Consider the following 72089-nt stretch of genomic DNA (forward strand, 5'->3'; position numbering starts at 1 on the left):
CTTAACCACTGAACCATCAGGGAAGTCCTAAAAGAGAGATTCTTAAAGGAAACCTCTAGAAGTTGGGTATTAATTTGTGGGCATAGGCTCTACGATGCAAAAAATTTGGGAACCCTGGATGTATGAAGGTTCAGGGATCCAAAGCAGATCTAGGCACTGCAGAACCTGAAGCATGTGGGAACTGGAAGATGATTTCTGTGGTGCTAATGAGATTTATGAGTAGCTGAAAATTTGGAAAAGGGGGTGAGTAGGGGTCAGAGAGGGTAGAGATTTGGGAGTCGTCTATGTAGAGGGTGGTGGCAAGTACTGCAAGGGGCAGACACTGGGGGCAGGAGTGGTGGAGTGATGATGCATTAAGAGCCTTGAACTTGCAAGTAACAGAAACCTACTCCACCTGACCCAGGCAGTAGAGGGAATTTATTGGCTAATATGACTGCAAATTGAAGCAAGACTGGATCCAAGGGCTCAACCACGCTGCTGAGACTTGGTTTCACTGTCCTGTCTCTCCGCTCTGTTCTCTGCTCTGTCTTGGTCTCATTCTCAGGCCGTCGCTGTCCTGACCGTGGGAATATGGCTGCCAGCAGCGCCATGATTACATGCTGCTCTCAGAAGGGGGGTTCATTCAACTGGACAGTTCTGACCAAAGGCCCAGAATCGGATCTCATGGTTCTCGTTGGGTCATGTGCCCACCGCTGGGATGCTGTGGCCAGAGTCCTCTAAAATATTCTGATAGGCCAGGTATAGGTCACGTGTCTAGCCCTGCAACTTGGGGGAGACTCATCTCCTCTTGAGCCACAAGGGTTGAGAACTGGGGGAAGAGCTGCCCAGGGGAAATGAAAATGCTGTTACCAGAGGAAGAAGGAATGGACACTGGGCTGGTAATCATAGGGGAAGGAGAACTGGAAACCCACAGGCTGGCCCTCCTGCAAACGTGAAGCAGCTGCTGCCGGTGGGGCAGTGGGGAGGGGCCCCCCAGGAGGTGGAGGTCTGGGCTGACAGCCAGGAAAGGGCTAGGCTGGGTCAGAGAGTAACACTGCTGCCTTTGGCGCTTTGTAAATGTTGGGGAAGGTTCGGACAAACCCCAACAATGGAACAGACAAGTGCTAAGTGAGTCCTTGTCCTCAGGATAAAAGCAGGAAAAACCAAGTGGGCTGGGTGACCCCCCTCAGGATATTGTTGCTGATGGAAAGGGCAGACATGGTCTGGGACACTGATGGGAACTGTGAGATGGGATGGAGGAAAGGTCACTGCCAACTGGTCTTGGGGAAGGAGAAAACAACCAGTAACCCTTCCAGTTTATGAAACTAAGCTCGTGCGTTTTTCCAACAGTCAAAAATTTACAGTACCAAAAAGAACCTAAATTCCAACAGTAGGAGATTGATTGGATAAATATAGAAATGCCTGAATAATGAAATGCAGCCTTTAAAAATGATGCGTGGAGACTTCCGTGGTTGTTTAGACTTCACCTCGGCCTTCCAGTGCAGGGGGTGTGGATTTGACCCCTGGTCGGGGAGTTAAGATCCTACATGCCTTGAGGCAAAAACAAAACAAAACAAAACATAAAACAGAAGCAATATGGTAACAAACTCAGTAAAGACTTTAAAAACGGTCCACATTAAAAAAAAAACACTTAATATTTTTTGGTATACGATGCTTTACTTGACATGGAAAGATGTTCACAATGTAGTATTGAGAGAGAAATGCAGAGTACAATCTGTTTTTATCAATAAATGTGTATACACATATCTATGAATACCTGGAAAGGTGTACACCAAAATGTTAAAAGTTGGTATCACTAGGGGTAGGACTAACAGCTAAAGCTTATCTTCTGATTTCATTTTAATAAACTTGCTAGGTAGTATGTAGGGAGTTACTACATGCTATAGTATGTAGTTACCTACATACTACCTACTACCTACAGCTACCTACATACTCTTGGGTTTGAGTCCTAGCTCTGCCATTGCCTGGCTTGGTGAGCTCGGGTAAGTTCCTTAACACATCTGAGCCTCCCTTCATGCACCAATAAGTGCGGGTAAACTTTGTGCGGTGGCAGTATCCTAGCCTATGAAGTTTATCCCAGACGTGATTATGGCTAATTGAAAAAAAAAAAGCGGGGGTAGGGGTTCTTAACTTCTAGGGTGGTTGTAAATTTTACATTAGCTACTATTACATGCAAACCTGTTAGCACCAACCTATAGAAAACACTCAAAAATGTATTTTTCTTGTGTAATTAAAAAGTCCAAAAGAAACTCTTAACTATTAAATATATTGGAAACAAATGTTTTTCTTGGCCGAGTTTAACTGTGGTGGTCATTAACAAAGGAGCTAATACTAAGATAAGCTATTTTCCTGTAACACTGGGAAACATCTGAATAAGACAAAAAAGCTTCCTACTCTCATGAAGTTTATACCCTAGCCGGGAAGACAGATGATAAACAGAGGCTGTGAGGATAGCAAGATCAGGAAGTCGGTGACACTGAAAGGCTGAGAACCAGCGGAAGGGCTCAAGAGGAGGCAGTGACCGCGGGTGTCTTGTGGTGCGGAGGAAGTCTCTAAACCAAGAGATGTGGTTGGAGCGAGGGACAGAAGGGTCTAAACAGAGATGAGAAGTGACCTCAGCTCTTAAGCCAGTTAGTTCAGTTCAGCGGCTCAGTCGTGTCCGACTTTTTGCGACCGCCTGGACTGCAGCACGCCAGGCCTCCCTGTCCCTCACCAACTCCCAGAGTTTACTCAAACTCATGTCCATTGAGTTGGTAATGCCATCCAACCATCTCATCCTCTGTTGTCCCCTTCTCCCGCCTTGAATCTCTCCCAGCATTACGGTCTGAATTTCCAATGAGTCAGTTTTTCGCATCAGGGGGCCAAAGTATTGGAGTTTCAGCTTCAGCATCAGTCCTTCCAATGAATATTCAGGACTGATTTCCTTTAGGATGGACTGGTTGGATCTCCTTGCAGTTCGAGGAACTCTCAAGAGTCTGTTCCAACACAGTTCAAAAGCATCAATTCTTTGGCGCTCAGCTTAAGCCAAGGCGAATTGAATACAGGCCAGGGCGAGTCAGGAGGCCGTCCCACTTGTAGCCTGGTCTCGGACAAGTCACTGCCCATTTGAGCAGCCACTGTCTTCTCTCTGCAAAATCGGGATGCTAACACTTTGTAAAGATGCAAGGATCAAAAGACATGTGAGGGGCAGCGATTTGCAAGCGATCATTTGTAGCATAAATTACAAATCCAGGAGAAGAATTGAAGAAAGAAGTCCAGAGAGCAGCCACCAACTAGCGACCGCGGTGGCTGGCGCGTGCGCGTTAGGCGGCCCGAGCCAGGGGCCCTGGGGGGAGAGGGGGAGGAGTTCAGGCTCCGCCCGGAACCGCTCGGCCTCTTTGCGCCTCCCGGCCCCTCCCATTTCCGCGGATAACCCAACCGTGCGTCGCCTGCGTGCTGACGTCAGGCGCGTGCCCCTGTCCGGCAGCCGAGGAGACCCCGCGCAGTGCTGCCAACGCCCCGGCGGAGGAGCTGAGGTGAGTGTGGGGCCCGAGGTTGCCCCGCGGGAGCGGCTCCCACCTCACACCGTCCCCGTCCCCCCGCCGCGCCGCCCCTGGCGTCTCCCCGTCCGCGGGGACCTTCCGCTCTGGGACCCCCGGGGGGCGGGCGCGGGGCGCCGCGGGGGGAGGGGTGCCGGGTTCGCGCGGCGCGGGTCCGGGTTCTGTCAGGGGGACTGAAGGGAGGGGGTCGCGGAGGCCCTGGCGGCGGCGGCGGGGGGCGCGGGTCCGCCCCGGAGCGCGCGGCCAGGGCGTGAGGTGCCGGGTCGAGGGCGCGGCCGGGCTGTCACCGGGCAGCGGCGGAAGGAAAGGGTCACACCCATCCCGGCCGCCCGGCTGCCCTCCCCCGCGGCCCCGCGGACGCCCACTCCCCCATTCTCCGGGGCTGGTGGCCGGGCCGGGGCGGCGAGGGCCGCAGACCCTCTCTCAGGCGCCCGCGGGCTGGCGGGGCCGGGGCTGTCCGGCCGGCCGGCCTCCAGCGCGCGCCCCGGCTTCGACTTCCTGCTTCGCCGCGGACATTTTGCGGCCGGCGTGGGGGGAGGGGAGCGGATCGCAAGCGCGGTCGGGGAAGCGGGCGGCCCGGGGTGGCTCGGCCCTGCCGCGCGCCTCCTCCTCTCTGCGGCGCGGCCGCCCGACGCCTCGTCCCGCTCCAGGAGGGTGGGGGGCGGGGGGCGGCTCGGTCGCCGCTTCTCCCGTCTCCTTGATTCCTGCTTTAGGTCGAGTTCCTCCCAATACCATTTCCGTTTGGCTTCTCCCAACTCTTCTCCCTCCCCGCCTCTTCAGCTGAAGCTTCCCTTGCTGGGAGTTAACCTAACCACCTCCCGAAACTGTCGTTCTGCTTTTTGCCTGATTCCTCTCTTTAGAGAGAAATTTTCCTTTGTTCGTTTGCTTCCCACCCCCCACCCCCCTTTTCCCTTTAAGTCCTAGAGAAATGCAGTGGGGAAGATTACGTCATTGCAATATAAGGGGTGAGAGTTTTTAACTCCTGCAAGTCAGGGGCTCGCTAAATTAAGACAGCATTTGGTAGCCTCTATTGGGTCCACCCAGTGGCATATCCTGCCTGTTTCTCAACTCCTAGTATTCAGAGATGATCTTTTGAAATCCTGGCCGTCTCATATGCGTCTGAAAGCCAGGGAGGTTTAAGATCTCAAGATGATCTTAATGCCAGGGGAATAAAACGTAAGACAACACTTTTCTTTAGCCACTTGGCGTGGGCAGTAGCTTTAAAGATCCCTGTGACTGTACTGGAATGAAGTTAATTTATTTGTGGAAGCGTTTCTTTGTTAAAAATAACATTCCCAGATTATTTAACTTTAGTAAGTGTGTCTTATTGATTTAGAGTACGTACCTAAGTCGACTCACGTGCACTTCTGTGGCAAAGGTGTGGTGAAAAGAGAATCAGTTCATTTTACACCTGTTCTTTGCTTGCTGGTCTCTTTAGTTTTGTAATTAAAATGAGTTTTGGAATTTTAACAACAAGAACAAAAACAAACCTTTAAGTGAATAACATTTTCAGACTTTGGAGATCACAATATTCATTCTGCAGAATGTTAGGCACATCTTGAATTGTGTATCCTTCACTGACTACAGGGTACTGTAGCCCAGAAAAATATTAGCATTGTAAAGCAAGTGAGATCCAATTGTGTAATGCATTGTTATAAAGATAGTTCATGTTGGAACAAGTACTTTCTTATTGTTTCTCGTTTCTGTAGCGAGAACAGATTGCTTGTTAAACACTTAATAGAAGTGGTCGATTTAAAGCAGCTTTTGGTAGTTTGTAGGTGTTGGTAGATGATTATATAGGTGTGGAACTTGGATCTTCTGAAATGTATTTGTTTGCCATAATGTATCTTGTTAAGAATAGAAAATTGAAGTACTTATCTGCTATATTTCTCGACTCTTCTGTACTTAAGAGCTTTAAATACGCATATATCAATTGTCTTCTTCCCTTTTAAAAGTATGGCAGAATAGTTTGGATTTACAGCTTTTATACTGAGGCAAGGAGATTGGTAATTGAGTATTAAAAATGGGCTCTTTCCCAGTAATTTTTTCAAGACCCCGAAGGTATCACAACCTCTTAAAATGTTTGTATATAATAGTCAACACCTGTACTCAGTTGAACTTAATTTTTTGGGCACCCAAGGCAGGTATTACAGCCTAGGGTGGTGGTGATTCAGTTTCTAAGTCTGTCGGACTCTTTGTAACCCCATGACCAGGCTCCCCTGTCCTCCGCTGTCTCCTAGTGTAGGCAGGGGCTGGAATCAAACATCAGTGAGATTCTTTTAAAGCCCACCAAACCCACATCTTGACTTTCTTGTAACTTCAAGATTTTTTTTTATTTGGATACATTTTCCACTTTTAATTTTATGGTTTATTAGAGAAGCATTTCTAGTTACTTTAAAAATGGCTCACTAATAAAATGTTTTGATTCAAGATGTGTTGCACTTGGAAAACTTCAAAGTACAGTTTATTGTGCCTGTCTGGGATTAGTATTTATAGCCATTCTTGGAAGTAAAAGTCAAATTGTACTTTTTATTTTAAATGCATTTATCGTTTTAGGGTCTCTTTTTGAGAGGACAGGGAATGCTTAATGAGGAACACTTAAGGCCACAGAGCTTCCTCTGCTGGGGGAGGGGGGTTAATATTTTGTTAACTTCTGTCCCATAAATAGACCTATATATTTCCTATTAAAGGTTGCATTCTAGGTTTTCAATATTCGGTAGTCTCTTCCAAGTCTATTAATCTCACCCACTAGAATGTAAGTCTATGAAGGCAGGACTTTTGACCTGGTATGGTCAGCCTGATCCCTGACACTTAGAGTAGTACCAAACCATGGTGTATCTCAAGAAATGTTTGTCAAATGAATGAGTGTGATGTCTGAGGGTTAACATTTTGTCTTTCTACATATTCTACAGGCCTGTGTACTTTGTTTCCTGAGACGACTTCTGTGCTTGGTCAGTCATATTCATATTTGGGCTCATTGAAGTGATGATTAGTAATCTTTTGCTTGACCATATCCATATGTTTACTCCTATATTTTCTGCATGTGTACTATCTGAACAATTAACAGTTGCTTAGAAAATCTTTTCTGATGACCGGTTTTTATTCTCCTAAACATTATCTAGACTTTAATGTGTTTCCTTCCCCAATTTCTTTTTTGAAATAGCTTGATTACGTGACCTCTTTTCCTCCATTTAATGGTATAAAATTCTTGGTCATGTTATGTTTTGTCCCTTATGTTTCTACTTTTGGTTACTCATCCCTTCAGTCCAAAATATTTTTGTTACAGCAAATCAATTTTCATTACTTGCTTCCGCCTTTGCTCCTGTTATAAGTCCTGGATGTCAAAACTCTTCTTTACTAGTTGCCCGTGGGACATTGGTCTCAAGTTGCTCATTCCATGAAGTGAAACCCCAGTTTTGCTACCAAAATGTTGTCCTGTTAAAGAAAGAAACATTTTTTTCTTAAAATATTTAGCTATTATGCTGAAATCCAGAATAGTTTCTAATTGAGCAGAAATCTACATATTAAGTTATGGTGTTTACCAAGTGTCAGTGGTCAGTCAGCTGAGGAGAACCTCTGTTGTTCACTCTGTTCTTTAACACTTTACACTTGCATCATTTTCTGTGAGAGTAAGCCGTTTTGATTTGCTATTGCTGTGTTTTGAGAGAGACACTGCGAGTATTGTGATTAATAGTGTAGACTCTGGAATCAGACTGCTTGGATTCAAATCCTGGCTTTGGCATTTATTAGCTCCATGCAGCCTGAGTAACGTCTTTGTGACTGTATTAACCTTCCATAGGAAAGGACTAGCAGTAGTCTGTACCTCACGGTGGTGGTGGTTGGTCGCTAAGGCATGTCCGACTCTTGCGACCCTGTGGTAGGCTCCTCTGTCCATGGGATTTCCTAGGCAGAAATACTGGAGTGGGTTGCTCTTTCCTTCTCCAGGAAATCTTCCCAATTCAGGACCCAGGAATTGAACCTGTGTCCTGGGCATTGCTGGTGGATTCTTCACTGCTGAGCCATTAGGGAAGCCCCACAATGTTGTTAGGAGTATTCTAAATGAAGTACTTAAAGCAGTTAACTGGGGCACAGCAAGTGCTTTGTAGGTGTTTGCTCTTGCTATCATTACAGCCTTGCTTAATGCCCCCATTTTTGAGAAGTTATATGCATTTCTCTCAAACATCAATAGTTTAATAACCATCCCTCCCCCAGTTTAATCTCATGAAACCATAAAAATTAAATGAAGTGGGAATTGGTGTCTGCTTTAAGCTTGTATTCATTATCTTAAGTAGTGTCATAGAGCTAAGGGTGTTAGTTTTCAAGTGCAGTATGTGGTCCTGTGGAACAGCATAAGCCTCACCTTGGAGCTTCTTAGATACCTCAGGCTCCATTCCAGTCCTACTGAATCAGAATCTGCATTTTAATGCAATCTCCAAGTGATTTTCATGCACATTGAAGTTTGAAGCACCCTTTGAGTTATAGTTTTCCTGCCTATTGTGTAGAATCGCCTCATGTCTGTGCTCATCATCAGGAACTAATGTGTTTAGTTTCCAGAGAGTCATTACCCACTTAGTAAGAACTAATCTTAAATTCTAGTTTTAGAACTGCTTGAACTTGAGTTCAGTTACGTGTTTGAACTTAGTGACTTTTTATGGAAAACTAATTACTGTCATGAAGAGCATATGATTAGGATCATTCACATAATTGTTGGTTATGAAAACAGGTTAAATACAAAGTTGGCTTTTAGCTGATCAAATGTAAAAAATGTTTTCTGCTTTTTTGGTACTAAAATAAACCATGTCTCCAGTCTCAAGGGAAAATGTTAATAACTAAAACCTAGTCTTACTTAGCTACCCTCCTGAAAAAATTATTACTATTTTTAAAGGACTTGATGAAATTTTCTCTAATTTTTCTTAGTACTGATTGATGTAGAAGAGATTCACCAGTAATATCCCTGTGCAGTGTGTGCTCCAGAGCAGTGTTGCATGACATTTTTCAAATCAAGGGAGACATTAAAAAAAATATGGTATGCCACCTTGGAGTAAAAGGATAAGACTACTCTTGGCTGACTGGAGGTGCTGCAGCCCCAGGATAGCTGGGAATCAATGTCTCAGGCACACCTGTGTCCGTTCTGTGTGTCCCAAGGGGCACTTTGAAGCCATCTGCTGTTGGATATTAAGCCACGGCCATCAATTTCACCTAAAAAGATTATTGCTTTTTGTTACTCCTTGTGTAAACAGGAGAGATTGAGAATAACGGGTCAAATGAGGAGCAGATGAAATCAGGGGGAGAAATGGAGGTGGAGTTAAAGAATACTGTAATTAGTGTTAAAGACTGTGAGATGATACATTTTGTAGAAGGAAACACAAGCAAGATTTCAGCTACAATCCGTTTACTTTGTTGGTAGGCAATTTAAGGATATTTGTAATTTTTTTGTTTTCTTTGGGTTTACTTTAAATCTGTTGAAAAGCAGATGAAGAGGAGTAGGATGTGAAAGAGTTGTTTCTTAAGAAAGATACCTTTGTTATATGTGGTTCCAAGGATTTCCATCCTAATACAGCTTTGCTCTAGCTTCTAGTGTTTGTAAAACAGCTGAAGGCTATTTGAGAGGAGCTCAATTTTAGAATCTTTTTGAAGTGGAATTAAACTATCTATATTATTTATTACTTTGCCAGAAAACCATATTTTTATTGTGAGGTTTAAGAATAACAGTACAACTTAAAAGTAAACTTAGATTTTAAAATTAAAATTTCATTTTTCAGATAACTAGGGATAAATGGATAGTTCCTGTGAATGTTGAATACTGGGGCTTTAAATGTGAGTGCTAGGGTTTTAAATCAGTATCTAATACTCTAATTTGTTTCAGAAAGTGTATAATAGTGTATAAATAGTATACATAGTATAACATATAGGCTATGAAAATGTTTGAATTATTTTAGGTTGTATAATTTATTTATTTGTTTAAAGGGCCAGAGGAAATGTTAGCTCATCCTAAGCATTTATAAATCAGTGGAGAATGGGGATAAGGGATACTTTAGAATTTTAAGAGTGGGGATTTTTCTGGTGGTCCAGTGGTTAGAACTCTGCCTTTCCAATGCTGTGGGCATGGGTTCAATCCTTGGTTCGGGAGCTAAGATCCCACATGTCATGCTGGGTAGCCAATAAATAAATTAAAAAAAATTTAAGAGTAATACCTGTGTTAATTCTCTAGTGTGTTTCAGAATACCTGGAAGAGGTTTCCATGGGGATGGGTTGGAACCTCTACTGCATATATACCCATTTTGGCAATTTATGATGTGTAAGTTTGTTAAGGGTTCATAGAAGTTTTTTACGTTTGATCACAGATTGTCAGAATCTGTTTAATTCATTGTTTTTTAAACTTGTTTGGTGATGGCCCCACCTCCCCAACCCATGGAACACCCAGTTCCCACCTTTGAGAAAGTGGACTGGGAGATAGTGGTGTTTGGTGGCTTGTTAATCTCCATTAGGTTCAGGGGCTGTTGGTGTGTCTTTGCTATGGGTAGAAAAGTGGAAAAAATTTTCTTAAGTTCCTGAGGCAAGTGAAAGGTAGAGACTTCAGCAGAGGCCATAGATTATCTATTCATGCTGTAGCCTAAACCCCACTCAAAATCTTTGTACAGAAATTGCTAATATGCACTTCCTTAGGATGGAACTTAGCATTTTATGTATAAAACACATCTTTGGGGTGTTGATGGGGGAATTAAGTATTCATTGGAAGGACTGATGCTGAAGCTCCAATATTTTGGCCATCTGATGTGACGAGTTGACTCCTTGGAAAAGACCTTAATGCTGGGAAAGTTTGAAGGCAAAAGGAGATGGGGGCAGCAGAGGATGAGATAGTTAGATAGCATCACTCACTCAGTGGACGTGAGTTTGAGCAGACTCCGGGAGATACTGGCGGACAGAGGAACCTGGTGTGTGCAGTCTGGGTTAGGGCAAAGAGTTGGACACAACCTAGTAGCCTAACAGCAGCACCGTGGGGGTGCAGCTCCCTCTCAGCTTACAAGTCAGGCAGGGCGTTGGAGGGGCTGCAGACTGCTATCAGGGACTGAGAAAGGGATTGTGTAGTGACTGCAGAGGGAATCTCTGAAATGGGGTCTCTGTCTCCAGTTTTCTTTGTTCTTGGATCAGTCATCCTAGTTTGAGTATTTATTATTTTCCAATATTCTGAAAAGCTTGCAGTAATTTCAAAGCCATTTTTTAAAAACTCTGAAAGTCATGTAATTCTTTTTTTTTTAGTCATGTAATTCTTAAAACTACTTTATTTGAGATCCAAAGAAGTTTTATGTTTAAAAAATGATTGTTAACTTACACAAGTTTTTTAGGACTTTGTGGCAGTAATCTGTAAATTCTTTGTATTTTATAGTTTGACATCTTTCTTTTGCTTTTTCTTGTCATACATACTGCCCAATCCAATTCTCCCTCCTCACAAAAACAAAAACCTGGCCCAGGTACCATCTTTTATGTTGATTTTTTTCCCCCTTAGTTTTATATATTACATGGAAATGAAGATGTGTTCTCCTAAAAAATTGTCCTTGGTTCTAGTTCAGAGCCAGGAATAGAAAAAATCATTTTACTTACTGTTGGATGGTTGACCAAGAGAGGTGGGAGAATGGGGAAAGATGATTTTGTGGGGTCAGGATTAGGGTTAAGGACTTAGGTTGGGCTGTTTTAATTCTTTTTTAAAAATTACTATTTTTTGGTAGTGGGGTAATTTTTCTTTGGGATCACAGTTCATGTCTTGGATGTGATTTATGTTGAAGATAACAAAAGTGTGTTTTCTGTTGACATCAGATTCTTTACCTCTGCTACTTTAAGTTAGAGACATTGGTATCATTTCTGCTCTTATAAAACATAGATCTCCCATGCTCTTTTTTCCCAATAGGAAGATGAGGTGATTCTTTGCAAATATTAACACACACACTCAAAGAAACATAAGACTTAGAAACAGCTTTTAAAATAGAGCTAATCAATAGCAAAGATTTTTGTGAAAACCTAGTTTCTGGAAATAATTTTTTGGCAGTTCTGTGTTTTGTTAAGTATACTATTTTAATTGATGTTAAATCTGAGTGAATTGTTCCAAAATTAGAAGCACATTTTAATTATAAAGCTACTAAGTGTAAGATTGGCTACATTAACTATTTCACTGTGATACAGTTGGAAACATCATGTGGTACACATTCTTTATAGGGATCTTGCTTTTTATAGAAAAGTATCTTTTTTTGCTAGTTTAAAACTCAGTAGTTTCCCTGGTGGTCCAGTGGTTGACTGGGCTTCTAATATAAGGTGGGGGGGATCCCTGGCCAGGGAATTAAGATCCCCCGTGCCACATACCACAAAAAAGAAAAAAAGTAGAATTGTGCATTCCCAGACTACAGTTGCTCATGATGATTCAGGGTATTTATTCCCCAAAATGATATTGGGTGGCTTTTAAACACTTTGATGTTAATTTCTTTAGCTAGTTTGGGCTGTGGCCTTGACTTAAACTTTAGGAATAGGATTCTTGTCTTCAGAGGGAGTTAAAAAAAATTTTTTTTTTCTTCCTCCCTCCCTCCCTTTCTCCAGATAGTAATAGATGAGGGTTTAGGAGCTTAGAGGATTGACTAATGGGTATATTCTGAGTTCAAAGAACAAGTTTTTGTTTTTTTTTTTTTACTTGCTTCATCTCTAACCCTTACTGTTTTATTAGTGATTTCAGCAGTGTGTGCTCTCTGGAAATGACAGTTCTAGGTGTTGGCGATAGCAGTGAATCCAATAGACCAAAGCAGATCTCTGGCCCCATGAAATTGACACACTAGTGTGTGGGTTGGAGATAAGTGGCTAAAAATGAAGAAGGGGAGGCAGGGTACAGTAGAGTGTTTCAGGGTTTGTAGAACTTGGGGTGCAGTTTAAGATAAGGTAATCAGAGGAGTTCTCACTCCAGAATGACATTTGAGCAAAGACCTGTAGGAGATATGACTGAATGAGTCATCCAGGCCAGAGCATTCTAAGTAGAGGGAACTACTGTAGTAAGTCTTAAATCAGTGACTAGTGCTGTTCGCCTAATTTTTTTTTTCATTTATTTTTATTAGTTGAAGGCTAATTACTTTACAATATTGTAGTGGTTTTTGCCGTACATTGACATGAATCAGCCATGGATTTACATGTGTTCCCCATCCCGATCCCCTCTCCTGCCTCCCTCTCCATCCCACCCCTCTGGGTCTTCCCAGTGCACCAGCCCTGAGCACCCATCTCATGCATCCAACCTGGGCTGGTGGTCTGTTTCACCCTTGATAGTTTACTTGTTTCAATGCTCTTCTCTCTGAACATCCCACCCTCGCCTTCTCCCACAGAGGCCAAAAGTCTGTTCTGTACATGTGTGTCTCTTTTTCTGTTTTGCATATAGGGTTATTGTTACCATCTTTTTAAATTACATATATATGCGTTAGTATGCTGTATTGGTCTTTATCTTTCTGGCTTACTTCATTCTGTATAATGGGCTCCAGTTTCATCCATCTCATTAGAACTGATTCAAATGAATTCTTTTTAAAGGCTGAGCAATATTCCACAGTGTATATGTACCACAGCTTCCTTATCCATTCGTCTGCTGATGGGCATCTAGGTTGCTTCCATGTCCTGGCTATTATAAACAAGAAGTGTATTATTTAAAAGAAATGTATTATTAATGCATCTGGAATACCATTATAGGAGCTTAGCTTCTCAAAATATGGTGTGTGTATATAATTTCCATAGAAGGAATTCATAGTCAAAGTAGAAGTTTCTGCTTTGATGATTTATCTTTGGTTGCAAAGTGTGCTTTAAAAGGCATATTTGTTGCCAGCACATACTGGTTGTTTTTCAGTCTTTGCAGCTCTTCTCTTTGTTGTTTTTGTTTTTCTTGATCTCTTTTAGTGGATAGAACTAGACTGTTACCCTGTGCGGCCAGGCTGAAACATCTGCAGTCATGCCAGCTGTACTGCCTTGACATAGAATTTAGTGCAAGTGTTAATAACGTCTTTATTCTTCGTTGAATTATTTCTTCAAGTGCATAGCTGAGTGCTTCTGTAGAAGTTCACCCTGTTAATTTTACATCAAAATTGGTAGACTGCTTTGATTCAGAATGTTGGTAATCTTATTAAAAAAAAAAAAATCTTGTAGTTTGTAAAATAGACTGTTGAGTGTCTGAATGTAGCTGCCTCTGCCTCATTAGATATAACAAAATTTAAATGACCATGGTTAGTTTTGTAACCATGGTGGCCTCATCTGATAACCTGTTTAGAGAAAGGTTCTCAGTTTGTCACTCATTTTATGGTGTGTGTGTTGTCTAGGTTACAGAGTAACTTTTTTTTTTTTTTTGCTTCACACTTTTTTGCTGCAAATGTATGCTTGTATGTGGGACTTCTGATACAGACTGGCACATGATTTCATCCTTGATGGACTTAGGACCAAATTATTGTGTTCTGATTCTGAAAAGGCTATTCTTTTGTGTGTTTTCTTACAAAAGAACATAATAGCTTGACCTTAAGATTTCTTTTCCAACTTCTCCATTTGTCTGTGTTACACATCTCTCCTGTAATTTCCCGAACTATAAAAGCTTCCTCATAATTGACCACCTCCTTAAATAAACCCATCCTGCACCCACAGACTGGTCAACTGTTCCTTTACTGGCATACAGCCACTTCCCTAGCTCAGGCCCTTGGATTATTAAAGTAGTTTCTTAGCTGAGTTCCTGTATTTTATCTGGTTACCTTTGACAGTTCACCTTGGAGTACAGATATAAGATTGATACACCTAAAAAGAAAAACTGGTTCATGGATCAGAAAGAAATGGTAGCCTCTTATTCCCCACCCACGTTAAATGAAAGTTCCTGTCCTTCGCTTTCAGAGTCTGTATGACATGAACTCATCCTATGTGTGTGTGTTTCTTTCACTTGATAGGCTAGCACTTCTTGTGCCCTTTCTCCTGAAATCTATTCTCATTCTTGGCCACTCCCATGTTTTATTACTTTTGAAAATCTTTGGAAGTTGTAGCAGACTATTGCAATTGTGTTAGTCTCTTCTGCTTATAACTAGTAAAGTATACAGGTGATATATGTCAAGCTATCTAGCATAGTGTTTTACACAGAGTAGGCATTGAGGAAATTACTAAATTTGTTTTGGAGTCAGGGTTTCTGCCTTATCCAATGTAGTGCTATAATAGACACTTAAATATCTTGCTGACCTGTACAGTATGTAGAGTCGTTTCTTGGAAGAACAGAAGTGTAACATGTTCTCGATTCTAACTTGTGTCACGATGCAGTGAAGATTAAAAAAGATCTGTTAGGCACTTGGTTCTTGTTCATTAATTGATATACACACACACTCACTCACTCTAGCATAGCTATTATTTTCTTCATTGTTTGCTCTGTTGGTATTCTTCATAACTATTTTTAATATGTATTGCATGTCGTTCTCTGGTGTTTTGTTACTTAATCGTTTTTTTCTGTTGTAACATTATGGTATTTCATTGTTTCTTAATAAAGTATTTTCTTTTTTGGATAAATTATCTGAAGTGGAATTATTTTTTAAAAAAACAAGAATAAAAGTATTTTAATTGTTGAAATACATTGGTACATTTTAGTACTAAGTGGATGAAGGGGATTATTGAGGCAAGTGAGTGAATATTTTATGACTCTTGGAATACAATACAATATGTTAAAAAAAATGTCTGTGCTCATGAAGTAGATCACAGATTTCTATGGGTTTGGTTTATTGGTGCTTGATACCTTGTAGACTAGGTTTGCTCATAATGTTTTCCTTACTTGTTGAATGTCTTTTGGAGATCTTTTCATTTTAATAGATAGCTTTGTTTTTAAAATTAAAATACTACATACACATGGTGAGAGCTTCAGTACAAAAGAGAATATGATGAAAAATATGTCTACTCATTGCAGACACACCCATATCCTCTTCCCAGAAGCAGTCAGTTGTCCAGCAGATGTATTTTTGTAGAGAGTCTGTGGACCTGTCAGTATATATGCATCTCCTCTCCATTAAAAAATTCACATGCATCAATTGCTATATTATGCACACTCTTTGCACTTTTCTTTTCAAAAACAATATATTTTGGAGATCTTCCACACTTGCACTGTATTGGTACTGTTTTGTTAGGGTTATCATAACAAAGTACCATAGTCTGGGTGATTTAAGCAGCAGTTTATTTCCTTACAGTCCTGAATACTGGAAGTTTAAAATCAGGGTTTGGACAGGGTTAGTTTCTTCTGAGGGCCTCTCTTCTTAGTTTATAGATGGCCAGCTTCTAGTGTCTTCACTTGGTTTTCCCTCTGAGTGTCCCAGTCTTGTTATAAGGACACCAAGTTAGATTAGGACCCACCAATATGATCTCATTTTACTTTCATTATTTCTATAAAAGCTATATCTCTAAATATAGTTGTATTATTTAAAAATTTTTTGAATTTAAATTTTTAATTGGGGTATAATTGCTTTACAGTGTTGTGTTAGTTTCTGCTGTACAGCAATGTAAATCAGCTACATGTGTTGTGTGCATATAGCCCGTCCCTCTTGAGCCTCCCTCCCAGCGCCCGCCACCCACCCCTCCAGGTCGTCACAGAGCACTGAGCAAGCTCCCTGTGCTATACCGCAGCTTCCCACCAGCTGTCTTGTTTTACAAGTGGTGTATATATGTCAGGGCTGCTCTTTCAGTTCACTCCCGCTTCCCCTTGTGTCCAGAATTCTGTGCTCTACATCTGTCTCTATTCTTGCCCTACGCATAGATTCATCAGTACCAGTTTTCTAGATCCCGTATATATGCATTAATATGCAATATTTCTTTTTCTTTTTCTGACTTACTTCACTCTGTATGACAGACTCTAGGTCCATCCACACCAACAAATGACCCGATTGGGTTCCTTTTTATGGTTGAGTAATACTCCACTTATGTTCAGTTCCGTTCAGTTCAGTCGCTTAGTTGTGTCCAACTCTGCGACCCCATGAACCACAGCACTCCAGGCCTCCCTGTTCATTACCAGCTCCCAGAGTTTACCCAAACTCATGTCCATTGAGTCGGTGATGCCATCCTACCATTTCATCCTTTGTCATCCCCTTCTCCTGCCCTCAATCTTTCCCAGCATCAGGGTCTTTTCCAGTGAGGGAGTTCTTCATATCAGGTGGCCAAAGTATTGGAGTTTCAGCTTCAACATCAGTCCTTCCAATGAACATCCAGGACTGATCTCCTTTACGATGGACTGGTTGGATCTTCTTGCAGTCCAAGGGACTCTCAAGAGTCTTCTTCAACACCATAGTTCAAAAGCATCAATTTTTTGGTGCTCAGCTTTCTTAATAGTCCAACTCTCACATCCATACATGACTACTGGAAAAACCATAACTTGACTAGTAGCCTTGACCTTTGGTGACAAAGTAATGTTTCTGCTTTTTAATATGCTGTCTAGGTTGGTCATAACTTTCCTTCCAAGGAGTAAGTGTCTTTTAATTTCATGGCCGCAGTCACCATCTGCGGTGATATTGGAGTTCAAAAAAATAAAGTCAGCCACTGTATCCCCATCTATTTGCCGTGAAGTGATCGGAGCAGATGCCATGATCTTAATTTTCTGAATGTTGAGCTTTAAGCCAACTTTTTCACTCTCCTCTTTCACTTTCATCAAGAGGCTCTTTAATTCTTCACTTTCTGCCATAAGGGTGGTGTCATCTGCATATCTGAGGTTATTGATATTTCTCCCAGCAATCTTGATTCCAGCTTGTGCTTCTTCCAGCCCAGCGTTTCTCATGATGTACTCTGCTTATAAGTTAAATAAGCAGGGTGACAATATACAGCCTTGACGTACTCCTTTTCCTATTTGGAACCAGTCTGTTTTTCCATGTCCAGTTCTAACTGTTGCTTCCTGACCTACATACAGGTTTCTCAAGAGGCAGATCAGGTGGTCTGGTATTCCCATCTCTTTCAGAATTTTCCACAGTTTATTGTGATCCACAATCAAAGGCTTTGGCATAGTCAATAAAGCAGAAATAGATGTTTTTCTGAAACTCTCTTACTTTTTCGATGATCCAAAATATGCATCACATCCTTTCTTCATTCATCTGTCAATGGATGTTTAGATTGCTTCCTTATCCTGGCTGTTGTAAATAGTGCTACAGTGAACATTGGAGTACGTGTGTCTTTGCATATGATTTTCTCAGGGTGTATGCCCAGTAGTGGGATTGCTGGGTCATATTTTTATTTATTTTCAGTTTTAGTTTTTTTAAGGAACCTCCATACTGTTCTCCAGAGTGATTGTGTCCGTTTACATTCCCACCGACGGTGCAAGAGAGAGTTCCCTTATCTCCATGTCCGGTGCAGCATTTATTGTTTGTACATTTTTTGATGATGGCCTTTCTGACCAGTGTGAGGTGATACCTCACTGTAGTTTTGATTTGTATTTTTCTAATAATGAGTGATGTTGAGCATCTTTTCATGTGCGTCTTGGCCATCTGTATGTATTCTTTGGAAAAATGTCTGTTTAGGTCTTACACAAATTTTTTGATTGGATTATTTGTTTTTTGATGTTGAGTTGTGTGAACTACTTGTATATTTTGGAGATTAATCCTTTGTCAGTTGCTTCATTTGCAGATATTTTCTCCCATTCTGAGGGTTGTCTTTCATCTTGTTGACAGTTACATTCTGAGTTACTGATGTTTATGACTTCAGCATATCAGTTTGTGGGGTGGGCACAATTTAGTCCTATAACAATCACTGTAGGTCATTCGTTTTAAATAGTTGCATGATATTCCTTCGTAATATAACCTATTTTACCGTACCCCTGTTGGTGTGCATTTTGCTCGTGCAAACAAGGCTGTGGTAAATGTTTGTGCCTCCCTCTTTACATACTTGGAGAACGTCTTAGAAATGGAACTGCCAGATCAAAGAATGTATATATTAAATTTTGTTAGGTACTCGCCTACACGTGGGAGCTTGTTCCTTATTGTTTCTGATACTTTTTGGAAGCAAAAATTTGCTTTGTGTATCATGTCCTAATGTAAAATCCACACTTTATTTTCAAGGGTATATCATTGACTTTCACTTTGCATTTTGATGGGGTATAAACACAATCCCCTGTAGAAGACTGCTTAATTAGATTCTGAATTAACTGCTTATCCGGGTCATTTTGGGGCTTCCCAGGTGGTGCTAGTGGTAAAGAACTTGCCTGCCAATGTAGGAGATGCAAGAGATGCAGTCGATCCCTGGGTTGGGAAGATCCCCTGGAGGAGGGCTTGGCAACCCACTCCAGTATTCTTGCCTGGAGAATCCCATGGACAGAGGAGCCTGGTGGGCTACAGCCCATGGGGCCACAAAGAGTTAGACACCACTGAAGCGACTTTTGTACACAGCACTCTAGGCCACTTCACAGTGATAAAAAGCATTCATATTTGAGTGTTAAGTGCTGTACAGAGGAGTAACTTAGTTAATTATTACAACCTGTGATGTTAGTACTATTTCTGTTTTTAATGGAGAAACAAGGTCTTGAAAAGAGGTTAAGCTTGCCCAAAGTCACACAGGAATGGAAATGTAAAATTCGGGGTGAAAGTGAAAGTGTTAGTCACTCAGTCGTGTCCACTCTTTGCGACCCCATGACTGTATTGTAGTCTACCAGACTCCTCTGTCCATGGAGTTCCCAAGGTAAGGATACTGAAGTGGTTTGCCATTCCCTTCTCTAGGGGAATCTTCCTGACCCAGATATGGCACCCAGGTCTCCTGCACTGCAGGCAGTTTCTTTACCAACTGAATCACCAGGGAAGCCCCCCAAATCCCTAATGGGCTACTTGACTTCAAAGATTTTGTGGCTGACTCCTCTGTATTGTTTTCTTGAGTGTATTAGAGACTTGCTAAATAATTGTTGCATGATTAATTGTTACTTTGTCTCTTCTTTAAGTAAAGGTGGATTGCAGCCCTTTCTGTAACATTCAAAAACTCTTGCTACAAATGTGACATTGGAATTTAAACTACAAATGTGGCATTTAGTTTAAGCTGTTCTTTGAGATCACAGTGAGGGGATTTCAGAAAGGAAACCAACCCTAACCTAGTCAAGTAGAAGCAAGGATTTTTCTTATATGTAATATTTAGATACTTTCATTTCACAACAGTGGTTACGATCTTTTTCATAGGGCCATTTTGGTTTTTGCAGATTATAATTGGGGATAAAAGTAAGGTGCCAGATTAGTTGTTTACTCTCTACCAGGTGATAATCAACAGTTTTATACACATTGCTTTGTTTCTCTTTGTGGCAGTTTTGTGAGTTAGATGTTATTGTAGGGAAGTGAAGTAACTTGCTGGGATTACATACATTAAAATTTTCAATTCTTGCTCAGTATGGTATTAAGTGCCTTGGGAAGGAGATAAAAAAGTATAAGCCTAGTTTTCCCTCTCAGAGAGCTTAAACTCTTTTAGAATAAACACAAACTAATGTGACTAAAAACAACGTAATTAAGTGCTCAGTTGTGTTTTACATTTGTTCAGTGAGTACCTACTGTGTCCAGTATTGATCTGTATTCTGGGAATACAGCAGAGTCCCTGCCTTCACAGAGATTTCCTTATTTTTTCCCTGTCTTCCTTTACTGCAGTATAACATAAACAAGATAATTATAGATTATGGCTGTACTATAATGGAAATAAGCAGGATAATACGATGGAAGTAAGGAGGGAGGGAGCTGGATAGTATACTCTACATAGTGTGTTTAGGGGAGAATTTTCTGAAGAGATGATTTAAGCTGAGATCTGAAGGATGAGAAGTCAAAGGGTGTTGTGAACAGGGGTTCACAACTATTTGGCAAGTATAACGACTTGTAGGCAGGACAGGACTTGGCATGTTTGAGGAATATAGTGAAACATGTATAGCTAGAGCATGAAGAGTGAAAGGGATAGAGTATGAAATAGGAAATTTAAGAGCTAAGAAGGGCCTTGCCATGGAAATTCAGAGAATTTGGATGGTTTCTGATAGCTGCAATAGTTAGGGAATGTGTTTCAGATAAGGTGGGATTTTGGGGTGGGAAGTTAGGATAGAAACAGGATGAGTTGTAAGGCTAGACATCCAAGATTTGGAGAGATTTTATGGATAAAAGCACAGACATTCAAATAAGCACCAAACTGTATTAGATAACTGAAATAATATCAGGCAATTGGCAATTGATTAGATGGACCGAGTAAGATGCACACTTAGTTGAGCAATTTCAGTCCTGTTTTTGCCTAGGTTGTCAGACCTCAGAGCTGTAGCAAATTTAGACTTGAGATTTGGGATCTGTGAAGTGCTCTGTCTTTTGTTATCTGATCTTTTGCAGGAAACTGAGGGGAGATTTGAGTGTGTTTTAATATCTCCTTGGCCTTTCTTAATTAAGAGAACAAAATTATGCTGCCTTTAAATTAAGAGACCAGAACAGGAAAACTGCATTTAAGGGTGTCCGTATTAATATTACGAAGGAAGATTGTGCGGGGGTGATACTTCTTTTCTTATTGTCTGTATATACCACTTAGGATTATTGCCCCAAGGGGACATGAACTTTGTTCCAGGCATAGGGGGGAATGGCTCTGTATAGGATAGTGCTTGGCACTTATTAAGTGTTTGTTGAATGAATAAATCTACAAGTCTTGAATATTTTGAAGGAAAATCTTATTGTAATTTCCCTTCTTTTCTAATCACATTCTTAGTACTCTTATACGTTTTTGCATCTTCATTTTTCCAAATTGTTTTGAAATATATTACACTCAGAAATTATATAGTTTAGTAGATACTTACTAATTGAACTAATTTTTTTTTTTTTTTTTGAGCCACAAAGACAATAAAAAATGACTACTTTGGCTAGCATCCCTTAATTTTTGCTAGTTTGAGGAAGGAAAACTCAGCAAGGTTCTAAAAATAAGGACTCCCGTTCTTACTGGATCAGACATGTCTGAATGAAGTCATTTTCAGAAATGAAGCTGACACAGCAAACTTCGAGCTCTGCTGAAAACATCTTTTTACCACATAGGATCATAATCTTTCATTTTATGAGTGCTACTGTCAGCACTTTTTCTCTGACAGTTGCTTCATTTTTTTGTTGTCTCAGGGACCCAGAGAACCTTTATTTGGCACCCGCTTCTCTACTGTCTCATGTAGGTTGTAGTTTCACAATATGTATCAATTTCTTTCACAGGTGGCAGAGAATGGAAGAATTGAGTAATTGCTTTAATGAATGCCTAATGTTTGCCTTTCAACACTTTGCATATGTTAATGCAACTAATTGTCAGCTGGAGATATTAGAAATTTTGCAGACATTTTGTCGGGGAGAGATACATGAAGAATTTGAGATGTTACACAAAAGAAAAGTATCTTTGGGCAAAAACATCTGGAAAGTACATTTAGGAGAGGGGAGAAAAACCCATTATCTTTTCCAGCAATCAAAGGCTTTTGTAGTATTACCACATTCTGCCCAAGTCTGTTTCCCTGATTTCTTTGACTAATTTTGGTGCGAATTTTACATATATTTGCCAATCTCATGTTAAAAAATCAAGAGGAAAAAAGCAACAACAGGGCTCTCAGACATGTACCAGGAGACTTTCTCCTTTATATAATGACTTAATTTTAGAAGTGAATAAGTAGAATTTTGGGGGAAAATAAGCATACTCACAGCGATTTAGGGGCTTCCTTGGTGGTTCAGACTGTAAAGAATCTGCCTTCAATGCAGGATACCTGGGTTCGATCCCTGGGTCGGAAGATCTTCTGGAGAAGGGAATGGCAACCCACTCCAGTATTCTTGCCTGGAGAATTCCATAGACAGAGGAGCCTGGTGGACTACAATCCGTGGGGTTGCGCAGAGTCCGGCATGACTGAGTGACTAATACTTTGACTTTCACAGCTATTTAAGGATAGGAGAACAAAATAAGGTTTGGTTTCTGCAAAAATAGCAGATTTATTACCTTTATTTAAAGCAAAACAAATACGTTCTTATTTTTATTTTACTTCCTTTCTTGATAGAGGATTGTGGCCTTCACTCATTTCTTCCTGTTAGAACAGACACCTGGAAGATGGAACATAAATAATTGAAACAACCAGTCAGCTCTTGGAGAACATGTACTGGCTTGAGTGAGGAGATCAAGGTGTAGAAAATGTTTATTATTTCAGAGGGTTTTCTGTAAAGAAAACTTTTGGATACTGCATAAGATATGAGACCTGGTAACATAGCCTCTACTCTGTTAATTATTTTAGGAAATCATCTAATTGCTCTGACATTTACTTGCACAACTTAAGTGCAAAACAAAATCATTCTCCTAGAGCTCAGTCAATTAAGTAAACAGGGTTGGGGATTTTATTTTACTCCCCTTAAAAGTTAATATGTTATCCTTGTTTTGTTTTACGGATGGTGGCAGAAAACATGGGTCAGAGACAACGAATTTAATTAAACCATAGCCAGCAGCAGGAGATGAGTGTTGTGTGCTATGTCGCTTACCCCTAAGACTTCTAGATGGGAGATGCAGTGGGTTTGTTTCATAGCTGAGGAACACCAAGGTTAGGGAACCTACTAATTAGTAGCATGCGGAAGGCAGCTTTGCTGTTTGTCCCAGAGGGAGACTTTACTATACCCTTCAAGGTTGTTTGCTGCAAACATAACCCTGTGACATGATCTGGATAGAGTGATCAGGGCCTTGCATACTTAGCATACCTAGAAGATGCTTAGGACCACAAGAGACCCCTGAGGACTGTCTCTCCCAACACAGGGTTGTCTGCTTTTTACTAACAAAGTTACTTTGTAGAATTCTGGTTTTAATTTATTGTTCAAATTGAAATGCACACATGTATTATTGAAAACTGAGGCAAACCATGTGATCATATTAAGCTTCTTTGGATTTTGTTAGAGCAGATAAGTTTGAGCAGTAGTTGAATCGTTTTGACCTTTTGAATGAGCACCAAAGTTTTCTGAAATGATTTCCTGTTTACTTAGGACTCTGAAAACAGATTATCAAGTTCAAAAAGGACTGTATTTATGTGACTTGTTATGTATTTGCCTGAATTCTGAAGAGTTGGGAAAGACTATCAGGATACATGGGTGTTAACTGTCTGGCACTGGGGCAAGTCCTTTGTGTTTAGGCCAGAATATCTGCAAAATGATGGGAGATTCAGTTCATTAAGGAATATTCCAATTTTGAAGAAAAATCATATTCTTTATTTGGGTTCTTTTAAGTAATACTGGATGAAGTCTTAAATTTAGTTTGAAACTAAATGTTCCTTTCTAGGTTTTTACTGTATATTGTTTGTTTTGGGAGAGAAAGGCATCTAGGGCAGAGGTGTAATAGAATTTTTGGGTAGAACTGCAAAAGGTTATATATACCATGTTCTCTAAAAGTGACTGGATTTGATAGGGGAGACAAGTGGTACCAATTTTATTTATTCTGTCTAATCCTTTAACCAGAGCAGCTGTTTCATCAGATACATAAGGAAGGATTGTTATTCAGGGGTCTTATTCTCTTGATTCTTGATGTCTCTTTCCTGTATCTTAAGTATGAAAATGGGTTGCTTCAGGGGAAACTGTATTTCAGATGAAAAGAGTATTACTTTGGGTGTATTTTGTGTTAGTGTGAATGTAGTATCTTTTACTGATACCCCTTCTGTCAATTCCATTCTAACACTAACTCCCAGAATTAGCGTAGACCCCACAGCTTAAGGGCTCAGCCCCACAAGACTGCCTCAGCTTCAGGCAAGCAGCTGCAGTGGGGTACCGAGACTATCCACCCTGCTGCCTGGCTGATGGCAGATTTGGGGTATGGAATACAGGTCCTCTCCAGGTAGGCACTCTCCAGCACAATGTGGTGACTAATTTGGAAGCTCTCTTAAATCTTCTTGTTCAACAGTTTTCACAGAGCTCAGTTTCCAGTGCCCTCCTCCCCATCCCCTATTGCTGAGGTTGACAGGTAGGGCTGAAAATTCTAACCTTCTCATCGCTTGGCCTTTCTGATGAGCAGTCCCATCCCAAGGGTATCCAGGGCCCCTTCCTAGTCACTATTAGGAAGGGGCTCATTATGAATGACAAAAGATACTGCTATCATTTAGGGGAACTTTAAGGGTTTAGGAGTTCTGTGACAGGAATCCTACACAAAGACTAGTTATTTTTACCACAGTGAGTAGCAAAAATTAGACGTGGGTTTTATTCACACTGTTTACTGTTAATATTTCACATGGTTTTATAAGGGATATAATAATCTGATTGATAATACTTTTTTTTTTTTTTTTTGCAAAACATGCTTATTAGCATATGCTTAAGCCCCAAATCTTTTCATATGCTCTTTGTGCCTCATGCCTAGAATGGACGATGGTCCATGGGCAGACAAGGCAGCTATGGCTGGGAGCTTTGTTTCCTTCCCCTATGTGCATTCTTTTCCTCAGGGATTGCATTGTCTGGTGGAGTTTAGTTGGCATCTAGCTAATAATGATGCTAAAGAGAGAGTTCCAAAGTCTCTTTATTTTTATTTAAATATTTATTTATTTGGCTGGGCTGGGTCTTAGTTGCAGTATGTGGGATGTAGTTCCCTGACCAGGGTCAAACCCAGGATCCTGCGCTGGGAGCTCAGAGTCTTAGCCACTGGACCACCAGGGAAGTCCCCCATAGTCTCTTTAAATTTAGGTAGAGCTCAGGAATCCCAGAAAACTAAAGGGACTTTAGAGATTCTTGAAGGGTAGTTTGAACCTCCAAAGCATTTAAGAACCTAAGAGAAGGGTTTTGGTGTGGCTGTCAGGAAGAATGATAGATACTGGGAAGGAATGTAGAAGATCACCTTATTTCAAAATTTTTCTTCCTTATGATTGGCAGTCATTTCTTGTGCCTAAAGTTGCTCAACACCAACCAATTCCAAGTTATGGTACAAATGAGCTTCATTATTAAAAAGAAATAGTATTTAGCTGTTGGTGCAGAATGACTTTTCTAGCCACTCTGGATAGCAGAATGGTAAATTGGTACCACATAGCCTCTTTGCTGTTACAGTGATTTGACATGGTTTAAATTTGACAGAGTTAACATAAGATTTACAAACATGTCTGGCCTAGTTTGCTCCATATTGTTGAAGCTGCCATTATGTATGTTGCAAAAATAGTCTCTTCCCTTGTCCCTAGTTCCTTCCCATCTGTGGGTCATCTGGTGACATTTTAATACATGAAATTATTAATCTTACATGTCAAATGCTTTGCAGAATAGTCCTAATTAAATTGGAACTTGACTCTGAAATGACCACCTTTGTAATGATAACTAAATTTGACTACAGTTGTAGTAAAGACTTTACTCATTTAAGAGTAGGTGTAAACATTAACTAAACATTTATTGGAGGCCAGGCACTTTTGCTTCTTTACATATATTATATTCTTCTTTATAAAGTCAACTTTATGAGAATGGTATTATTATTTTCATTTTTGAGATAAGTGAAAACAGCAGTTAAGTAGCTTGCCTAAGGTCACATAAGCTAGAGTGGTAGAGCCAGTCTGACTTCTGAACCGGTGCTCTTAGCTCAGGTTCCACAACTGATTTCTGATAGATTGCTGAACTGTCAGGTTAGAAAGCCTAAGAAATGGAAGATTTGTGAGTCTAGAGGTAGAAAGGGGAAGAGTGAACTCTCTCTCTTAACAAATTCTCGCTTCCCTTCTCCCCAATAAAGACTTAGTGGTTGTCTGCAGGGTGAAGAAATAGGAAATGAACTTAACCCTCTTCTTTGCTCCTCCTCTGGCTTCCTCTGTCTAATGCTGGCAACTGTCATCTACGTGCCGCTTCATTTGTAGTGAAAAAGTACATGTTTGTTTTTATTAATGTCACTTCTCAGGAGAAAGTGGTATAGTGTATAGAGTTTTAGAGCAGAACCTTGACAGACTGCTTGGGCTTAAATTCCAGTTCTGCCATTTACTGGCTCAGTCATCTTCGTTTAGTTACTTAACTTCACTGAACCCTCCTTTTCTTACCTGTGAAACAGGGATGTATAGTACATACCTCAGAGTTGTTGAGAGGATGGCATGTACAAATATGTGTAATATGTTTAGAACAGTATGTGACACAGAGTAAGTGCTATATAAGTGTTGGCACTGGCACTGTTATTTGAGAACACTTAGGTTGAACCAGTATTAAAGTACCTCTGAAGAATCTTGGTTCATGATCTTTCAGTATCCAACATGAGTTTTGTGTTATTAAATACCTGGTTGATAGAGATAATTTACAATGATAATTTGGATTCTACTTTTAAGAAACTCACTTCTTGGAGATTTAAATGCCTGTAGTGTTTATTTTAGTTTGCATTCTTTTGTAACTGGTATTTTTTGTCTAGCTATCATATGTGGTTGTGGTTCTCAGACTTCTCTGTACATGAGAATTACATAGGGAGTATTGAGATCTGGTTTATTAGATTTGGGTTGAGGGTCCAGGAATCTGAATTGATAACAAACTCATTTCGGGTAATCCTGACAGTGATTGCTTGAGGTAATAGTTTTGGAATTGCTGATTTAGAGGCTGAATTCAAGTATAACAGGAAAAAGAGATTATAAAAGGTTTTAACAGTGTGAACATTGTTAAACAGAAACCTCATTTAAGCTGGAGTCAGACTTCCCAGGTGGCGCTGAGTTGAAGTGAAAGTCACCTCTTTGTGACCCCATGGACTATACAGTCCATGGAATTCTCCAGGCCAGAATACTGGAATGGGTAGCCTTTCCCTTCTCCAGGGGATCTTTCCGACCCAGGGATCAAACCCAGGTCTCCTGCATTACAGGGGGGATTCTTTACCAACTGAGCTATCAGGGAATAGGGCACTAGTGATAAAGAATCCACCTGCCAGTGCAGGAGATATAAGAGACACAAGTTCGAGCCCTGGGTCAGGAAGATTCCCTGGAGTAGGAAGTGGCAGTCTACTCCAGTATTCTTGCCTGGACAATTCCATGGGCAGAGGAGCCTGGCAGGATACAGTCTGTGGGGTTTCAGGCTACAGTCCATGGGGTCGCAAAGAGTTGAACATGACAGCACGAACTGCGAGGAGATCCAACCTGTCCATCCTAAAGGAGATCAGTTCTGAATATTTATTGGAAGGACTGATATTGAAGCTGAAACTCCAATACTTTGGCCACCTGATGGGAAGAACTGACTCATTTGAAAAGACCTTGATGCTGGGAAAGAGTGTAGGCAGGAGGAGGAGGGGATGACAGAGGATGAGATGGTTGAATGGCATCACTGACTCATTCGACGTGAGTTTGAGTAAACTCTGGGAGTTGGTGATGGACAAGGAGGCCTGGCTTGCTGCAGTCCGAGAGGTCACAGAGTCTGACACGGCTGAGCGACTGAACTGAACTGAGCACAACAACAGGTGACCAGAAGGGGGATCTCTCATACCTTACCACTAGATTTTAATTGTCCACCTGGAAATTACTTTTGTATCTCCAGCAGGGAGAAGGTAAAATAACTGGCTGTTTTATTGTTTTAGATGAACAGTTGTCAGATTTTCATCAGTTTGCATGTGGGCAGTGATGATTTGTAATCCCAGGGGATCTTCCCAACCCAGGAGTGGAACCCAGGTCTGCTGCATTGCAGGCAGATTCTTCACCATCTGAGCCAGTAGGGAAACCTGACTAGGTCTGATCCCATACCAAAATTATATTGTTTTGTTTTAAAGCTGCATTTAAAAAAATTATATTTATTTATTTGACTGTTCCAGGCCTTGCCTGTGGCATGTGGGATTGTTTGATCTTTTGTTGTGGCATGTAGGATCTAGTTCCTTGAACAGGGATCAAACCCAGGCCCCCTGCACTTGAAGTATGGAATGTTAGCCACTGGATCACCAGGGAAGTCCCCTAAAATATATTGTTAACACCTGTTAAGTAACTTGGTTTTAAGGACTGCTCTGTAAATAGAGAAAAGTGCAGGAAATACAGAAAGAAATAATATGGGAGTCTTCAGGAGAAGAAGAAATATTTGGGTAGATTTCTTGTTTTTTTTTTGTGTCATTCGCTATTAATAAATAATAGCAAGTATAATCAGTTTATTTTAGCCTGTTTTTGATATGCCTGTTTTGGGTAAAGTGTGAAAAGTTTTGATTAGGAAACAGTCTGCTAAAGAGAGAAGAAAGTGCAGTGCTAGTTTTGCACCTTTGGATGAAAGCAGGTGTGATGGGATTGATTTAACTGGCATACTTGGTAGAGGAATTCACATATATTTAGTATGTGCTAGGAGCCAGGTTATTTAATATTACTTAATCTTTATAACTTTGCAAGGTGTTGGTTTAAATTAGTTCTGTTTTTAAATGAGAAAATTGAGACAAAAAAAGATTTAAGAAACTTGCCCAGGTCACTAGTAAGTGCTGAGCAGAGATTAAAACCAAAGGTTTTCCTGATTTCAGAGTTAGGAAAATTATTATCATGTTATGTATTAAGTTTATGTAGCTTGGAAATTCTTTCCAGCTTACTAAGCAAGACACAAAAGAAGGGCCTGATTGGTTTGGGGGCTGTTTTTCCTGCTCAAAAAAGATCCAGACTTCTACAAGTTCTCAAAGTAGTAATGTTTAGTGATCTGGCCAAACTGTTTGTGATCCCATTTCTCTCACATGAGTTCCAGTCTCCATTATCTTTCAACGGAAAAGCTTAAAAGATCTTCCTCAGATAGTGATTTTGTTCTTAACAATGCAGAGATATTTTTAAAAATTATATTCAGAGGAGAAGCCTACTTAGCCAATTTGAAATATTGTTACCTTGTTTCTAAACTTACATTGTAGACTTACTCTAATACAACTTGTGTTGTATGTTTTGCTCAACAGTTATGTTTCCTGGTGGGCATTTTTAGCATTTTCTTATACTTAATGGTATCAGAGACAGAGGTACCACAATTTAGGTTTTCACCATACAAAGAGGGCTTCCCAGATGGTGCTAGTGGTAAAGAAGCTGCCTGCCAGTGCAGGAGACATAAGACACATTGGTTCGATCCCTGGGTTGGGAAGATCCCCTGGAGTAGGAAGTGGCAACCCTCACCAGTATCCTTGCCTGGAGAATCACATGGACAGAGGAGCCTGGCGGGCTACAGTCCATAGGGTTGTAAAGAGTCAGACATGACTGAAGTGACTTAGCATGCATGCAGTATATAAAGAACCAGTATCCTAAATCTGTTATTTGTGAAATGTCTGTCCTGAAGACAGTTCATTTTGATAAATTTCCTAATATACCTATAATTTAAAAAAAGGAGTTCAACTTGAATTAGATTTAAATGTTTCTCTTTTAATACATTTGTTAATGATAGCTTCTCTTCTCATTGGGATGTTGTAGGCCAGCTTTAACATTCTCCATCATAGCTTGTTACAGTTTGTGACTTAGCTGTGTGGCAGTGGTATTTGTGTCTTTAGTCATGGAAACTTTTTGTTTTAAACTTCTTTATTTCCTAGAGAATTTTAGTGAAAATTTTAAGAAATGTTATCTCTTCCTTTACGAGAAGGTTCAAGTTTAGAAATGGCCTGATGATTTTGTATTTGCTAGGTTGTATGAGTTATAAGTCTTAAAAGTGAATACCATAGGTAGACTGAAGATTAGGATCATCATATTTAAGGATGACAGTTTTAACTACAGTTAAAATTTAGCAATAGCATTTATATTAACAATAGTATTTATCTTAGGTGTTTTTAAGACAAAGTTCAAAAGTCGTCAAGTTTACTATAAAGTTACTCGATAAATCCAAATATTACTATAATTTTATTAATTGTAGGACTATATCTTCTACACTTAACACCTCAAAATTTAGGATGTATTTTAAAAATTGTTGTCTTAGAGTCTGTGAAATACAGAGATTAGGATTTCAGTTTTGCTGCTATAACTGAGAAGTCCAAAATACAAGGGACTTAATGAAGGCAAAGTTTCTTTCTCCTGTAAAAGTCCTGGAAGGTAATGCAGGGCTGACCTCTCCTATTGTGTTACTCATCCTTAGCTATAATTTCTGTCTTTGGTTCACTGTGACTGCTTTCACATCTGTTATGAAATAATAGAATAATACATATTCTAGCCTACAGGCCAGGTGGGACAGGAGAAACTCTTTCTCTTGTTTTTAAGGCTGGTCTTGAAAATTACATGCTTTGTTTCCATCCCCATTTGCTTGAACTTGGTCACATCTGACTGCACAAGAATTTAGGAAATGTCTTTACTAGGAGCCATATGTGCCAGTAAAATTCTTTTACTAAAGAAGAGAGGAGCAATTGCTAGTAGTCTCTGCTACCCTGCTCAAACCTTACTTTCTGGCCAGTGTTTATGATTAAACTCTATGTAAAATGAAATTACCCATAATGGTCATGAGACACAGAAGATGCAAGAACTGAACTTGAGATTTATTTTTAGGCATAATTTATTTTTAGGAAGATAATTCTGTAGGATGACCACAAGTCTCTGCTTACCTTTTTTTTCTTCACTCTGAATTGGAAATAAATTTTACAGAAGACCTTGTTTTTTAGCAGTCCCTGGTAGCTCAGCTGGTAAAGAATCTGCTTGCTATGCAGGTAGATCCTGGTTTGATCCCTGGGTTGGGAAGATCCCCTGGAGGAGAACATGGCAACTCACTCCAGTGTTCTTGCCTGGAGAATCCCCATGCACAGAGGAGCCTGGTGGGCTACAGTCCATGGGGTTGTGAAAGAGTCGGGCACGACTGAGCGACTGAGCACAGCACATCCTGTTTTTCAGAGGTGGATTGAGGAACCAGGAGAAGACAGCTATTCCTGTTTTCTCTTCTTGCTTTTATTAATCAGTAGAAGACATTCTTCTCGAATAATTCTCTAGAATTAATTTAGTACTTGGTGTAGTGTGATTATTTTGATAAATAATTTGATTTAGTTTAAGGGTTAAGATCCTTAACCTAGTATGAGTATGCTAGTGCATTGTTCTCTAGTGCATTACAGGGAAAAGAGAAAGATAGAAGGAGGTTAAATAAAGAGAAATGCAGTCAAGATGATTTTGATGAAGAACGGAAGAAGGTATATTTCCTGTGTGTTACCCATTCCTCATATATATACAGAGATGTTAACAGGCCTCAGTTAAGAGTTGCGGAGGTTACTATAGGAGCATATAGACCTGGCATCTAATTCTGTTGACATTTTTATGTTAATAAGGTGGCATCTCTAGCTAACAAGAAATTGTAATCCCTTCAGAATTATAAGAAAAAAATTTAATCTTAAAAATAGATATATAGGTAGTGGTGTTTTTTATTCTTTCAGAAAAACTTAAGATTTTCCACTGACAATAAGATGTCATACATCCCAGTTTCATAGGTGTCAACATATTGGGGTAAAATAGCTGGTAACAAGTGTAAGTAACCTTTGGTAAAGATATATTCTGATTTTAGAAATGCTTAAGTATAAAAACAAGCATCTCAGAATTGATAAAATTAATAAATCTTTGGTGTATTTGTAATCAATAGCATCTTAGAATGGAGGACTATAGTAAAAGAAGCTAAAGCAATTGCATCTGTTTATAAGTTAGAATGCTTTAGAGTGATCATTTTCATTTTAAAAGTCTAGATTTTGATCTCTTCATGCCATAAATATTGAATTAGTAGCTTGACAACTTGGTGCTGAAACAGCCACTGAGACCAGAGATCACCCTGCTCTTTGTCCATTTCTTCATGCCCATCTATTAGGTGGGGGAGGTGATTGTGCTCTGCTGCTTGTTGGTTATGGCCTGAGTAACCATTTTAGCTGGGGTAAAGGGAGCATTCTTTGAAGCAGTGGCCTTTTTTTGCAGTCTAGTACACATATGTGTATATACGCATGTGGGGGCACATACAACTGAAGGAAAAGTTGCACAAAATAACACTTGACATACTAACTGGGATTCATTTTGAAATAGCCTCTTCTCTTTCATTAAAAAAAAGAACTGTACTGCTGTTTTATGTTCCTCTTGGTTTTTTAAGAAAAATACTTAAGTCAAAAACAACCAAGGATCAGAAACTTAAGAAAATTGACTCTTATTTGCAAATCACTGTTTCTCTTTTTTGGTTTTCCTAGCTCTGGTAGTTGAGGTGCTGCTTCTGTTATTGCTCTGAATGTGTGAGTCTGTTGCTAATTGAAGAAAAACAATATATGTATACATACAAATAATTAAGAGAAATATTTTTAATCTTTTTGTAGGTCATCATCAAATTTGAAATATTTAAAGTGGATACAAAACTGTTTGAGCGATGCAGACAATTAAGTGCGTTGTTGTGGGTGATGGTGCCGTTGGTAAAACGTGTCTCCTGATATCCTACACAACAAACAAATTTCCATCTGAGTATGTACCGACTGTAAGTATAAAGCTTCCATCTGTTAGTGAAATGTATTATAATTTGATATCCTTTTGAAAACTTTCTCTGTGTGTACTGAAATTTTTCTGTTGTCTGCCTTTGTTTCCTGTTTTTAAAGATCTTGACTTCTCATGGGTAAATTATGTACACTTTAAAATTAAACAGCTGAAAAATCAGTGGAAAGTCAGAAGGGGTGACAGAAGGGTTTGCAAGAAGTGCTGGGAGGCAAAACTCCAATAGACAAGCTTCTAAAGAGTGGTGGTCTCAGTTTGGAGAAGTATGCACTACATCTTGGAATGAGGTGACTTTTTTTTTGATATCTTGGCCAATGATTAATCAGTGCTTGGAGTTCTTTGGGATGAATTTGGGGGGGCCTTGTAACTTCAGGGAAAGTAGGATGTGTCTACATATTCTCCTTAGGGAATAGAAGAAAAGCTTATGGAGCTGTTGTCCTCGCAGTAATGGAGCTCCAGACTGACTTTTAGAGGTAGAGAAGACCTGTTTTTCTTATGAGAACATCAACAGAAGCCTATGGAGTTCTCTCACACATAATGGTTTTTATCAGCTCCTTAGAAGAGTAGAAGGAAAATGGGGATAACAAAGATCTTGAAGTCGGAGAGAGTTATTTAGAGTAACACTCACTGTGAATGTGTTTGGGGATCCAGTGTTTGTCCCAGGTCGGTTGACCGATCCAGTGGTGTGATTTTGTTAAAGACAGACGTCCATCCTGTGGTGAGAGGAGCTAGTGTTGGCTTGGCCTGGCAGCAGCCACCTCTGTTAAGTGAGCTAGTTGAGAGGTTACAGAGCTCCTGCGTATGATTAGTATGGGATTAGTGTTGCTTGGAAGTGAAAAGGAAGAAAATCTATGATTACTTCAGATTAATTTTCAGAGATGAGAGTATTTTTAAGAGGGTGGTGACAGGTTAAAGGTTTGGTAATTATGTTGGATTGTAATTAGAAGTCTGTAATGTCCCAGGGCAGATAGTGATTGAGCTAGGCCCAGGCTATAGGAGGAAAAACTAGGGTTTCTTGGAGGGGGAGAAATCATGTTTATAAACATGAATATTTTTGAGTTGGCCCATTTGGAGGTATTTGGAAGTGAAAGAAGTTCTGAGGTTGAAAGGGGCTTTTAGGGGATCTTTAGATATAGATCAGTTATGTGGATCTTGAGTGAAGGCTATCAGAATGTGTTTCAGTTTCCATTTAAAGTTATTTTCATACAAACGTGATTTTTGAGTCTAGGTGTTTAAGGAGAGCTTGTGGGTGTTTTATGTATGTGTTTGTGTGTGGATCTCTGGAAAACGGTTAGGTATGACTTAAGAAAAATAACTTAAATAGGAGCTTAACTATATTCTTTTTACTTCCTTGTTCTTGTTGTCAAAAACTGAGTTTCTTTTTAACTGCCACCTCTCCCAAGCCCTTTCTTCTAGCCTACTCTTTTTATTTTTTTTTTTAACATTTAAACAAGCTCCCAACAATCCAGTCCACTAAAACATGAATCAGAGAGTTAGGGTTAAGCAGAGCTGATATTAAAATATACCATCCCTCGCTTGGCTGGAAAGCCTTGCTTTTCAATTGTAAATTATTAATAATTCAGAGGAGTCCGTGAATTAGTGTTGGGTCTTTTTTCATTTCATTCATTTTTTCATTTTTCATTTGTTGGAACTTTGATTTCATTCATTTTCATTTCATTTAGTTACCTCCCATTTTTACAAATTACTTAGTACAAGCTATATATATATATATATATATATATATGATATATATTAGTATATACTGAGTTTGTTTGTTATGGGTTTTGCAGTTTATTTACAAGTAGTATACCCTATTTAGTATCCTTAAGTGTACACACACACCCCCCTATATATTATCCTTAAGTATACTCAGTTCAAAGAAGGTATCTCAGGTCATGTGGTTTGTACCCAGTAACACGAGTTTTATTCATAAAGTCCCAACAGAAGATCTGCCAGCCTTTTTTGGACACTTTACTTGAGTAACTTGAGGGAACGTATGTTTTTCTCTAATGGGACATGTTTGCAGCAAGGCTGTTCTTGTCTTGAACCCTGAAAGGAAAAAGATTATCATGGATCTAGGAGATTTTAATTCTATATTAAAAGGAAATGGTCTGTGAAGAATAATTTCTTAGAAATGAGATTGCAAATTTAGGTCAACTTGAAATTACTGTATGGAAAGTTTCAAATTTGAATTGTATCATTTTGTATAGCCAGGGGACTCCACTCCTGTGATCCCACTAACCCTTCTGTGGCGTTTTATCTGGGCGACTGGGGTAGAGCAGACACACCAGAATGCAGCTTCTGTCACGTTTTTTTTTTTTGAAGAACTGTTAGGTCATGAAAGGGCTTAGGTGGCATGGTTGGTCATAGAAGAAACATGGACTGAGAGAGGATTGAGTCTTGGGAAGGAAACTTTGTTTTTAGTTTAAGAGTTGTCCTGTCCTGTTTTGAGCATCCCCTTGCACACTAACAATGTCATATTTTTCTGTTTTAGGTTTTTGACAACTATGCTGTCACAGTTATGATTGGTGGAGAGCCATATACTCTTGGACTTTTTGATACTGCAGGTGAAAACTTGATGTCTTTTATAATGTTTTTGTCTGTAACTGTAATACTTGCTGGTTGTCTTTTTTGGGACATTTTGGGAAACTAGAGTATTAGCAAACCATTTCCTTTTGTTAATAGCAGGATTGAATATTATGATGGTCGATGCTTGACCGAGCAGCAGTCCCAGACCTGGAATGGCAAAGAGGTGTTTGGAGCACCCTGACTGCATGGCGTGGGAGGAGACCAAGTGGGATGAGAGCAGGGTACATTAGACAGGCTCTACTATCACGCTCATATTTGAAGACTTATTTAGTCTTTAGTATATGTGTCTGTATATTATATATACAGGTAGCTTCTATACTATCATAGCTTGTTATTTGATATTACATTTGAAAAATTTTTTAGGGCAAGCCAGTGTCTAGCTCACAGTATTGATATTTGCAGTCAGCTTTTCAAATTTAAGGAACAAATTTCTGCTTTATTTACAACTTCTCAGTGTTTTTTCCTTATTTTAACAGTAACTGCACATCTTAGTTTCTGACTTCTATTATTTCTGTTATCAGTTCAGTTAGGCAAAACAAACATTCAGAAATTTGTTTTGGTATGTAGGAATTCTAACCTCTTTGCTTTTTATGAGTTATCCTCTCACTGTCTGCCAGATGATATATTTCTCTTATGGAGTATATCATACTGCCCGCTTTGAGGAACTGTCCAGATTTAATTGGGAGGGTGAAATGGAGAGACAGTAGTGAATAGTTGAGAGGCTTTCTAATGGTTTGTTAGACCTTGAAATTTTTTATGAATTAAAAATTGTAAGAATAATGGTATATTAGAGGAAACTTGGAAGATGGACAGAGTAAGATAATGACCTACATCTCTTGGTTGGTGAAGGATTTTTTTGTCTTTTTGTGTGCCTTCGGAGGCAATCTGTATACAGAGAAAAGACAATTTATGGCTATTTGAGGTGGAAAATTAATTTTAAACTTTATTTTCAAATTTCAGGACTTATTTTTTAATAAACCTTTATGTCTTAATCAGAATTTTTTAAAATCTTTTTTGAAGTATAGCACAATAGAATTCACTCATTATAAGTGTTATTTTCGCTCAGTCTTGCCTGACTCTCTTGCAACCCTATGGACTGTAGCCTGTCAGGTTCCTCTGCCCATGAGATTTTTCCAGGCAAGAATACTGAAGTGGGTTGCCATTTCCTTCTCCAGAGGAGTTTCCTGACCCAAGGATTAGCCCCGCCTGTGACTCGTGCAGATTCTTTACTGCTGAGCCACCTGGGAAGCCCGTATAGTTGTGTAACTGCCACAGTGATCAAGACACATCATTCTAAGGCATTTCCTCTGCCCTCTACAGTCAGTCCCTTCCCTTGACCTGGCCCCAGGCAGCTGCAGATCTGCTTTCTCTCAGTGTGGTTTCACTTTTCTGGAATTTAATATATCTTTGGAACCATACTATCTGTAGCCTTTTGTGTTGTACTTCTTTCACTTAGCATAAATTTTTTTGAGATTCATCTGTTATGTTTATCAATAGTTTGTTTCTTTGGTATTCAGTTTATGAATATAGCACAGTTTGTTTTATCCATTTATCCACCACCAACAAGTTGATGGTTTGGGTTCCGTTTTTAAGCTATGATGGATAATGGTGCTGTGACCATTTATATATTTATATCTTTGCATGGTCACATTTTGGAAGTGAGTAAGCCTTTATGTTTATTAATAGTTGCACAACTTATTACTTTTTATTAAAACATCTATTTTAACAAATCATTCTCCCAGTTGCCCAGGGTCCTTTGATTAATATTGGTTTATTTAACTTGGGTTGACCAGACTTTAATCCTAGTCAGCCTCATTTACAACCGTTAAATTTCTTCTAGCACTTTAGATTGCGTAAAATACTCGGATTTTATTTTAAGTGATTCAGTTTGCTTGACATCAGAAGGGAAACATTCCCAAGTGTTTACGTATATAACTTGAATAAACCTGATAACTTGTGATTTTCTGTATTTGTTTTAATTTATCTTAAACAGTATTATTTACAACTTTCATAAAATTCTTAACATTTTCAATGAAAACTCAAGATCGCTTACTCAGTAACACATTTTAAATTGGAATCAGAAAACTAATCTATCATGTTCTTTAACATGGTGATTATTTTAAATATTATAGACACTGAGTGTTAAGTAAGAATAGGTTATTCTTAAGTGTAATTGAAAATTAGCAATAATAATGTTTGATTTATTTCATTTCTATATTAGATTCTGAATCTTTATAGGGGTTGAAAGACATTTACTAAGGAAATTATTTTATCGTACCAGGCAAGTTGCAGAGTTTTCACCTCAACTGGTTAAGGTCACTGTAAGCCTAAGATCTTTTTTGACAAGTGCTGGAGGCCTGGGATATTAGGCATCTAGATTGAGTCTCCTGTCTTTCTGTCTTTGATAGACTTGAGGAGACTCTATATCCTTTTCCAGAGGCCTTAATCTCAGAATCCTGGTTGGAGTCATGTCATTAACTCAGTGTTCTTTCTGCTAAAGCTTTCATCCATGCTCAGATAGCCTCTGATTTCGTTTATTTGTTTGGTTACTCTTAACCTATCTATTGTGTTATTTTGTTTTGAATTCTTTAATTCATTTATTCTTTTTTTTAAAGAAAAACTTTTTAGAATTGAAGTATAATTAATTTTTAATGCTGTGTTAGTGCCAGGTGTACCACACAGTGATTCAGTTATATGTTTCCTTTTTCAGATTCTTTTCCATTTTAAGTTATTACAAGGTGTTGAATATTGTCATTTTGAATTCTTTTTATACTATTCCTGTCTTTGGCTACAACTCTTACAGCTGTTTATTTTAAAATAATTCTGTTTAAGACCAGAGGTAGGGCTCTCCCTCTGTCTCAGAGCTTTATGTCTGCTTTGGTGGTCACGACACCACATTCTTGTTTAATGAGCTTCCAGTTGTTTTGTTCTTTCTTTTTTTTTGTTACGCTTTTTACTGTTGTGTTTATAATTCTATATTTAGCTTTTTTCACTTAACATATTTTATCATAGTCTGTTTTCCATATTGAATAATTCCAATTTTACCACCAATTCCTTTCTGTGTCAGAATTTAAAATGTTATTCTTTATTATAGAGATACAGGTTTTTATTACAGGAAAAACAATATAGATAAGCAAAAGGAGAATATGAAAAACCATCTATATCTGGAGACGATCACATCTTAGTGCATGTCCAAAGCAGAGCTCTTCCTGTGCGTTCATTGTATTTATACATAGGGAAAAGAAAAGGATACTCTATTCCCCCCCCCGCCCCTTCTCTGTACCTGCCTATCTCTCTTTGCAGAAAAATATGATGATATCTCTCAGGGTTGTACTTTGTCATAGTCTTCATGGTTACACAGTAGTCTGTTGTGTGGCAGATCACACCACAGTTTAACTTCTTTTGTTAACATAGGAGTCTGTTTGTAGTTTTATCTTTCTTATAGAAACACTTTAGTATTTGGATGCTCATTGTCTTTTATCACTTTTTATCCTGATTTAACTTCAGGTTTGTAGATAAGTTACTAGTACAAAGAACTCCTGACCAGGTTCACCAGTTCTGAACCTTTTGACATTCTCCAGCTCTGTATGCATATTGCTTTTATTTCTAAGCCGTTAGTAGAGTGGGTTGCATACCTCATGCCCTTTGTTTCTTAATGTTTCAATATGCAGTTCTGAAGAGCAAGTGCACTTACCAAATGTAGGAAATTTAGCATTGTGTGTGTGTAACATTTTAAACTTTGACCTGTAGTCAGCTTTCTAATTTTGTCAGTTGTCTTAATATTGTTCCTTATTAGCAATTTTTCTTATAAAAGTTCTGACCTAGGGTCAGACTTTGCATGTAGTTGTCACTTTCTTTGGTTAATATCTTTTAGTATAGAGTCTCAGCCTTTTATGCCATTGCCACTTTTTTTTTTTTTTTAAGACAACTGGCCATTTATTTTATAGAATGTTTCTCAGGTTGAGTTTGTCCATTTCCTCATGAATAGATTCAAGATAAGAGTATTTGGTTAGTATACCACGTTGGTAGGTATGTCCATCTCAGGGTATTACCTTTTGGTAAAAGTAATTTTGATCACTTGATTACGGTGTTGTCCAGCTTTCCTACTTTATAGTTAGAATATTTCCTTTTATAATTAATAGTCACTTTGTGAGGAGATACTTTGTTTATTTATTTTTTTTGAGGAGATACTTTAAAATGGTGTAAACATTCTCTTGTCTTTAGCACTCCCTGTAGATTTAATAATCACTGACAATTTTTGCCTGAATCAATTTTTCCTGCAGTGTTGCAAAATGGGAATCTCAGTCCTAGATGTGCTTATTGTTATAGAGCTCTGGACATAGATAAGACAGCAGAACAGCTGTAACACGGTAGCAATTTGTTCTGCACCACAGTGACTTGTCCTGAACCACAGTGACTTGTCTTGAATATCATTCTTTTAGCTAGGGAGGGAAATAACATTAGCATGTTTAATCTGGACAGCGAGTTTTTGTTGATACCTCCAAATTCAGTCCAATTCAAGCTATCATCTTTGCCTTCACCAATTCCATATTTTCATCTCCATGTCTAAGTCCCCAAAAGACGAGTAAACTATTCTCATTTTCACTTCTAAAACAATTTAAGTATTTTATACCATACCACTGTGAAAAGCAAATATGTAATAAGAGTTCAAGATTGGTGTGCAGTACCTTTTTCCTTTGGTCTAATAGCATACAAAGTTCCTTGGATTTTGTCCCCCCCTCGCCCCCGTGTGGCTGTGTTATTTGGAAGACAGTTCAGTTCATTTATGTTCACATTAACTTTGTTTCCCCCCATTCTCATTTATTTATGTATTCTCTTGTTGGGTCCAGTTTTCAGAAGACCTCTTTATTTTTGAATTCTAGTAATCAGTCATTTCAGGCATTACCGTAGCAATAAACAAAAGAAAGGTTGGACTTTGATGCTAGATAGACCAGTTAGCTAGATAGTTGGCAAGTTACTTAACTATGTGGAGCTTAATTACCTTGATGTGTAAAATGTTTAAAATATTTTCCTCAGAGGTGTTGTGAAGATTCAGCGATAGTTTAATGAAGTGAATACATATGTAAAAACTGAGGAGCTGTGTATTTATGGTTCATTGTTGTTTATCACTGAGTCCTATACGGCTCTGTGACCCTGTGGACTGCAGCTCGCCAGGCTTTCCTGTAACTTCACTGTCTCCTGGAATTTGCTCAAGTTTATGCCTGAATTGGGTGATTCAGCCATCTCAGCCTCTGTTGCCCCTTTCTCCTCCTGCCTTCAGTCTTTCCCAGCATCAGGGTCTTTTCCAGTGAATTGGCTCTTCACATCAGGTGGCCAAAGTATTGGAGCTTCAGCTTCAACATTAGTACTTCCAATGAATATTCAGGGTTGATTAACTTTAGGATTGACTGGTTTGATCTCCTTGTAGTCCAAGGGACTTTATAGAGTCTTTTCTGGCACTGCAATTCAAAAACATCTGTTTTTCTGCACTCAGTCTTCTTTATGGTTTAACTCTCACATCCCTACATGACTCACTTTACTATTAAAAAAAACCCAACACAATGACTGGAATGTGTTTGGTGCACAGCTAATATTATTCTCTTCCTTGGCAAAAGAGTAATGTTCAGAAGGAGCCATAGTGATGCACTTTGACCTGGTTTAGTTGCTGTTTTTTATTCATGTTGTTGTACAGCAGAAGCTGACACAACGTTATGAAGCAATTATATTCCAATTTAAAAAAAACTTTCATTGAGGTGTTTTCTAGTATCTGGCTGTCTTCTGTAGTTATTGATCAGTTACTTTGTCAGGAATGGCAGTGCTGTCCACAGAGATACTTACAGCCACTTTAGTCTCTAGTGTTATTGTGGAATCTTTGAGTCTTCAGTAAGTTCTGCATTAACTTGCAATGGTATAGATTTTTACAGATGTTATATATAAGCTGGTAGGAATCTTAGGTTTCAGTGTCCCCGTTTATTTTTGGATTTTTTTTTTCTCATGATGTAAAAGTTACGAAATTATTTAGGAATAACCTTCATAACAGGCTTCCCAGGTGGCACAGTGGTAAAGAGATGTAATGCAAGAGATGTGGGTTTGATTCCTGGGTTGGGAAGATACCCTAGAGGAGGAAATGGCAGCCTGCTCCAGTATTCATGCCTGGACAATTCCATGGACAGATGAGCCTGGTGGGGTCCAGTCTGTAGGGTTGCAGAGAATCGGACATGATTGAGTGACTGTGCGCTCAGAGAGAGAGAGAGAGAGAGACACACACACACACACACACACACACATGATTGAGTGACTGTGCGCTCAGAGAGAGAGAGAGAGACACACACACACACACACACACACACACACACACACACACACACGCTCCACAACACACACGCTCCACAACACACACGCTCCACAGCATAGATGGACACACATACACGCTCCACAGCATAGATGGACACACACACACACACACACGCTCCACAGCATAGATGGACACACACACACACACGCTCCACAGCATAGATGGACACACACACACACACGCTCCACAGCATAGATGGACACACACACACACACACACACACGCTCCACAGCATAGATGGAGCAGGGATCACTAAATGCTGTTGAATTTTGAGAAATTGTGTGTAGAAAAAATGTTTAAGTTTTAATTTGTAGTTGTATATTCTATGAAATGTTTGTCTTCTTTGTAATGTCCTCCTGCAATTTTCTGAAAATTGTTTTTTAGCCGTATTCTTATTTTTCATACCATGAGAACATTTCAGATTTTTCATATGGACCAGAGTCCTCATTCCAGCTGACTTAATTCCTCTTGAATTCAAATTTTGAATATGAGATTGTGAGCAGGGAACAAAACCAGCAACCTATGAGATGTACCCTTGCTTTTTGTCAAGTGTTAAAAATTAAGTGGTGAGCTGGTGTGCTAAATATAATTGAAGACTTGTAGTCAAAAACCTGTCTTACACAGTATAGAGAAATTTTGATTATGTTGTATACCTTAAAGGATGGTAAATGATACTGCTACCTTTATCTTGAGTGAATAGTGGCTACTTGTGACAAACTCAGAAAATAGATTTTAGCTGGATAAATTATGCGGTATTGAAGAGACTTGCTCATCTAAGGAATCATACTCTGTTTCCTTAAATGTAGCACTTGTAGCAAATGTAGATGTAAGGTAGCCTACTTTTTGTTTATCGAACAATTTTACTTTCGAATTTTTTTCTCCCTAGCAAAGGAAAAGAAAGATGTATAGCTTTGAGGGCTTGTTTATTACAAGTAAATGGATGGACCAATACCGCTTTGGGTCTTGTGTTAAAAAAATGACTTTTACTTGTTTTCTGCCTCCAGTTCATCTGAATTGAAGGTTGGGTGTAAAACATTGGGCATTTATTTAGATGCCCCCGGTGGTACTTAGTCTATTTTTGATGCAGGGGCTGGATAATTTAAAATGTAGCCTTTTCGTCTATGCCAGCCTTAATTTTCGTGAAATATATCCCATTTGAATAGGGACTAGGGCTAAGAAAAGGTGTGTGAACATCTGTACTTTTTATACAGTTTGGTTAACTGTATCATCCTCTTATTTTCTAAATTTAGTTTTTATTTAAAGAGTTTGGCTGATTCCCCTCTCCGCCATTCTTTGGTTTTTAATCTCTTCTATGTCTACAATTGTACCTTATAGTTACACATCTTAGTGCAAACCTTTGGATTGTTTTGATTCTGATCCTAGCAGATTACTGTAGTTAAGTGTTTAAGTTACATAGTAACTTGCTATAGTATTTAAGTATTAAGTTACACACTTTAGTGCATACCTTTGACTTCCTTTGATTCTAACCCTTAGTAATTGCTAGAGGTACTGAGAGTGATTTTATTGTTTTGTAACTGTTGTTTTGTAATCTTTATTTTGACTTCTTTAAACCTTATTCATTTTCTTCCTGTATTCTCCTGACAATACCTTTATTGCCTACTTATGTATTATTTCAGTTTAGTTCAGTCGCTCAGTTGTGTCCGACTTTGCGACCCCTGGACTGCAGCACACCAGGCTTTCCTGACATCTTTAATTACCATGTTTTGATAGCTACCCTAAATTCTTATATTCTTTCTCATTGGTGGCAAAAAAAAATTCACTGCCATAGAAAATATTTAGGGTTTCCCAGGTGGTAGGACATGACTGAACAACCAAACAACAACAAAGCAAAATGTTTAACTTTCCTTTTTTCCCTTATTTTTTATTGTGGTAAAATGCATATAACATAAGATTTGCCATTTTTAGCATCCAGTTCAGTGTCATTAGTACTCTCCTATTCTTATTTTGTTTGTTTCATGGCTGCACCATAGGTGGGGTTCTAGTCTCCCCTCCCCTGGGGTTTTGTACCCTTGCCTTCCACAGTGAAAGTGTGGAGACCCAAACTGGACCACCAGGGAATTCCCTTCTGTTTTTTGTTTGTGGACTGTTCTTTTTAATACATAGGATTGTTGTAGTTCAGTTTTGAAATTGGATTATTAAATCCTTCCTGTGTGACTCTTCCCTTTCCTTCACAGTTTTGGAAATGTGTTTGGATATTTTAAGACATTTTTTATCTGGAAATAATTTCAAGCTTAAAGAATAGTTGCAAAAATAGTGCCAGGAAACTACATATATCCTTTAACAAAATTTACCAGTTGTTAATGTTTTATTTGCTTTTTCCTCTTTCAACATATTTGTACATACTCCCCCCCCCCCGCCCCAAACTGTTTGAGAGTAAGTCATCATTAGCCTTGAATTAGGGCTTTCCTTGTGACTCAGATGGTAAAAAATCTGCCTGCTATGCAGGAGACCCAGGATCAGTCCCTGGGTGGGGAAGATCCTCTGGAGAAAGGAATCACTACCTCTCCAGTATTCTTGCCTGGAGAACTCCATGGACAGAAGAGCTTGGTGGGCTACAGTCCATGGGGTCTCAAAGAGTTGGACACAACTGAGCGACTAACACACACAGCCTTGAATAAGTATGAATTTCCTAAGGATAGAGATCGTTTTGTATAATGGTAATCAACTTCAGGGAATTTTGCATTGATACTGTACGCTAACATCTATATGCCAATTTTGTCAATTGATCCAAGTCGTTTTTTCCTGCTTTTAGTACAGGACCATGTATTGCATTTAATTGTTTTGTTCCTTTAGTTTCTTGTAATCTGGATCAGTTCTTCTGCCCCCACCCCCTTTTTTGGTGTTTCATGACATTTTAATATACTGCAGACCCAGGAATCCTCACCTCCTCCCCTCATTTTGGGTTTGGTCTCTTTTCTCATGATTAGATACAAATTATGCTATTTTGGTTGGAATATTACCTTAATGCTGTCTTCCTCAGGATATAAATGTAGAGGCATATGATACTCATCTGCCACTCATTGGTGATGGTAATCACCAGTGACTGATCACTCAGTCAAGGTGATGTCATTTCTTCACAGTGTAATTATGTTTTTCCCCTTGTGGTTTACAAATAATCTTTAAGACCATACAGATATTCTCCTTTTCACCAGAGTTTCCTCCATATTAATGTAGTATCCATTGAATGGATGAAAATAATTCTTGTTGAATTCTTTTTTTTCTATGTGTTTTCAGTTTTCAAGTACTGGTGTGTTAGACGTACCCATTAACTAAACATGTCAACCTGATTTGGTAGTCATGAGCAGTGGATTTTGTCAGCTGGGTTTCACTGAGGTTTTTGTTTGCTTAGGTCAGTGGTCCCTAGCATTTTTGGCACCAGGGAAGATTTTTCCATGGATTGGGGGTAGGGGGGATGGTTTCAGGATAATTCAAGTGCCTTACATTTATTGTGCACTTCATTTCTAATCTAATGCTGCCGCTGATCTGACAGGAGGTTCTGGTTCATGGCTTGGAGGTTGGGGACTTACACAGTTTCACTGTCATTGTTTCTTAGATCTGAGTAGATCTGATTTTTAATCATTTCTGGCGGCAGTTTGTTGAAAACTGCAAATTGATAATAAGGCAAATAATACGTAACAAATTCATTGCTGTTCTGAAGCAGTGAAAACAGTTTCCCCATTTTTTTTCTTTATTGATGTATAGTTGACTCACAATATTATATTAGTTTTAGGTGTACAACATAGTAATTTGATATTTTTATACACGTCATGCAAAGTTACTAAACTATGACTGACAGTATTCCCTGTGCTGAGCATTACATTCCTGTGACTTACTTATTTTATAACAGATAGCTTGTACCTCTTAACTAGAATTAACTGAGTTGAGAGTATTGCTCACATATTGTTACAAAGCCATGCATTTCATTAGATACGTTGCTTTCTCATTAGTAAGTGTGCTGTTAACTGCTTGCTTAATTTGTTGACTGCTTGTGATTTTAATGCTATTAGACACCAAGATTCACTTGTTGATTTGTCTAATTTTCTTCCCCTTAGGGCAAGAGGATTATGACAGATTACGACCGCTGAGTTATCCACAAACAGATGTATTTCTAGTCTGCTTTTCAGTGGTCTCTCCATCCTCGTTCGAAAATGTGAAAGAAAAGGTGAGTTAGTTAGATATTCTCTCCCTGAAAAAAAGCTTGTCATAGAACTTCTGTTGACTTATAAATAGCTTTGGAGGCTTGTGGATTAATGCAGGTGTGTTTTTTCTTTTTTTAAAATATCTTTTCTCTAGTGGGTGCCTGAGATAACTCACCACTGTCCAAAGACTCCTTTCTTGCTTGTTGGGACCCAAATTGATCTCAGAGATGACCCCTCTACCATTGAGAAACTTGCCAAGAATAAGCAGAAGCCTATCACTCCAGAGACTGCTGAAAAACTGGCCCGTGACCTGAAGGCTGTCAAGTATGTTGAGTGCTCTGCACTCACACAGGTGAGGACTGTGTGGCGCCCCATGTCTATTAACAGTGGAGCAGTTTGAATAGCATTTAGGACATAGGTTATTTCTGACAGTGGTCTGCAGCGCTCAAGAAAGCTGCCCAGGAAGACTGTTAGAAGTCTTGTTAGAGGTCTCCATTTTATGAAGAAAATTATTCGTCTCTAAATAAAGCTCTTGTGTTGGTGAGCACCCATGTTTTATGTATCATTTGTAGTGGTCAGGGATTTTTTTTTTTTTTTTTTAATTGTAAGGTCCAGATTAGCACAAATTTATAAGAGTATGTGAATGATTCCCCTCTTCCCCCTGCCCCAACTTAAAATTTCATCTAAGTAAATCTCATCTTTTGTCAGTACTGACGGTTGATGCTATAGTCTTCTGGGGTGAATCATCTGAAATCGGGAATAGGTCGTAATCATTCAGACTTTCAGAGGAAGTTACCTTGTGTAATCATTGAGACTTTCAGAGAAAGCTACCTTGGACATTTCTCAAGTTTGCCTTTATATAGTGTCTCTATTCCTAGATTTTGGGAGGCATTCCATCCTTATACTGTTCACTTTTTCTGAACGATATAGTTGGAACTCTTTCTATAGTTTGACGGGAAACTTCAGATTCTGAAGACAGCAAGCAGTGTTAAAAGTACTTTGAGAGTTACAACCGACTTGTGTGGTTTCATCTTCTCTACCTTCATGGTGTCACCAACCTGTTCCCCCATTTGAGAGTTGTTCTGTTGGGGGGTGGAAGGAAGGATTATGGAAATAATTAGCCCATAACTTTTTCATTCTGTCTTTTGACGTTTGAACAGTGAGCAGACATGCCTAATTAAAATAAGGCAGGACTGAAGGGTAGAGATTTCTTAGAGTTATGTGAAATTCACTTATATTTCTCACACTGCTTTTTCAGGTAGCTTTTTTTTTTTTAATTAAGTTAAAAAAACACTGTCAGATTCTTGATTATATGTATACTAAAGTAAATGGCATATATAGTTAAATATTACACATGTACTAGATATTTAGTATGTAGGGTGTAGACATAATTTAGTAATCTCCAGTTTAGCCCTGGGCTGGATATGTAAAGACAAAAGTTTTGTTTGAAGCTGGATATTTCACAGGATAGCTTCGGGTCCTAGTTTTATTGTTACAAGCCCAGTTTTTCTTGGCAGTTCAGTTCTGTTGTATTGATATTGCAGATATTTAAAAGTTGAGATGATTTTACATTTTCATACATGTACAGCTGAGATTTTAAAAAAATACCTAATTGTACAGCTGACTGAGATTTTAAAAAATGCCTAATGCTTCTGTGTTTTGCTAGCATTCCCAGAAAAATGTTGTATGTGTACTGAAGAAGGATGTGTGTGGAACATTTGAATCAGATAACTTACATATCCCCATTCTCTGAATATGGGTTGCTTTTGGGGGAAATGGAGGCAAGTAGGCCATGTGGACCCAATTTTAGGTCACTAGTGAAGCTTATTTTAGAGAATTGGATGCTTCCATGTAAGATGTTCTACATTATGAATAGGTTTATTTAGGGAAGTCCCTTTTCAGAGAACAGAAATTTGAAAAAATCTTAGCAAATATGTTTTTCTTATCAGATTTTGAAGTTTGGGGAAATCAAAAGAGAAGACAGAAAATGGGGTCCCTGGTATAGTTTGGAAGCCGGAAGTTTTTAGGACTCCAGAATTTGTTGGTTCCTCTAAAACTGAACTCTTTATATAATCAGATAGTGTGATTAAAGCAAAGATTAGGTTTGTCTTGTTGGGGATTAGTTGATCTTTGTCAATAAGCAGGAACATATTTGCTTATTAAGAGATGCCCTAGTTTCTAATTGTTCTCCTCCTCTTTTTTCCCCCTTATAAAATTTATTTCTCCTTCATAGCTTCCCTTCTTTCTTTTATGTATGACAACCAGAATTTGCTCGTAGATGTGTAGAAAGAATTTCAGAGGAATCTTTGACTTCTTTAGCATTTCTAGTTTGTGAAAGGCACAGAAGGAAGAGAACTTTTTAAACCTTTGTTTCTTTTCAAGCGCTTGTTGTTATTTCTCATTTATTTTGTATCTAATGGACTGTGGGTGCCAATCCTCTAAGATACTGTGTGCGGGCGGTGAGCAAAGTGGGGGCGGTGGGGGTGTTTGGGGCTCGCACATTTGCTACCAGAGCTGTGCTCTGGGGCTTTGGGGGGCATGTTTACTTGGGATACAACTGACCTTAAAGGACATGTGAAACTTTTTTGGGTGGTAAATCTGTGGCTTCAGATTTAGGTTGAGTTTAGGTTGAGTCTGTAGACCTGGTACCAGTACTACTGAGTCATACTGTCACGCTGGAGTTCTGGCTGAGGTGTAAGTGTGTTTCTGCATCTTAATCCTTACAGAGCTGAGAATATTCTTTGTTTTCACTCCATGCTTTATGCTCTGATACCCCACACGGACATTAAAAGCATTGATCTGCTTGCTAAAACTCATTCTAGGACCCCATTCTTTGTTTTCCTATTGGGTGGTGGTTACTTGCTCTAATAACATTACTGAATAACTGAAGTGTATGCTGTTTCTAGAGTTTTTTCTTTAAACTTCTCCCAGTTGGTACTGCTGAACAATTAACACTTTTTCTAAATGCCTGAACCTGTTGTTCTGGGAAACTTGTTTAATCTGAAATTTTGATTAATACCATCTAGATATGTCATTGAATCTAGAAACATGTAGCATGCTTGTTAGTCTGCTATTTGTGTCCTTCAGTTATTCAGGGGATGAATTCACAGAAGCCTGAAATTGTTATAGGTTTAGTTCCAAAATGTGTGTGCCATTCTTGTCATTAGAAGTACTTGGGGGTTCTACAAGTACTAATCCTAATTATTTAATGCATGTATCTTGCGTTTACATATCCATTTTATTCCTCTGGCACTCATTAATATGTTGTAATGTTAGATTTCAAAGTGTGATTGTTCTAGAAATCAACATATGGCATTGTCACAAAAGTTGTTTTCTTGCTCAGTTAATCTTTTTTGAGGTAAGACGTTTGTTCAGTTATTTACTCTCTTGGTAATGGACTTAAGATCTAGCTTTCTGGCAGTTACTTTTCTAAAGATGCATTGCTTCTGTGAATTCAACCCATTTAATCCGGACTGCTGTTGTATCTGCTAGTCTTTCTAATCCTCTAACCTGGCTGCTATTCTCTCTCCTCCCCTCTGTCTTGTAGAGAGGTCTGAAGAATGTGTTTGATGAGGCTATCCTAGCTGCCCTCGAGCCTCCGGAAACTCAACCCAAAAGGAAGTGCTGTATATTCTAAACTGTTTTCTCCTTCCCCTCTTTGCTGCTGCTTCCTGTCCCACTACTGTAGAAAGATCGTTTAAAAACAAAGGAATAAAACCATCCTGTTTGAAAGCCTCTGCGTCTTTTTACTCACCACCTTAGAGCAACCTCTGTATTAGTTTTTGATCAAGAATGCAATATCTTATAGAATATTTTTTGTGATCAGTAGTCGAGTTGGACTTGTTTAACTTTCTGCTGCTTGAGTTGCCTGATGCTCAGAGCTTTTTGGTTTGGATTACTATTGCAAAAGGAAACTTGGTTTGGCATTAAGAATGTCCTCTTGGAGAAAATTAAGAGTTTTTAACACTTCTAGATCTTAGTTCTTGATGGAGAAAATAACACAAACATCGTTTTACTCTTGTGATCCATTGTTAATTGTAATTGCATGAGAAAATTTCTGGGAAAAGGGTGACCTGCTAGTAGAGTGTAACGGGGAAGGGAGGATCCTTTTCTGGTTTTCCTTTGTGCACTGAAACTTTGTGTTGCTCTTGCTTTGGCTGTCTGTGCTGTAGTGGAGTGTTTGTCAGTCTGGGTGGGAAAGATATTGATGTACCTGCTACTGCTTTATGAGATCATTTGTTACACTCTCTTTTAAGAATAGCATCCATTTTAACAGTTGACTGAAGGTTTGTTAATGTTGAGATGTAAAGCTGCCACCTTTATATTTTCCTGCTTCTGATTTTATTGTTGTGAGGGGAAACATACAATTGTGGTTACCTTCAAATTTTGAAATTAAAAATATACAGTTGTTTGTATAAATGCCTGATGAAGCTTTTTATTCCTGTTGCACTGACTGGCTCTAGTTTCACATGTATATAAGGTACCCACATTTCTGCTTCCTTGAATCCCCCTGGCTCTTAATTGGTGGGAAGAAGGGAGTTCAGAGTGAATACCTTTGATGCAGCCACTGTAATGGCTCTCTCCATCCTTGCCTGCGCCTTCCATGTAATAAGGATGCCACTGCCCAGTGCACGACCTCTCACTCCTGTTCCGTGTTCAGCTGTTTCATTTGAATGCAGAGCTGCTTAGCTGTTTTTATGGAAAATGTTCCAGCAGCACATTGTACAAAACTCATATTGAATGAGCAGATGACACGTGTGCTTGTTTGCTTCTTGTGACATACATTGGTCTGCAAAAAGCTTTCTCAAAGAACCACTGTCTCACTCATGAGTATCTGCTCCTCTGCTCCTGAACTGGTGGATCCTTCCAGTGCCCTGCCTGGACAGAACTTGGTGAAGTGAGATAATTGTGTTGAGATTCAGGGATTTTCAATGACTCGTTCTTTGCCAACTCTTGGGGGTTTGCGCGTTTTAAATTTGACCTTCAATTTTATTATACTGAATATCAGACTGCAAATTTTTTTCTTTCTACCCCTTTTCAGAAAGGCCTAAAGAATGTATTTGATGAAGCTATATTGGCTGCCCTGGAGCCTCCAGAACCTAAGAAGAGCCGCAGGTGTGTGCTGCTATGAACGCCTCTCCAGAGCCCTTCTGCACAGCTGGTGTCGGCATCATACTAAAAGCAATGTTTAAATCAAACTAAAGATTAAAAATTAAAATTCGTTTTTGCAATAATGACAAATGCCCTGCACCCACCCACATGCACTTGTGTGAGACAAGGCCCATAGGTATGGCCCCCTTCCCCCTCTCAATACTAGTTAATTTTGAGTAATTGTGTATTGTCAGAAAAGTGATCAGTACTAGTTTTTGTTTTGTCTTTTCAAAAAAAATTATTATTATTATTTTTCGTTTGTTTAAAAGCAAGGCATGCTTGTGATGACTCTTGTAACAGACTAATTTGGGCTGTTGAAGCTGTTCCCGGGTTCCACTCTGGCGAGTAATCTGGGATATCTAGTGTTTTTTTTTTTTTTTCTTTCTTTTTTTTTGTTTGGGCGGGGGAGTGTGTGTGGGATTTGTTTATATTTAGTCATTTTTTTTAAAAAAAATTCATTAACCATTGGACAGCCCTTAGGGGAGGAGGACGGATTGATTCCACATTCCACTTCCTAGATCTAGTTTAGAGAACATGTTCCCCACCTGGTGCTCTTAGGAAGGAGTATAGTAAACGCCTCATTTAATAATATACTCCTTTTTGAAAGTTGCCTTTTCTCTCCACCCTTGAGTAGGTCCAGTATTTGATGAAACTCATGAAAGTGGGTGGAACCTGTCTTGCCCCTCCTCTTTTCTAGGATGCACTATATATGTGACTGTGACTCTCAAGGAAATTTGTTTGCCATTTGCTGATTTTTTTTTTTTTTTGAAGTTAATTTCTAACTTCTTTCACTGATAAATGAAGAAAAGTATTGCACCTTTTGAAATACACCAAATGGATTGAGTACATAATTAAAAAACATTTTTTTCCCCCTGTCAGTCATTGTCTTAATATGCTTAGCATAGACATGCAGCTTAATAGTGTATGATATGGTGTTCCTAGAACACAGCTGAAGACCTGGTGTATAGAGGAAATCCAAGGGGTGGTGCTAGAAGACAGATGCCTATGGGATGATTCGCATCCTCTTTCAAGTCGTGAGGATGGAGACCTGCTTCATTAAGAAGCTGGGGGTGGGGTGGGGGTGGGGAGAACCTTTAACAACATGGGGACCAGTCAGGGGAATCCCCTTATTTCTGTTTTGCATGAGGAACCCTAGAGCAGCCAGGTGAGGCTCTCTAGTTCAGTAAAAATCCTAGGGAGAGTCTTATGAAGACTCTTCATAAGTGTTAATAGGGATTTTATCAGCTTATTTTGGTTGCAGTTTTCAAGTTTTAAAAATGTTAGGTTATCTTCCCCACCTTCCCTAAATCCTAATTCTTGTAGATTTCATTAGTGTTGAACCAATGCTTTCTCATGTCTCAATTCTTTGTATATGCATTCTTTTCAGATGTATTAAACAAACAAACAAAAAAACCCTTCACAAGTCAGCCTGGGGGTTGTTCTTTTCCCTCCGCCTCTTAATCTTTAGACATTTAGGAGTGGGAACTTAACTCTCATTGACATCAATTTCTAACAGATTTCAGGATAAAAATATAGAGCATAAAGATTTAATGTACTTTGTTTTCCGGAATTCAGTTTGAGATATTTTTTCCTCTTCTCATATTCGGGTTTCTGCCTTTGATCCTAAGTTTGACAGGTAGCCTACAAACTCCTTTTCTTTGATATCAAGTGGGTTCCATAGAGAAGTGCTCTGACAGCTCACTGCTCATGTTGTTGAAATGACAGCGTACTTCCAATCCAAGGATTAGTGGGAAAGCAGTCATTTTTTTCTCTCAAGTTTTCTGTATCAGTGGTTTTCAGACTTTGCTGCTTTGTAGAGTACAGCTTGAGCAGGGGATTATTTAGAAGCTTTCCAGGTACTTCCATTACACAGCCAAGTTTGAGAACCACTGCTCCTAAGGTGTTAACCACAAACTGCTTCTACCAAATTATAGATTCTGTGCCTCATATCTGAATATAGGACACATTTTCTGTAGGTGCCAAGAATGATTCATTTATTTTTAAGAGCATGATACTGATCTGTGTGAGAATCTTAGAAACTAAGGATTGTTAATTCAGTTAGTAAGGCTGATAGTGTATAGCCTCATTTTCATAGTTTTCTATGTGGAGTCATGTTTGACTTGATTCTATTCTGTGCTAGAACTTAGCTGGGCTGGTTGGGAAGAGATTAGGAAGAAGCAAATCTAGGCTTTACTGTTTTAACCAATGTGTCTTACTTCTTCTGTGTTGGCCCTACCTGGGAGAGGCACATGGATCATGTCATGAGACTCTGGGGAGCAGAAACTCCGTATCCCTCGTTCTTGGTATAGTGGCATACGGGTCCATCCTGATTCTCACTGGATCCCTGGTCTAGAGCAGTGTTTGACATGTAAGAGATAGCTCTGAAAATAGTCATTGGGTGGGTACATGGTTTCAAGAATGAATAAATGAAATAGAGCAGGTTACATGGTGGTATTGTTGCATTTTCCACACATCAGAAGAACAATGGTGATTGAAGCTAACACTGATTTCTAGTTAAGCATTTTCAATTTGATTTCCACGTAACAGAAGCAAATGGATGAAACTGACGTTGTTTTCTGTTTAAATATTGTTTTTCTATTTGACTTAACAAACTTGTCTGTTATCTTTGACTTAGTGATAACTGTCCAGCGTGTGTGATAATAGAGATTGGAAAAGGGCTATTTAAAAAAAGTCCTTAGCAAACTTAGCTTATGGCAAAATTTACAACATTTAGTCTAATACAACACCGAATAAATACATCACTATATTTCTATAATACTGATGTTTTACTGAAGGTCTTAGAAATAGGTTCTGTAGTTTGTTAAAGTTGGCATCCTTTGAGCTGGATTTTCTTTTTCGCTGCACCATGTGGCTTGCAGGATCTTAGTTCCTGACCAGGGATCAAGCCCAGGCCCCCAGCAGTGAAAGCACCTAGTTTTGACCACTGGACTCCCAGGGAATTCCTTTTGAGTTGGACTTTATGACAATAGAAGGACTATATTAATACATTTTAAGGGAATAGAAGGTTGATCGTGGAATCATTGCAATATTTCCTTTATTCTAAAATGTTACTTTTCCTTTTTTTGAGGCAAGGCTTATTTTCATAGTATTGAATATAATCAGAATACCTCTTAAAATTTTGTGTTATACATTTAGTGTAGTGGTGCTTTTTTCTTGGAAAGCTGTCCTTAGATCATTGGTGTCTTCTAATTATCTTCACAATATCTTCACAGAAGGGATAAAATATTACTTTTTCTTCCTTGTTAGATTTGGACTATTCTGTTGTTTTCCTCCTCCCATTTTAATGTTGTTAGTGGTTATTGGAGGAATTGCTAAGGAACTGGTGTACAGGGACCCTGCTTCTTGAGGTTTGAAACTTAGTCTCCTCTGGGTACAGCTAACATACATTGAAAATTTGGATGGTTTTTCACCAACAAGTAGCAACTCACATTATTTTTCAGGAAAGGCTGAGCTCTTCATGGTTAGGGTATCTGAACAATATGTGAGGGGAGTGTCTTTAAATCACATTCCTGACTTAGCTCTCACTGTTTTCTGTAAGATTTACCCAGTTTGCCCCAACTTCAGAACATGGTGATTTAACTTACAAAACTCAACAGAAGACCTCACCTTAATATTTTCTTCTTTCCAGGACTGTTAAAATACTTTGTTTATATATTTTATTTTTTTCTGAAGAGCCCCACCCCCATTAAAAAACCCCATTTCATTAGCTATTCCTACAATAATGGTGAATTACAAACCACCCTAACTCTGAGCTGACTTTATCCAACAGCATTTATTTTTCTAGATTGTGGGTCAGTTGGATTTTGCCTCCAGGCTTCAGATTGAGCCCAGGCTGGCTTCATGTTTCTTGTTCTGGAGCCTTCCAGAGAGGACATCAGGTGGTGAGCCAGAGTACAGGAGCAAGCACATTGAAAATCCCTCACATTCCATTGTCCAGAGGGTTCCACATAGCCACGCTCAAAGCCTGCCGCTCAGACATTCATTTCCCTCAGACTTAGTAATTCAAAAGTATGGTTTTCTTTCTTTCCTTCTTAATAAGGCTCTTGAGGATATTAGCAGAGAATAAAACAGATGTGAGTTCCTGACTTCTGCTTGGAATTTTCTCTCCTTTACAGTTTTGATACCTGCCTTTCTTTTGAATAACCATGTGAGAGAGTAAAACTTGGCTCTGCATGTGCATGCCCAAGACATACATTCATTTGTCAGAGTGCTTGTTCTGTACTAGGCTCTGGAGCCATTGGAGAATGACAGCTCTAACTCCTTGTGCGGGCAGCTTCACTCTTCTGGCCCCTTTGTATATAAAATAACTCTGTACTTAATTATCATTGAGGTTTCAAGTGTGGTGTGGGGTGGGACCTGGGGATCAGTCTAGTTTTCAGATATTCCCAAGATAGAACTTTGATTCATCACATTTGGGGACCAGTGTGCACCTCAGTGGTTCTTAACTCTGACTGTGTCAATGTCACCTTTGGAGCTTATTTTGAAAAAGGAAAATAATGCCTGCAGCAATTTTAGGCAATCCCTGGAAATAGGGTCTGGGCATCACAATTTTTTTTCAAATTATTCTTTGTAGGAGCATCACGTCTTTAAAGCTCATTTGCTATTTTAATATGCCCCAGGTTTCAGAACTGTCGCACTAGATGGTCTCTCTAAGGTTTCATTTATATCTGATGTGAGTTTGAGAGTAATTCTGGACTACAGTCTTTCCAGTTTCTTTCTCCTTTGAGGAAGAGGTTCTCCATAATTGTGGTCCCAAACTGGCCTTCAATTCTTCATAAGCCTTAGTCGGAAAGAAGGTTTACAAAGTTCATAGTCATAGTCTTACTGGTGGACTGGCACTGAGATGGTTTAGGCAGTTGTCGCAGCGGTTAGGTTACTTAGGCAGCAGTTTGAGAAGAGGGCAGGTATTTGAGCTTTAGAGTTCAGCTGAGGTTTTCTAAGTTAAAGCTAGAATGTGGAGGAAGACTGTATTTCCCTGATAACTTGAAGACAAGTGTACTGTACAGATTTCATTGAAGATGGACATCTTTTTCACTCTTCCAGGAATATTCTAATTGACCTGCAGAGAGTACACAGGTCCAGATTCAAAAGTATAAGGTAGTGCTAGAAATGAGTATAAATTGAAGTTATTCCAACAGAGTACATTGGACTTCTAGGAGATGAAGTCTCCTTAACTCATGGTCACTTGGTTCCTCTGATGCAACTCCACCCCACTCCTACCCAACCCCACACCCACCCTGGTTATTTGTCAGACCTTTGGGCAGTGTCACTCTGCTTTATTTCCTCTTTTGTCAGTATAGTTGGGTTGATTTTTTTTTTTTTTTTTTTTGGAGTGGTCAAATAGGTAATGGTTTCCTTTGTATTAGCCTTATTCTGCTACATTAATATTTGATTGTATAGGGTCTTAGTTTCTTGGTTTGTGGTTTAGGTGTAAGTTGATGTAATGCCCACGTGACCAGTCCTCTCAGAGGCAGCAGCTGGAGCAGAGTACCTGGGTGGGTTTGCAGATGTTCATTGCTTTTGAGCCATAAAGTCTGAACTGAAAATTCTTTCTTAACTCCCTGATAATGGGCCATTGGCTGTTTGGGGTATAGCCTCATGTAAGTGGGAAAACTTGTGCCAGTATCCAGCTGTCTCTCTCTTTTAAACTATTTGTTGAGCTATTTTTAACTCTGGACCCTCTGTTCTGTAGCCCATGAATTTCTTGGATTGTTGAGATTAACTCCGCCTAGTGGTGAATTTAAGTTAAAACTGACAGTGACTCCAGGTGGACTCTGCCTAACAACATCCTTGTATGTGGGTGGAGAAAGTGGTGAGGCAGAAAGGAATAGTGACTGAGGCAGTTCCCTGGTGGACTAGGGAAATTCCTGAATTATCTAGGAGAAATTAGGAGTCAATTTGTAGCCAGTCAGAATGTAAAAATCCAAAGTGGTGTGTGCTGTAGGGAAATAATTGCCCCGAATTGTAAGACTGTACTAGCTGTGTGATTTTTGTCAGTGAATTTGTAAATAGGAATAATGATAAATTCTACATCTCAGGTAGTGAGTGTGAGAATTAAATGATACCATATATGTGACTGTGTTCTGTAAACACATAAATGCAATGCAAATATTAACAACGACCAGATTTGCTTTGCAGTGGGGAGAATTTAGGTTTATGTGACGGAGTACTTACTAACACCATTTTGACATTGCTACTGGGTGTATATTGGAGAGTTTGTGTTTGAGTAATTATAGGAGTACAGATTCACTCTTTTTAGAGCTAAGGTGGTAGAGCTCCAGGTAGTTTAGAGCTTTCTTTAAGAAGAATCTAAGACCCAAGCTTCTCAATTTCATAGAAATACTTCACATTCATAGGGCATGTATCCCAACAGCTGGAGATGCTCCGTCTCTGAAGTTGGTTTCTTTCTCGGACACTCGGGAGGCAGAAACACACAAAAAAAACCCTCTGAAGATCAGATCAGCCATGCAGTTTCCCCTGTGCCCCAGAATTACCAGGACTGTTGCCCCAGGTTGGCCAAAGCCATGAAGCTAAGCATGAAGATCCTCCTGGTCCAAGCCAGTTTGTGAACATCAAGGGATAAGAACTATTCAGAAAACATTATTAAGAACTCAAATCTCCCCCATGCTTTTGTTTTCTGTGATGTCAGTTTTACATGTTCCTTTAGTACCAAGAGGCCCTCCGTTAGTTAGCGGGGTGGATGAGGATGGTTCTAGCAAGGATGAGAGTCAGGGAGGGAACTGAACCCACCGGGAAGAAGGGAAGCACGCTGAGCTGTTGCGGGTGTGTGCTGGGGAGGGGGACGGTCGGGGGCAAGAGCACATCAGAAGAGGCTTCTTGAAAAAGGTGAAAGATGGGTCTGATTTGGACATGCAGAGATACACAGGGCTGGAGGGGTCAGGTGGATGAGTATGGATTTCTGGGTGGAAGGAGAGGAAACAAGAAGAGAAGAAACAAAGAAGAGGAAACAAAGAGAGACCTGGCATGTTGGAGTAGACCGGAGCCCAGTTTAGGGGTGGGTGTAGCATGAAGAGAGGTAGCTCCTAGTAGCCCCCACAAACATCTGAGTGTTAAAGAGGGAGCATTAACCACTCCAGGACGGCTCTGCTCTAATTATTGAGGTTCATAAAAAAAAAAAACCAGAATATACTCTTTGGTAAAAGAATAGCAATGTTTACTGACTACAGACTGTGTGCTTGCACTGTGTTGAACCCACAGTATTATCATATTTAATACTCAGAACATCCCTGTGAGATTTATGCTGCAAGTAACTGCTTTATGGGGCTTCTCAGGTGGCTCAGTGGTAAAGAATCCGCCTGCCAAGCAGGAGACACAGGGCATGTAGGTTCAACCCCTGAGTCAGGAAGAGCCCCTGGAGTAAGAAGTGGCAACCCACTCTAGTATTTTTGCCTGGAAGACTTCATGGACAGAAGAACCTGATGGACTACCGTCTATGGCTGAGCACACATGCAACTTTGTCTTACAGATAAGGACTCTGAGACTTCATAATTGCTTAACATCTCCAACCAGAATTAGAATTCAGGTCTATCTGATTCTGGAACCTGTGTACTTAACCATACATATATTGTGAAAATGAAATGTATGCAAACAGTTACAAAGCTGAAGAACTGTAGTTCAAGCATTGCATGATGCGGAGGGCAAGCATGGCAGTATAAAAGGCTTTATCTGTAATGGCAGGTTACTGGGTAGGGCCTTCTGGGGAAGGTGACTTGAGGAACAGTTCTGGCCTGAGAGAAGGATTCCCTTTTCCTTTGCATAGATTTAGAGGATCTTGAGGTGCCTTTGATTTTGGATAGTCTGCCTATAGTCCCTGCTCAACTGTAGAGATACTCCTTTTTCGTCACAGCAGCCCTGGGGGTTGGCAGAGCAGGGTCTGTTGGTGAGAAAGCTGGACCTTAGAGAGTAACCAAGGCCAGCAAGATAATGGGAGCACCATGAAGCCTGGTGCTGTGCTAAGTCGCTTCAGTCGTGTTTGACTTTGCAGCCATACGGACTATAACCCACCAGGCTCCTCTGTCCATGGCACTCTCCAGGCAAGGATACTGGAGTGGGCTGCTGAGCTCTCCTGCAGGGGATCTTCCTGACCTAGGAGTCAAACCCACTTCTCTTACAGCTGCATTGACAGGCAGGTTCTTACCATTAGTGCCACCTGGGAAGCCCATGCTCTTTTTTTTTTTTTTTTTTTTTTTTTTAAAAAAGCAACTCACAGAATGACCTTTAGAATCACACCATTGTTTTCCATATATCTAGCATGGGCCTGATCAGGAGAAAGGAACTCTATTACTAGATAACAAAATTCTCATGAGCTTGACCCAAATAAAGGAAAAGCAATTGGAATTCTGGGGCTGCATCTCTCCAGAGGTCAGGGTTCCTCACTCTTGTCTTGAGTTTACTTAGTAAACTCATAGACTTGGATTTATGTTTGTGTTAATGCTTTCACTTGGTCTTTAATAGGACCCCCTAAGGGAGGGAGGACAGATGACATCACTTGCCAGATGGCAAGACTGAAGTTACACAACTTCGGCTCTGTCGCTGACTTGATATTTGGCCTTAGACAAGTAACATAAGCCTTCTGAGCTTTGCATGCTCCTCTGTGAAATAAAAGTATTGTGTTACCTGAGAGATGTGAGGGTTAAATAAAATGCTGTATGTGAAGCACTTAGCACGGTCCTGGGCAAGGAGTAGATACTCAGGAGTAAATGGGGTGAATTGAAGCTGTCATCACCATTGGTCACTTTGAACCAGGGCCAGGGAACCCTCTTGGCTTCTGGGTCTTGGGCTGCTGTGAATGAGGGGGTTTCAGCCCCATTGCCAGGAATAGGAAATACTTGCAGGGAGCTTGCGCATATATCATATTATCCCTCCCATCTCACATCTAACCTACTCTGGGATAGGGCTGGCTATTTGTCCACATTGCCAGACCCACAATGGAGCCTTAGTACCAGCTTCCTGGACGTCCTTTGTAAAAGCTTTATAAGATCTGCACTGGTCTAATGGGGGAGGGATGTTTGGCTTGATTATGAATCTCATTCATTTAAGAACTGCCACCTTTTCTCTATTGCTTTAGTATTTCACAGCTGTACTGGTGTCAGGGAGTTTGGTACATCCCTTGGCAGCTTGTGAGGGGTGGGCAGGCACCTGTGAGCTCACTTGCCTCATGTGAGAATGACTTCACCCTAGGATGCCATTGGTAGGTGTCTCATCTGCTACTGTAAAATTCCTCTGTCTTAAATGCTAATTTCTTTAAAGACCAGTCTTTCCTTATCCTGTAAGATTCTTGAACCCTGATAAATATGATGTTTTGCTTCTAGCTTGCATTATGGTGTTTTATCTTACCCCTTCGTTACCTTACCCCTCTCTCCCATGGTAGGTAATACCTCTACTGGAAAAAGCTCTGGATTGGGAGTTGGAGGTGCAGGTTCTAGTTGGGGCATCAGAACTTCCTTGGACAAGTTGCTATACCTTTTTGAGCCTCAGTTTCTCCATGTGTAGATAAAATGGTGTTCAATTCCTTTTTGGTTTGTATCTTTTTAGAAGTAGGCCTCTTTTATTCCAAATAAAATCTTTCATAGAGCCCTGTTATAGAGACAGAAAATTTATCATGGGGAATAGAGCTGCTGTGATTTAAGCAAGCAATTTTAAAGAGAAACAGTATGGAATAAAAAGAAAAATACATATACTTTGGAGTAGAGGGAACCTAAATGTGAGTTCGACTGTGTCAGTAACTAGTAGTGTTAGAGCAAACTAATACTTCAGTTTTTCAATATTGATTTACACGTTTGTAAGTTGAGCCAGTGACACCTGCTGACTTTTTAGCAGAATTGTCATAAAGATTAGGAATAATATATCTTCATCCCCCAATGAGTGTTTTGTCAGACAGAAGGACAAAGATTGGTCTGTTACAGAAGTATTCTCATAGAAGAGCATCCAATTTTATATTATTCGTGGGTTCAAATGGTAAGGCACCTAGTGTGATTTATTCTTGTTTAGGCATTTCTTCACTTCAGGGACACTTGTTTACACATTGTTCATTTTGCAGGAGAGCATTATAGAGACTCTAGAGCATTATATGCTCTGTATATGCTTTTATTATATGCTCTGTTATATGCTCTGTATATGCTCTATTATATGCTCTGTATATGCTCTATTACATGCTCTATTACATGCTCTGTAGAGCATTATAGACAATCTGTAGAGCCAGCCTGCCTGGGTTTGAAACTCGCCTCTACTGTTTACTGCTGTATAATCTTGGGCAAGTTATTTGATATTTTCTTGTGGGGATAATAACGCCTACCTCCTCAGGAGATTTGTTTTTGTTTTTTAAACTAGGTCGACAAATTCCTGTCCAGTCTTGTAGAAAGAGAAAAGTTAGTGCACAGGTTGGAGGAAGAGTCTGGTAGTGTAGCACCAGTGATAACAACTTGAAATTTAGCAGGTGGCTCATCTGTCCCCAGTAGCATATTTCTACATTCTGGTTATAGACATCTTTTCTGCCTCATTCAAACTTGCTGTTTGTTTGTTCGGTTGTTTTTTAAATAAATGTTAACAAGCACAGGTTTGGGGGAGGGTCTCGTATACCTAGAAGAAATAGGAAATTATCTTTAGTCCTTCATTTTACACATGGAGCAGGGGAGGGTATAAGCTTCACTAACAAGCCACAGCATATTATTAATGAAAAGTAACAAAACATAGTTAATAAATTACAGGGAAACAGGAAGGCTGAGGACATGGGGTTTTCCCCCAGAGGTTGTGGACCATCAAATTCTCTTAAGGGCTTAGAACACTGAAAGTGAGAGAGAGGTGAGGTGGAGCTGTCATGTAGGACTCAAGAGGATAGAGTTTTTGAGCCAGGTCTCAGCGGGGAGGGGTTTCTGAAGTGCAGTGTGTGTGGCTTATGGAATGGCACCCTCAAATGATACACATGCTACTCCCTCACCAGAAAACTGCACTGAAACTGAAGTGGTTCAGTCGTGTCCGACTCTCTGCGACCCTGGGGACTGTAGCCTACCAGGATCCTCTGTCCATGGGATTTTCCAGGCAAGAGTACTGGAGTGGGTTGCCATTGCCTTCTCCAGAAGTGGGAGCTTATTCATCAAACTGGAAATTTAGGCTCAGAGTGGCTAAGTCAGTTGCCCAAGATTCTGAAGCTTCAAAATAATGAAACCATGTTTCAGCTCCAGAGCTGTCTGATTCCAAAAGCCAGTGTGTTTCCTACAAGACGTGCTTGCCCGCTTCAAGTGAGAATGGACATTCTCAGAAGGGTTGAGCTCAAACTGGAGCCACACCTTTGGAGGACCTCTGTAAAAAGAGAAAGTCCCAGAGCCCGAGGCGGGCTGCACTGCCCTGTTTGTTTTCCCCTAGAGTGAGTGGGTGTGTAGATGTGCACCGTGTGGGTTCCTCAATGTAGGAAGAGAGTGCATCTGCCATTTGGAGGCAGAGGCTGCTCCAGAGGGTGGAGCAAAATTCTTCAGGTGGATTTTGATGGGACCAGTCTTAATATCAGGTTGCATCTGTTCAGGTCAGGTGATCAGTGCTGGTCTGATAGTGATAGATGACCCTGTCCCCTAAATGACAACTGGAAGGGCCTTCAGAGATTATTTAGACCAACCGTCTCATTTTGTGTGCGTATGTGTAAGTGCAACAGTTGAGAGATAATCCACATACTATACAGTTTATTTACGATGTACAATTCAGTGGGTTTTTTTCCCCCTTATTTTGAGATATAATTGACACACGGCAGTGTGTAAATTTAGGTGTGCAGTGTATTGACTGACTTACATGCAATGTGAAATGATCACAGTAAAGTTTAGTGAACATCATCTCATACAGATAGAAAAAAATTTTCTTCTTTGTGATAAGAACTCAGGATGTACTCTCTTAATGTTCATATATAACATACGATGTTATTAGTTTTATTTGTTATGTTGTACATTACATCCCTAGTACTTACAACTGAGAATTTCAGTGGTACGACTATGACCTTTTTATTTGGTTGTGCTACATGGCACGTGGGATCTTAGTTCCCTTATCGGGACTCGAACCCACACCCCCTTCAGTGGAAGTGCGGAATCTTAGCCGCTGGACTACCCGGGAGGTCCCTAGGACGTGTTCTTCACCTCAGAAAGAAACCCGGAACCCCTGCTGTCCCCGCCTAAGCCCTTCTCCTGCCCCCAGTGCCTCCATTTCTAAGCAACCACTGATACCACTTCCTCTTCCTATAGATTTGCTCGTCCTGGATATTTTATAGAAATGGAATCGTACAATTTTGTGTGCTCTTATTTGATTGGTTTCATCAACTTAACATGTTTCCAAGGTTCATGCATATTTTAGCATATATCAGAAATTCATTCCCTTTGATGGCTAATACTCCGTTGTATGACCACATTTGTCTAATTTCATCCATCACTTGGTGGACTCTTTGTTTCCACCTTTTGGCTATTATACATAATGGTTTTGTGAGCGTTTGTGTAGATGTTTTGTGTGGCCTCAGTTTTCAGACAGAGCGGCTGAGTGGGGCGATTGGCTCCGTTCCCAGTGCTCGCCCAGTGTGTCCCGTGGCTGGAGGAGGCTGCAGTACCATCCACCTGACTAGGATGGTATTAACTGTGAGGAACTTGGAGCATATAGGGATTTATGGAAGAACTGAGATTAGTTTTAGCTTGAGGGCCTTCTGTTCCTCCCTTCAGGTGAACTGTAAAGTGGCGTGATACTTTCCACTGACTCTCAGTGTAACTCTGGACAAGTGACTTGACTTCTGTAAGCCTGTGTTTTCCTATTTGAAAAGTAGAATCAATTCCCACCTTGCCATGATAAGAACAGCAATATAGATAAAAAGTATCAGCATAATTCCTGGGTGTCTTAAGTGGTATATTTGGGAAGATAACTGGAGGGGCTGAGGAAAATGGCCTCAAGGTGGACCTGTAGTGCTCCCGGGCAGCCACTAGATGGCAGAGGAACAGCGAGAGAAGTCTGGTTGGTGACGCAGCTGAGGCTTGGCAAGGTGTGTGAGTGGGAAGAGAGTGCCCAGTCTCGAGCGGCTGAGCACAGAGCCCACTGCCCACAGTGTCTCGTCACCCATACCTGCAGCCTGTGCTTCAGCTCTAAGACGCCTTACTGCCCTCCAGAGCCAATGGTCTTGCTTCTCATATCTCAGAATAACTGAGTATCTTTCAGTGACCTTTCAGCCAAGCATCAGTCTTCTCCATACCCTCCCCCCTTTTTATTCTTCCTTAAAATTGGATCATGAACTAAGCCTTCATGCAGGCTCTGTCTTTGGGGACCTTCCAGACAGGTATGTTCTGTGTAGACATGCTCTGTCCATACATGCAGCAGCATCAGATTTGGTCTGCCAGAGAGGAGTGAAATGTCTGTGTGGGGCATGGGAGCTGGAGGGAACTGGTTTATTTCAGGCCTTTGGGGGTTGGTTGGAATATGTGTAAGCAGAGAACTCCGTAAGGCTATGCACTGAGACTATTAGAAGAGATGACCACATTCTCTTAGGCTTCTGAGCCTAGATGGGTGGAATGGGTGGGTAGTGGGAGTTTTCAACTTTGCACTGGGGCATTCAGAAAGATTTCCTACCGCTTGTTTTCTCCTAGTGACCTTTTCCTCCCAAGGAGGGAAGTTTATATCTAGTTGAGTTGAGGCTCTTCATTTTGGCAACGCTCACGAGTAGAGGATGGAAAAATCAAGGAGTTACTGGCAGGTTGGTGGGATCCTGGGGCTGGAAGTAGTCTTGAAAGGTTATATCCATATCCTTGAGTATGGGCCTATGAGTGTCTGAATTAGAGGGAAGCTGAACTTCTGGTTCTGGGGCCCCTACAGCCAGGGCGAGAGGGTCTTGGGCAGGCCTGAAGCTTAACCAGATCCTGGCCATTTCTCAGCAGGCCTGGCCCTTCCGTTCACTGGAAGCCAGTTGGCTCTCTCAGTGTCTGATCTTATGTCTCTGTCACCTTTTCTTAACTTGTGTGTGAGCCTCTCCTTGTATCCAGCGTGGTGTCAAGCACATAGTGAGTTCAGATGTTTGAATAGAAGAAAGGCAGGGAGAGGAAGGGGAGCCAGGAATGCAAAAGAAACCAACAGGGGAAGAAACACGTATGGGGTCATAACATCATCTATTTGTAAAGCTGTTGATAAAACACTTTCATGTTCATTTTCAGAAAAGCCTGTGAGGCAAGCAGACCAGGTATTTACTTTACAAAATGAGAAAACTGGCCTAGGGTTGAGCTTCTGTGAGATTGACAGACCAAGTCAGAATCTTCTGACTCTGAGTCCAGTGCTCCCTCTCCTCAAGCCCCCACGTCCGTGTAGATGATGCCCCCTCTCCACTCAGTGGCTCCTGCGGTGAAGAAAGCTAGGGCTGGCGTCCCACTAGTGCACACGGTGGGTGGGGCTCATCCTCAGCACCTCTCACGTCCCTTTTCCCTCATGAAGCCGCCCTCCCCTGGGATAGGTGGTGGTTGTCACTTGGTCAGACTGAGGTAGAAATGACTCAGGGGAAACCAGGCTGGCAACTGCTGTTTTGGCTTCCAGATTCAGCAGTCTGGGTTTTGCTTCCTTCATGAGTTTTTTCCCTTCAGATGTTAAAGGGTAAACAACCTTGCTTTGAGACTGGGAAACTGGACGTTAGGAAAGAAGGAGCATTAAAGTGTTGCAGGGTTGCAGGGTGGTTTTAAAATTAACATGGAGGCTGGAGGCGTTGGAGTAAAAAAGATCTAGGTTTCAAACCATCTGCTATTGAAACCTGTGACTTTGGACAAGCCCATTAGGTCCCTCTCGGCTTCAGTTTCCTCTTCCTTAAAATTGACCAGTTCCCCTGTTAGAGGGTGGGTAGGATCGGAGATGGGGCACGGGGAACGGCCTACATGCCGCCCCAGGATGGATCCTGGGTTGTCTTCTGCTCTGTGGCGCTGGGAGCAGGAATCCCAGGCCTGGTTCTTGGGAAGCTCACCCCAGGGGCTATAGAATCTGATGCATTTGAACTTTCCCAGGAGGAGGGGGAGGACGTCTTTAAACTTCTTGCTGGCTGCTGGGCCCTGGGACAAAGGGGAGACAAGCCCCAGGGCTGAGACAATCATGTCTTTATTATCTCAGATGTCTCAGGCCTGTCCCCCGCCTGGAGATATATGGCCAGGAAGGCTAGCTGCATGGCCTCGGTGCGATTCCAGGTTCTCGGAATGTCTGGCTGTTTTATAGCAAACAAGATCACGCACAACAGCCCAGCATCCAGGCATCTCCGCCCCAGCAAGTTCTTTCTCTCCGCCAGCTTGTAAAACAGTGGGACCTACAGCAGTGTGACACAGGCCCCATGCCTCTTGGGGTCCCAGCAGCCTGGTACAGGGCAGCAGTCCTGGGCAACGGTGAACCCATCTGAGGCTCCGGGCACAGGGCCAGCAGCACAGGCCTGGCCGTACCCAGGGACAGTCTTTGAGGCCAGGCCCTGCCTGGCTCAGTCCTCTCACTTGTAAACTCGGGGCCGTCCTGATTCTAGCCCGCTTCTCTCCCTTTTGAGCCCTGGGGAGCAGCTGTAGGGAGCCACCGAGAAGGCTTGTTTACAGATGCATTTGGCGCGGAATAGGCAGGCCAGCAGTGATGAGTCCTTGAGTTCCAGCTTCCAGCTGCTCCCAGGTGCTGGGGAGCCTTGCACTCTGGGCCCTGAAGAAAGAGTCCTCACTGTTGTGTTTGGCTGAGGCTTCGGGAACTTGGAGATGAGGAGACCAGGAGACGGTGGGTCAGATGGCCGTCGGGGCATCATTTATAACACAGCCACATGAACTGGCCCTTCGGGAGGCCTTGTGCAAGAACCAGGGCTTGGGGGGCCAGGCTGGGGCTTTTCTCGGGGGCCCTGAAAGGGGCGTGGGCTCCTGCAGTCTTGAGTACTGGTGGATGGAGATGCTTTAATCTACTCTCTTGACTCCTTTGTGCTGGAGAAGGAACCAAGAGGAACAGCCATAAATCTGTAGCTTTTCAGAGCTTCCAAGGGTTCGAACCCACTGCTCTGCTGCCCTTTATCAGGCTGGCAGCCCACCGTGCGGCCATTTAGGGCTTGGCAGATGTCTGCATTGCATTTTCTTCCGGAATGCATGCCTCGGGTCACTTGACATTTATTCAGTGCTTTCTGAACCCCCCCTGCCCCATGCCACGTAAAATAGAAGATCCAGATCTCGGCCTGAATCAGGAGCTCACAGTCTGAGGGGGAGAACGTGAGCATTAGAAGCAACGGCGTGTGTGGCACAGTGGGTCTGCAAAAGGGGCACCCACCCATTCTCTTCCTGCAGTGTGTCCCCTACCAGCTGAAGTCTGGTGGGTGCACCTGATGCACCCGGCCCAGCAAGTCTCCGCCTGGAGAGCATTCTCTGCCATTGACAGTGGTCGTGACGGCTCCTGACTGAGTACCCGCTGTGCTTTGTGGCAAGCAACATACCAAGTACTTTACGTGCTTCACCGTTACAGTAGCTCAGATACCTGAGGAAACAGGTGAAACGACTTACGCAAGGGACGCAGCTGGGACATGGTAGAGCTGGGATTTATTTGACTCCAGAGCTTTGGACCATTCGACTTCCCTGGAGAGGAAGTATTAGAATAGCCAGGGGACAAGTGGTGTATGTAATGTGAAGTGCTTATCTAAGTCACAAGATTTATTTTGAAATGTCAGAACTAACAAAGCAAGGGTGTTTTGTTGCTCAAAGGCAGGGGGCATAGGTTAAAGGTTGGGAACCCCTTTCTTGCTAATGAGCCGAGCCCTCTGCTGGGTGGACTGGACGGAGCTCTTACCCTTGAGGGCAAGTTGGAGGGGAGTCACCTGCCTTTCCCTCGTCATGCGGTGGTCCTGCTATCAAGTGAAGCCTGGCAGGCTTGCAGACGGGTGTCTGAGCAGCCCGGAGCCCGGGAATCGTATTCCATATTGAGCTTCCCTTGGTGCTGAGAGGAGAGGGCCGGGGGATGTGTGTGTGTGTGGGGGGGTGCCACCATCAACCATGCGGCTTTGGTGCCTGGCCAGATGGGAAGGGGAGAACAAGCGTCCTAGGTCACAGTCAATGGAGTGTGGCAGAGAGCTCATTCACTGGACCCCCACCTCCATCATGGTCCAGTTCCCACAGTAGGCTCTGAGATGGCACTGATGGGGAAGCTGAGACTCTGGGGCTAATGTTTCTGAGGCCGCCCAGCTAGTGAGAGGGCTCGAAGACGATCAGCTCAGGCCCCTTCCACCACGCGGTGCCTGTTCTCGCGAAGCATGATTCTGAAGTCACCCTTCTTACCCCCTTCTGATTCGAATGAGTGCCCTGCCCCCGCCTCCTGGACTGAAGCAGCCTCAGCTCATCGCAGCAGCCCTGCGTCCTCCTGGTCACTTCTCTGGACCCAGTCCAGTTCCGCGATGAATCAGGGGAGCACCGCGCGCCCTGTCCTGGCTGTGACAGCCATCAGCTATTCCTGAGGCTTCCCAGGTGGCTCTAGCCGCAGTCCCAAGAAGGAAGGGGAGGAGACCCGGGCTGCAAGAGGTGCTGAACGGCGGGAGGAGGAGGGATGGGGGGACTCCTAGGAGAAGAGACCCAGAGGATTCTTGTGTCATCCGAACCTGATCGCACCGGGAACCCACAATGCCATACCTGCACCCCAGCGAACGACCTCCCTCATTCCTGAAGAAACAGCCAGGGTGCTGGCCGAGGAAGACTCTCAGCATCCTTTGCTGCCCTCCCCAGTTCACAGAGCACTTCCCCACTCAGTGCTTCCCGAGAGCCACGGTGGTGGGGGCAGGGGGCGGGAGCCTGCACAAGAAGGAGGCTTTGTAGTTGGCCGTGAGTTCAATCCTGCTCTCTGCTACAAGTGAGGAGGAGAGGTTACTAACTTGCTTCTGATGCCACAGGCAGCTGGCCGTGGAGCTGGAATGGGACCCCCATGTCCCAGGGTCTAGAAGGAGGCTTCACCAGACTGGAAGGGAGAAGCAGCATCCATAGGACTCTGGTTTGGTGCTGGTTAAAGTCCTGTTTAGGAATCTGCTTGTTTCTGTGTACTTGTAATTTGTTTGTTTTCTTTCCGTTTCTTAGTAAAGGATCTTCTTGAAAAATACTTACCTTTTTGGCTGAGCTGAAGGGGAAAAGGACTCATCTATTCATCTATACCTTGGTCCAGGCTAGAAGCTCTAGAGCCAGGTGTTGGCGCAGCCCAGAGAATTTAGCGCTGTTTGTGGTGGGCAGGATGCTGACAGCCTCTCTGGCAGGCTTGGAGCCAGGCCTAAAGTCTTCTGCCACGCTAGCCAGGGCAGGGGGTAGTAGGCTAGGCTGCTGTTGCCAGCTGTGGCTTTGTCAGCCCTAGCAGAGTGACACCATTCTGTCCTCAGAGTGACACCTGCCTCGTTCTCTGCCCCAGAGAAAGCTGTCTCCAGAGCACAGTGTAGGTTCCCAGCAGAGGGACAGAGTCAGCTGAGCCCAGCTAGACACAGATAGTGCTGTTTTGTGGGGCGGGGTCGGCCCAAGACTGAGGCTCTTTGGCACGGAAAGCACTAAAGGGGGATCTAGGCCAGCGATGGGCTGAGAAGAAATGAAGAGGCTTGCGGGCGGAACCGGAGGAGGGGCCTGCTGACATACCATCTCCTGCCCAGGAGCCTGGAGTCTGGGCTCTGGCTGTGGGCAAGTCTTCCTTTGTGTGGGCCTCAGGGTCCTTGTCTGTAAAGTGGGGATAAATCCTGCACTTGCCTCCCAGCTGGTCTGTCCGACAGGAGGCATTCCTGCCACGTTGCTGGCTTGTGACCATGACACATGAATGCGCTGGGAGGCCGTGTTAGTGGGGGCCTGACTCCGCAGTCAGTGCCGATGGTGTTGGGTATTGGTCATAACGCCGAACGTCCCAAGGGGCCTGGCCAGGCGCGAAGCCGTGTCACTTCCCCAAGCGCCGAGGAGGCTGTGCTTTCCTGATGCTACAGAGTCCATGGGTGCCTGGGGGATGCAGAACCAAACTGAGGAAAGAGGGTTTCCCTCAGAAAGGAGACGCTCCCAGGCTGCAGGCTGCTGAGGGTGGGACTGGGCTGGAAAGCTGCAGCGGGTGTGCAGGAGTAGGGCCTTGTCTCCGGGCTTGCCCAGTGGCTGCTGGCTGGAACCAGGGCTAGTCTGTGCCAAAGCTTGTTCTGGATCCCTCCTGCCTCTCTTGGCACCATCACCCTGTCTATCAGTCTCCGGGCCTCAGGTGGTTTCTTCTGGGTCCCCATTTGCCTTTTCAATTGTGGGGTTTGGCCGTGGCCTTTCTGGTCTGGGGCGTGGCCGACGGGGTGGAGCCTGGCCCTGCTCCAAGGTCACATGCAGTCTGTTCCCTCGCTAGACGGGGAGTCCCCTGAGGGCAGGGTCCAGGTGTGAACTGCCTCTGGGCGCCCACGTCCAGCGTGGAGCCTGTCATCCTTGCGTCCCAACCAGAGGGCCCAGGCCCTCCTGGCCTTGGTTGGGCTGGCAGAGTTGGCCCTCCTCCCGCACAGGTGGCGGGGGTGGGGGTGGGGGTGGGTGCCGAATCAGAGTATATGGCTCCTTCTGTCCAGCTTCCTCTTCCTGGCTGGCCCAAGGCTTGGGAACAGTGGCTGCCTTTCTGGGGCAGCCGGGGCACCTGGCCAGACTGTGCTCTGTCAGGCACTGTCAGCTCTTCAGCAAGCCCCGGTCCTCCTCTTAACCTAGAGAAGGCCCCGGGTTATTGGTGTTGTTCTTGGCGGACCACCGGGCCCCTCAGCAAACAGGGAGGCGAGTGTGCACCCGGCCTGGGCCTGTTTGTGTTGGCCTCGCCAGGCGGGGGATTAGCTCAGCTGGGCTGCTAATTGCCTCCGAAGTGCCGGCCGGGATGCTGACAAGGGCCGGGCCTCCAGGCCCCTCCTCCCCAGCAGGCACAATGCCAGGCCTGGGGGCCTGGCCCAGAAGGGCCCCCTCTCTCCCCTGTCAGCGCCTGCTTGGCCCGGACCCTTGAGATGCGGGCAGGGGGTCAGCAGGGCTGGCGGCTCAGGAAGGGATGGGGGGAGATGCCTATGAAGTCATTGCCTGGGCCAGGCCAGGCCACCCTGCCCCCCATCCCCCACATCCCCTAGACCTTCTTGAGTCAGACGCCTTCTCCTGAAGCTCAGCATTTTCTCCTTTTACTAGGGAGCTGCTGGACTCCTCTGCCCAGATGCCCTCTGGTCCCTCAGCACCTTCTTCTTTCCGGGGGTCTTCTGTGTCTGCCCTCCTGCCCTCTGCCTCTTCCTCACTCAGCCTTTCTCGGCTCCTCTCAGTTGCTCAGAACTGTATACTTCCTTCTCCTCTTCATTTTCCTGTGTTCTCTGGCTCTTTCTTGACCCAAGATCCACTTTAAACCCTGCCTCTGGTCTCCCTAAGACTTCCTTGACCACTGGCTGTCGAGAAAGAGCTGAGAAGGGAATCTGCTTTAATCACAAGCTTCCTAGAACCCTTCAGGCCTGAGTCTGAGGACATCATCAAGGATGGATCTGGACACGGCCTCTCTGCGAGCTGACCGGGCCTAGGAGTCCTGGAAACCTTCCATCCTCACAGGCGGAGCTGCTGGGCCCCACTGCCTAAGCTTCCCACAGCTTTAACATGCCCCCCTCCACTCCTGACCACCTCCTTCACCTGCCCTCCCTGTCCTAGTCCTGCTTCTCACCCTCGTTGGGACCTCAATCCAGCCTCTCCTACTGGGGCCCAGGGACAGCTTTACCACTGCTTGACTGCTCCCTGGGTGTCCCTATCCTTTGGCTCCTCTCTTTCCTGCCTGGGGGTCTCTGCCCTGAGCCAGCCGCCGGCTTCTGAGCTCAGTCAGGGACGGGGCCAAAGCAGGACCACGGCCTTGGGACACCTGCCTTCAACGCCTGGCCTCATTCACAGTCTGCTCTCCTCCTCGTCTCATCCTCTGTCTGACTCCCTCAGTCTTAGAGCTACCTTAACTGCCCACGACATTCCTGAAAAGGGAATAATGATCTTTATAGTAGCAGCTGTCAT

The 72089-nt window shown here is 41.4% G+C and overlaps 1 protein-coding gene across 2 annotated transcripts; it reads left to right on the forward strand.

Moving 5' to 3' along the window:
• Positions 1-3398: 3398 nt before the first annotated feature.
• On the forward strand, positions 3399-52514 carry CDC42 (cell division cycle 42). 2 transcript variants are annotated; one of them, XM_065930013.1, is made up of 6 exons: positions 3399-3515; positions 32664-32818; positions 35327-35399; positions 45850-45959; positions 46091-46288; positions 50978-52514. In XM_065930013.1, the coding sequence occupies exons 2-6, from the start codon at positions 32714-32716 to the stop codon at positions 51065-51067; spliced, it is 576 nt and encodes a 191-aa protein (XP_065786085.1). In that variant the 5' UTR covers positions 3399-3515; positions 32664-32713; the 3' UTR covers positions 51068-52514. The 2 variants fall into 2 exon arrangements, with proteins under 2 accessions (XP_065786085.1, XP_065786087.1); XM_065930015.1 differs by lacking the exon at positions 3399-3515 and adding an exon at positions 6452-6490.
• The last annotated feature ends 19575 nt before the right edge of the window (positions 52515-72089 follow it).

Source organism: Muntiacus reevesi, chromosome 3 (genome assembly GCF_963930625.1).
Source record: "Muntiacus reevesi chromosome 3, mMunRee1.1, whole genome shotgun sequence".
In the NCBI taxonomy this organism is placed as follows: Eukaryota; Metazoa; Chordata; class Mammalia; order Artiodactyla; family Cervidae; genus Muntiacus; species Muntiacus reevesi.

What these genes read in the sequence shown, in the direction of transcription:
- CDC42 (XM_065930013.1), top strand. Translation starts at nt 32,714, where the DNA reads ATGCAGACAATTAAGTGCGTTGTTGTGGGTGATGGTGCCGTTGGTAAA. An exon ending in CATCTGAGTATGTACCGACT is followed by an intron (nt 32,819 to 35,326) that starts GTAAGTATAAAG and finishes TTTCTGTTTTAG; the next exon opens with GTTTTTGACAACTATGCTGT. An exon ending in AGTGCTCTGCACTCACACAG is followed by an intron (nt 46,289 to 50,977) that starts GTGAGGACTGTG and finishes ACCCCTTTTCAG; the next exon opens with AAAGGCCTAAAGAATGTATT.